The sequence below is a fragment of the Syngnathus scovelli genome, chromosome 11, assembly GCF_024217435.2.
Source record: "Syngnathus scovelli strain Florida chromosome 11, RoL_Ssco_1.2, whole genome shotgun sequence".
NCBI classification, from domain to species: domain Eukaryota; kingdom Metazoa; phylum Chordata; class Actinopteri; order Syngnathiformes; family Syngnathidae; genus Syngnathus; species Syngnathus scovelli.
Window position 1 is genome coordinate 15,386,256 of NC_090857.1, and position 70,992 is coordinate 15,457,247.

General features: G+C 48.4%; 2 protein-coding genes across 21 annotated transcripts; both read left to right on the forward strand.

Moving 5' to 3' along the window:
* Window positions 1–19,978: 19,978 nt before the first annotated feature.
* LOC125977315 (uncharacterized) lies at window positions 19,979–23,409 on the forward strand. Its single transcript, XM_049733681.1, has 2 exons — window positions 19,979–22,863; window positions 23,079–23,409. The coding sequence occupies exon 1, from the start codon at window positions 19,979–19,981 to the stop codon at window positions 21,086–21,088; it is 1,110 nt and encodes a 369-aa protein (XP_049589638.1). The 3' UTR covers window positions 21,089–22,863; window positions 23,079–23,409.
* Window positions 23,410–27,066: 3,657 nt separating this feature from the next.
* On the forward strand, window positions 27,067–55,719 carry LOC125977304 (dedicator of cytokinesis protein 3). 20 transcript variants are annotated; one of them, XM_049733664.2, is made up of 53 exons: window positions 27,084–27,813; window positions 27,880–27,976; window positions 30,527–30,610; window positions 30,777–30,817; window positions 30,953–31,008; window positions 32,798–32,894; window positions 33,199–33,347; window positions 33,434–33,518; window positions 33,598–33,636; window positions 34,148–34,290; window positions 34,359–34,440; window positions 34,508–34,568; window positions 34,657–34,804; window positions 34,886–34,974; window positions 35,309–35,428; window positions 35,499–35,623; window positions 36,088–36,250; window positions 36,338–36,444; window positions 36,505–36,670; window positions 36,762–36,859; window positions 37,063–37,146; window positions 37,299–37,399; window positions 37,476–37,557; window positions 37,749–37,919; window positions 38,362–38,557; window positions 38,644–38,771; window positions 38,984–39,088; window positions 39,963–40,061; window positions 40,409–40,503; window positions 40,578–40,653; window positions 40,732–40,832; window positions 41,422–41,480; window positions 41,559–41,707; window positions 41,888–41,973; window positions 42,105–42,131; window positions 42,324–42,419; window positions 42,539–42,599; window positions 42,668–42,761; window positions 42,848–42,996; window positions 43,131–43,217; window positions 43,332–43,436; window positions 43,551–43,692; window positions 43,777–43,943; window positions 44,894–44,980; window positions 45,169–45,369; window positions 45,462–45,545; window positions 45,604–45,720; window positions 45,892–45,968; window positions 46,643–46,706; window positions 47,570–47,645; window positions 47,706–47,825; window positions 49,491–49,662; window positions 50,302–55,719. In XM_049733664.2, exons 2-52 carry the CDS (start codon window positions 27,940–27,942, stop codon window positions 49,658–49,660), a joined length of 5,346 nt encoding a protein of 1,781 aa, XP_049589621.1. In that variant the 5' UTR covers window positions 27,084–27,813; window positions 27,880–27,939; the 3' UTR covers window positions 49,661–49,662; window positions 50,302–55,719. The 20 variants fall into 20 exon arrangements, 18 of the variants coding, with proteins under 18 accessions (XP_068508533.1, XP_049589602.1, XP_049589604.1 ...); XM_068652430.1 differs by lacking the exon at window positions 50,302–55,719 and having other exon boundaries at window positions 43,131–43,436; window positions 49,491–50,282; XM_049733645.2 differs by lacking the exon at window positions 30,527–30,610 and having other exon boundaries at window positions 27,074–27,813; window positions 30,663–30,817; window positions 30,953–31,038; window positions 36,338–36,670; window positions 43,131–43,436.
* Window positions 55,720–70,992: the final 15,273 nt, after the last annotated feature.

Genomic DNA, 70,992 nt, shown 5'->3' on the forward strand with positions numbered 1-70,992 from the left:
GTACACTCAAAAATTTGTTGGTTTTAATTAAAATACATGCATTTAATTGTATCTAGCCTATCGTTTTATTTTTTAATGGTATGGCTTTCACGGGAAAATTATTTGTAAAAATGGGCATGTATTACTCTGTCCGCCAAAAAGATTCCCGACCCCTGCTTTAGCGAAATGACTCACAGCCTCGGCTTGGCAAATCGGGCTTCAATTCCCCGACGCGGAGCTTATTTCTTTGTATGAAAAAAATGCTTTTGCTGGCACAGTTTTGAAAAGCAAATCAAAAAGCTCATAAGTGCCTGCTTTCTTCCACACTCACTTTTGTTGAACTTTTGTCGGGATTCTCAAAATGACGTCACAGCAGTTTCCATAGCGTAGTGGTCATCATGTTCTTCTAAGACGCGAAACACCCCCTGTTTGAGACTGGGTGGAAACAACTTTTTCTAAATTTATTTGTCAGTTGTCTGCTTTGCAAAGTGTGCCAGGGACACCTCGGCAAACGTGAGCCAGAAGCTCTCTGAGTCAGCAACAGCCAGGTGTGCGACACTCCGCTACAATGCTCCCCTGACCACGTGTAGGGCGAAACCAGCCTCTAATCTGTGTTTCCTTTTTTCTTTTTTTTTCCTTCAACTGTCACGCGAACTCTTTGCTTCTTGGCTTGGCCAGCTGACTGCAGACCCACTCCAGAACTGCTTCCAGTTCATCCATCCAAGAAGGTACAGGATACAAACTACTGGAGATTAAATTGGGGAACAGGAGTTAAGTTGGTTCATGGTCACCCCTTATGAACGTTAATACCGTTTCATGCCCATGTCGCTTATTTCGAGTTGCTTTTATTGTTCATCTTGTCATTCGATGATATTCTCATTCTTTCCTATCCTTTTGCCATAGTTAGTCTTTTTTGACGTATTCATTATAATTTCGATGTAGATTTGGAGAATAATGTCCACATTATATAGCTGCACAACATAGTTTATGTTCGTGTGTGTGTGTGTGTGTGTGTGTGTGCGTGCATGTGTGTGTGTGTATTCCATGGTGTAATGGTTTGCACTCTGGACTCTGAATCCAGTGATCTGAGTTTTAAGTCTCAGTGGGACCTCAAATACAGTATTTGGTCATATAGTATTTGATAAAGTAAGTGTTCTCCGAGTTACTATGTCAATTGGTGGAGCTTACTTTAGATCTTGGAAGTTTTTAAAGCTAATGCTGGATTACCGTGTAATGTTTGCATGGTGTGATTGTGAGCACTCTGAATCTAGTGTTGCGTGTTGTGCAGGATGTCCGATGTTGAGCCAGGAACAACAAAGATGTGGAGTATAGAGTTGGTTCTTTATTGGCAAGTGTTAGGGTTTTCCAGGTTATCTTTATCGTAGGATTATGTTGGAATGTAGACTATAATGATTAACCAATCTTGTCTTACTCTCACAACGCAGTAAAATGAAGTGGTTGCTTCCTCTGCTTGATTGACCAGCTGCAGAGGAAGCAATCAAAGTTGTTCTGTTTCCCACAACATCGTAAAACACCCCCTGCTCTGATTTGACCAGAGGCCGGGGGTTCACCAAACCTGTCCACTCTCACCTCCACTCTGCTTCTCCTAATAAATATGCCCTTACAGGAGGGAGAGTTTCAGACCTCCATTCGATCATCGCTGCACACACAGCGACGAATGGACTCTCCACCTGCAGGTGTCTAAAAGGACTTACTTGTCTCCCGTGTGGTTCTTGCAAAATAAGTTGGAGTGAGCGAATCTCTAACAGCAAGATCTTGGGTTGTTTAATGGCGGCCAATACACGAGGCATGGCAGCAGATGAAACAACAGCTTCCTGTTAAGGATCGGACAGTACAGCCAAGTGCGTGACGACGGACTTTATTGGAAGGGGATGATGGGAACAGCCGGCGCTGGAGCGGCGATCGGGCTGGAGAGGACAAACGGTTCTGCGGGGGTTTCGAATAGTCAAGCGAGTCAAGTTTCTCCGGGACTGATGAGCGAAGCAGCATCAAGGGACAGACTGGCACTCGGTTCTGCGCTTGCGGCGCTGATATAGCGCTGTCCATGAACCCGTGGCAGGTGACGGTGATTCCACTGACAGGGGGGGCGTGGTCGAGTCGCAGGTGGCACCAGCACGTGACAGATCCCCCCCCCACAAGGGACGGCTCCCGACGTCCCCAGGAACCGAAAACAACAAAACAACAACAACAACAACAACAACAAAAAAAAAAGGAAGGCAATACCCCGGGCGGCCAGGTGGAGGGGTCAGCACACCGCTGAAACGTCCGACACCTCGCCAGACGCAGGCTTGACGGGCGCGGGGGCAGAAGACCCCGGTACCGGTGGGCAAGACCTCCCCGGACCCTCACCCCTGGTCCCCTCGTCCCTCCTCGGGCGCCCGCGCCGAGGACCCGGTTGGTCCGGATGACAGCGATGGAACTCCGTGATGAGCGAACGGTCGAGTATCCAGCGGCTCGGAACCCAGGAGCGGTGCGCGTCGTCATAACCCTCCCAGTCCACGAGATATTGTAGGCCCCGACCACGCCGCCGCGATCGGAGCAGGGAGCGGACAGCGTAAGCCGGGCCCCCATCGACGAGCTGGGGCGGCGGCGGCGGAACGGGCGCCGGCGTCAACGCGCTCTCATGGATGGGCCGCACACGGGACACGTGGAACGTGGGATGAACCTTCATGGAGTCTGGAAGGAGCAGACGGACTGCGGCCGGGCCAATCACCTTCTGGATAGGGAACGGTCCAACAAAGCGGGGCGCCAGTTTACGGGATCCCGCTCGCAGCGGCAAATCCCGCGTCGAGAGCCACACACGCTGCCCCACTCTGTACTCCGGAGCCGGCGTCCGGTGCTTGTTCGCCTGGCGGGCGTAGCCTGAAACAGAGCGGAGAAGAGTGACCCGGCCCCTCGCCCAGGCACGATGACAACGGCGGACACAAGCCTGGGCCGACGGGCACGCCGCACCGCGCTCCTGGTGGGCGAACAAGGGTGGCTGGTACCCGAAGACGCAGTGGAAAGGCGAAAGTCCCGTGGCCGAGCTGGGAAGGGAATTGTGAGCATACTCTACCCAGGGAAGCTGTTGAACCCACCCGCGCTGGTCCCAGGCGGCCATGCATCGGAGAGCCCTGCCCAGTTCCTGGTTCAGGCGCTCCGCTTGACCGTTGGACTGAGGGTGAAACCCCGAGGAGAGGCTGGCCGTGGCGCCGAGGAGTCGGCAGAACTCCATCCAGAAGGTGGAAGCGAATTGAGGTCCTCGGTCTGACACGATGTCTTGTGGAAGACCGTGGTGACGAAACACCTCCCGCACCATGATGGACGCCGTCTGCTTCGCAGATGGGAGCTTAGGCAGAGGGATGAAATGCGTCATCTTGCTAAAACGGTCTACCACCGTGAGGACCACCGTGTTTCCCTCTGAGGGGGGGAGGCCTGTGACAAAGTCAATTGACAGTTGAGACCAGGGACGCTGGGGAACCGGCAAGGGTTGAAGCAGCCCGGCCGGAGGACGAGTAGACGTCTTGTAGCGGTTACAGATTGAGCAGGCTCTGACGTAATCGCTGGTGTCCACTTGCCAGGTGGGCCACCAGAAACGCTGCGCCACCACATACCTCGTGCGTGCAGCGCCGGGATGACAGGCCAGGCGTGAGTCGTGCGCCCATTGCAGCACGGCCGATCGCAGGCCTTCAGGGACGAACAGGCGACCCTCCGGGCAGTTGCTGGGGCCGGGTTGATCGCGTGATGCGGCTTCCACTTGGCGTTTGATCTCCCATGTGAGAGCCGCCACCCGAACCGAGCTCGGGAGGATAGTGGGAGGCGGACCCTGTCCCTCCTCCCCACCAGGAAACAAACGCGACAGGGCGTCCGCCTTCGCGTTACGGGAACCCGGTCTGTAGGAAAGAGAGAACTCAAACCGGTCAAAGAACAGAGCCCACCGTGCTTGTCTCGCGTTCAGTCTCTTGGCCGATCTCAGATACTCCAAGTTGCGGTGGTCGGTACAGACAATGAACGGAGTGGTGGCGCCCTCCAGCCAATGTCGCCACTCCTCCAAAGCCAACTTGACGGCGAGGAGCTCCCGATTACCGATGTCATAGTTCCTTTCTGAGGCTGACAAACGGCGAGAAAAGAAGGCGCACGGGTGGAGACGATCGTCTTGGCGGCTACGTTGAGACAACACCGCCCCGACACCCACGTCCGAGGCGTCCACTTCGACCACGAACTGTCTGTCGGGATCGGGAACTCTGAGGATGGGAGCGGATGTGAACCTCCTCTTAAGCTCTTGAAATGCCTGTTCCGCCCGTTCTGTCCATTTGTATGGGGAGGCGGGGCTGGTAAGGACGGTGAGTGGTGCGGCCACCGTGCTGTATCCACGGATAAAACGTCGATAAAAGTTCGCGAAACCTAAGAATTGTTACAGCCGCTTGCGTGTCTCGGGAACAGGCCATGACGTGACCGCCTCCACCTTCCCAGGGTCCATTTCGATGGATCCCTCACGCACCACGTAGCCGAGGAATTTGACAGAGGAGGCGTGGTACTCGCACTTCTCTGCCTTCACGTAGAGCGAATTCTCTAGGAGGCGTCGCAGCACCGCCCGAACATGCTTGATGTGCTCAGGAAGCGAGCGGGAGAAGATGAGGATGTCGTCCAAATAAACGAACACAAATTTGTCCAGCATGTCTCGTAACACGTCGTTTATCAGGGACTGGAAAACTGCTGGGGCGTTGGTGAGCCCAAACGGAACCACCTAGTACTCGTAGTGTCCGCTCGGGGTGTTGAAAGCCGTCTTCCACTCGTCTCCCTCCCGGATGCGGATCAGGTGGTAGGCGTTGCGAAGATCCAGCTTTGTGAAGATGGTGGCACCCTGAAGGCTCTCAAAGGCGGAAGAAAGAAGAGGCAGAGGGTATCGGTTCTTTACGGTGATCTCGTTTATTCCCCGGTAGTTGATACACGGGCGGAGCGTGCCCTCCTTCTTCTTCACGAAGAAAAACCCCGCTCCCGCAGGTGAAGAGGACGGCCGTATGATACCGGCTGCCAGGGACTCCCGGATGTATTCCTCCATAGCCCGGCGCTCAGGAGCGGACAGGGAGTAGACGCGTCCCTTGGGAGGGAAGGTGCCGGGCAACAGGTCGATGGCGCAATCGTAGGACCGGTGTGGAGGAAGAGAAGCGGCCCTGGCTTTACTAAAAACCTCCTTGAGTTCGTGATAAACTGCTGGGACATTGGAGATGTCGGGACTGTACCTGGGCGGGGCTCTGCCGAGTGGGCTGGTAGCCGCCTTCAGACACACTCGATGGCAGCGTTCGCTCCACTGCCGTACAACCCCCACCTCCAAGTCCAGCACCGGGTTGTGCTGCCGCAACCAAGGGTGCCCCAGGATGAGCTGCTGTCCTGGGAGGGAAAGAAGAAAAAACTGGATGGTCTCGTGGTGATTGCCGGAGAGCATTACCTTAACCGGTTCCGTCACGAAAGCCACCTCGCCAATCAGACGGCCATCAATGGCACGCGCGGGAATGGACGGGCTCAGCGGGAGGAAGCCGACACCCCACTGACGCGCCAGGCTAATGTCCATGATGTTCCCCTCCGCGCCGGAATCCACCAAGGCCGCCACGTTCTGGTCGCCCGCCGCAAGCTGGACACGTGCCTGTAGCGTGAGCGTGCTGGGACTGGGAGAGCCGGTGCTGGTCGAGCTCACGCGGATCCCCCGACGCCGCGTGAGCTCCGGCCTTTTAACGGGCACCCCGCCACCCGATGGCCCCCCTCCCCACAGTAAAAACACAAGCCCAGCGAGAGGCGTCAACGGTGCTCCTCCGAGGGAACCCGAGCCCCTCCCAGATCCATGGGCTCGGCGGGTGGTGTGGTTGACGGGTCCCCAGCAGACGGAGGAATGTGGCCACGCGGATTCCGCGGGGACCTCCTCTCCCGATCGCGCCGCCGCGTCCGGATCCGCCGGTCTACTCGGGCCGCCAAGTCCATCGCGCCCTTCAGGGTTCGCGGGCGATCGTAAGACACCAGTTCGTCTTTCATATACTCGGCGAGGCCGTTTAGGAATGTGCTAACGAGCGCTGGCGCGTTCCATCCGCTGCTGCCGGCCAACGTCTGGAACTTAAGGGCGTACTCCGCGACCGATCGGCTACCTTCACGCAGCGTCGCCAGTTCCTCGGCGGCGTTTTCGGCGGCGGATCCCAGGTCGAACAGGCAGAGCAATTCCTCTGCGAAGGCGTCGAAGGAATCGCATGCCGGGGCCATCCTTTCATACTCTGCCAAACCCCATAGCCGCGCCTCGCCCGTGAGGTGGGTTAGAACGAACCCGACCTTGGCTGATTCTGATGCAAACGTGACGGGCTGGAGGCTGAATATTATGCGACAGTTGGTCACAAACGCCCTCACGTGCTTGGGATCGCCGTTGAACTTTTCGATGTTGCCGAGGCGGGGCTCCGGGACGTCCACGAGCCTCCTGGCCTCGGCAGACGGGCGGTGCTGGGGTGCAGTGACAGCCGGGGACGCAGCCACCGACAGTCTCTGGAGGGCTTGGGCCATCTCCTGCTGCTGTAGCTGTTGTTGCTGACCAACCTCGATCAGGTTCCGGATGTCGGCGGACAGGCTGCTGATGGCGGTCTCGGCTCGCTCCAGTCGGCTCAATGCCGTCTCGTCGTTCGCTGATTGCATAGCGTTGGCCAGTCTGTACCGTTAAGGATCGGACAGTACAGCCAAGTGCGTGACGACGGACTTTATTGGAAGGGGATGATGGGAACAGCCGGCGCTGGAGCGGCGATCGGGCTGGAGAGGACAAACGGTTCTGCGGGGGTTTCGAATAGTCAAGCGAGTCAAGTTTCTCCGGGACTGATGAGCGAAGCAGCATCAAGGGACAGACTGGCACTCGGTTCTGCGCTTGCGGCGCTGATATAGCGCTGTCCATGAACCCGTGGCAGGTGACGGTGATTCCACTGACAGGGGGGGCGTGGTCCCGTCGCAGGTGGCACCAGCACGTGACAGCTTCCTTCTCCAGGTCAGCATCTTTTATACTGCCCAAAAAGGCGGGAACTTGTCACATGACCATTTGGTACCTGAGTGTGGGGGGCGTCACCCCCGTGTGTGTGGGTGTGTGTGTGCTGATGTGTGTGTTGTATTAGTGTTCTGATTGAGCAGTTATGTTTATATAAACGAAGGAAAAGAATTGCATAATATGAACATTAAAACATCCATGAGATTGACGGTTAGACTCTAACCTAATAGAATATGTACAGATTGCTGTTGTTCTCTCTTCACTAGCAATACTGTCACGTCTCGTCCCCAGCCATTCGACTACGTGGATGTTGTCATGGTTTTTGTCTGTGTGCTCGCTCCTCCCCTCCTGTGTGCCCATGATTAGTTTATTCTCACCTGCCTCTTGTTACCTGTTGTGTATAGAAGTCCTGTCTGCCCCTCATGCCCCGTCGGATCATTGTTGTTGTCTTGATGTCTTTTTGGTTCCTGTTGTTGTCGTACTGTCTTGTTGTCGTTATGTCCTGCTGTCTTCTTGTTTCATGTCCCAGTCAGTCAAGTTATTGTTTTGTTAAGTCATGTCAGTTTGCCTTTTGAGTACCCTTCAATAAACCCTGGTCCAACCTGCATTTGGTCGCCCTGCTCCATCCGTTCCATGACAAATACAAGTTCAAGTCTTGGTGGAACTTCCAATTTGTAGTCATTTACCTGAAACAAAAATTTGGAAATTCCATTCAGTACTTTGTGTACAGCCCTGTGAGTGTGTAAGCCCTGCCTCCACGACTTTTGTCAATTTAGTAGCCTTAGTGAGTGCATTATGCTCAGAAAAATTATGCTCCTGCTTGGGTCATTCACAGGGTTCCATGGTGTCATGGTCAGGAATCTGAATCCAGTGGTTCAAGTCTCGGTGGGACCTCAAATATTTTGTCATTTAGCTGGGAAAAATTTGCGAAATGGTAGCAGCTTGTGTGCTGCCCCATGAAATTGTAAGCTTCCCTACACCTGAGGGTTCCATGAGCGCTATGGACTCTGAATCCAGTGATCTCAGTTCAAGTCTCGATTGGACCTCAAATCTTTGGTCATATACAGTTGTATGCAAAGGTTTGGGCACCCCTAATCAATTTCAAGATTTTCCTTTATAAATCATTGGCTGTTCGGATCAGCAATTTCAGTTAAATATATTATATAGTAGCAGACAGCCACAGTGATATTTGAGAAGTGCATTGAAGTTTATAGGAGTTACAGATTTGTCAAGAAGAATGGTCAAATATACCTTCAACCAGAATCCAGACTCTCATTGGAAGCTATGGGAAGTGTCTAGAGCAGTGGTTCTTAACCTTGTTGGAGGTACCAAATCACAACAGTTTCATATGCGCAATCACCGAACCCCTCTTTAGTGAAAAAAAATATATACCGTATTTTCCGGACTATAAGTCGCTCCGGAGTATAAGTCGCACTAGCCATAAAATGCCCCAAAAAGTGAAAAAAAACATATATAAGTCGCTCCGGAGTATAAGTCGCATTTTGGGGGGCAATTTATTCGACAAAATCCCACACCAAAAACAGTCATGAACGAGCAACAACAGGCTACAGCAGAGCTAAGGCCATCTCAGCGGACAGCTCCCACCCTGGCTCCGCCCTGTTTGACCTGTTGCCCTCTGGAAGGCGCTACAGGCAAATGAAGACCAGGACAAACAGACTCAAAAACAGTTTCTTTTCCAAAGCCATCGCCGCCCTCAACTCCAACCAGCACTGATGACACTTTCCTCCATGCACTATCCGCACTACTGTTTCCTATTATTCATTTACTTTCCTATTATTCATTTCCTTATTGTATCCCTCCTTAGTTTGTGGTGCTCCTAAGGACGGGGACACCGGGGCATCCTTCTTCTTCTGTTGATTATTTAACTTGTACTTTTATCTACCTCTCATGCACTGAATGGAGGCCTCCAATTTCATTGTACTATGTAGAATGACAATAAAGGTTTTCTGATTTCTGATTTCTAAACGATAGCAACAACAGGCTAAACGATAGGTATGCTGACGTGACAAACACAAACAAAGAGCTGAGAACGGGCCTGATGTAACAAGAGTGATTAAGGGCAACTATTACATGAATAACATGTTTATAAAACCTCCGGTGTCACTCCAATTCATTAAATCCATCAATCGTTCGATACGATAGCAACAGGCTAAACGATAGGTATGCTAACGTGACAAACACAAACGAGGAGCTGAGAACGGGCCTGACATAACATATGGAGTGATTTAGGACAACTATTACATAAATAACATGTTTATAAAACCATCGGTGTCACTCCAATTCATTAAATCCGTCAATCGTTCGATACGATAGCAACAGGCTAAACGATAGGTATGCTAACGTGACAAACACAAACGAAGAGCTGAGAATGGGCCTGACGTAACATATAGAGTTATTAAAGAAAACGATTACATGAATAACACGTTTATAAAATCATCGGTGTCACTCCAATTCATTAAATCCATCAATCGTTCTTTGTCAACAATGGGTGCGCGCGGCTGAGGGCGCTTGCACTTCAAAATATTCCACAGGCTCATATAACGATAGATAAACTATATTTCAAATAACTATAATATAAGCAATATTATCAAACCATCCGTGCACTTTAAATCCATTAAATCCATCGATCAAATTCCTCGTCCTTTGTCAACATCGCCGCGCGTGCGCCCTGACGTCAGCCTCGTCTTTATTCCACAGATCTAGTATATAACTATGGTAGCGTTAACAAAGTACAAGGATAGACGTGGGTTTGGTAAACGGCTCTTTATTAAACAAAAAAAATCTTCCAAGCGTGTGGCGGCGTGGACTTCCAGACACGAGAGCTCCATGGCATAGGACCGGGCGTGCGTAATGGCCATGTCCGAGCCCCATGCACCGTTCGCGGACAGCCACTCGGCCGAGCGCCGGCCCCCGACTCAGTAGAGTAGGAGCGGGCGTGCGTAAAAGCCATAATAGTTTTTCAAACCTTCTATGTCATTCTAAATCCTTAATTCCTTCAAACTCTTTGTCCTCCGTGTCACTTAAAAATGATCACCGCTAATGATGCCGGTAGTCCTTACGTGGGTACTTTTGTCCTTTATGTAAACAACCGCCGCGCCGTGCCACTGACGTCACTTGAAATAGTAATCCCTTGGTACATCACGGTTCTCCAAACTTTTTTTCTGCTGCTCGATTACTGTTTTCAGCTGCATATTTTACAACTTGAAGTTTGTAACCTGCAAAATATGAGTTTCTTTTTGGTGCCATTTTTCTTAAGCCCACCCAGTTGATGAGTCACGGCCAACGGTGAAATTTAGAGCGCCCTCATCCAGTTTCGTCTGAAAATAGAATTTTTTTCAGATGTAGTTTTTTGTTTTATTTGGTTGTTTTATAAAGGTCAAAGTCTGCTTTATTGTTGATTTTTTTTCATATACCAAGACACACAAAGAGATTGAAATTACGTTCCCACTATCCCTCGGTGAGATAGTACACATATGCATACAAGCAACACAAAAAACCCAAGAAGGCATAAACAATGAATAAATAAGAGTGTTGAATAAATGATAAATAAACAAATAATAATAAATAATAATAATAAATATAAGAGGAGCAAAAATGGAGCAAGTGTACATACAGCAGACAGTGGACTTGGATATGGTGCTTTAAAGTGTTAATTGCTTTATTAGGTGTTTTCTCTATTTTTTATGTTTTGAATATGTTCAAGATAAAGATATAAAAGCGTGTGATCAACTGTACTAAAAATAACATGGGAAGTGGTCAACTATACTTGTAAGTAAGTGATGTCTTAATGATCAAGAAAAAATGTGTGAAAAAAAACAAATATAGGTCACTCCTGAGTATAAGTCGTCCCCCCCCCACCACCCAAACTATGAAAAAAAAAAACGCGACTTATAGTCCGGAAATTACGGTATATTTTTTTCATATTCAAGACATAGATGTTTTTTACTGGCACACAAATGAGCTGTGCATGAACACAACCTTGTTCAAAGAATAAAACCAACACAATGCATGAATTCACGACAAATGAAATAAAAGCAAATCAGTGTGACTTCCGCTGTTGCCTTTGCGAGACCAGTTCAGATATGCGAATTTATAAATCAGGTGTGTTTTGACCTCCGCAGTGGAAGCTCTGCCGAACCCCTGAGACCGACTAACCGAACCCCTAGGGTTCGACCAAACCCAGGTGAAGAACTACTGGTCTAGAGGCAGTTATTTCTGCAAAAGAAGGATCTACTAAATATTCATGTCATTATTTTTTTGGTGTGCCCAAATATATGCATCTGCCTACTTTTGTTTAAATAATGATTGCACACTGTCTGCAAATCCTATAAACTTCATTTCACTTCTCAAATATCACTGTGTTTATCACTGCTGTCACCCACCGTGAATGGATTCGGACCATCTGATTGGTTCCCTGAAACCCCCACCCACCTCACCCTGGTTAAGACCTGCAGGGGCTTGTTAGGATTTGGTTAGGAATTGGTTCGAACTTGATTAGTACGTGTTAGGAATCGTTTTGACTGTCCCTTCAGGGCAAGGAACGAGCCATGAGCCCCACGGCAAGTTGTCATTGTCTGTAAGCTTGTGTGTATGTAAATTTGTCATGGTCTAACAGAAGACTGTTTCGGGTGAATAAAAAACAACTGCAACAACTTTATTCTGCTATTAACCAGATTCAAACCGGGGTTGCAGCGGCCTCAATGCTATATTATGGCCAATATGCAGTTGCTTGTTTAGAGTCTTTTCCCAAGGATCTTTAGCCAGGACACCCAGGCAGACCATGAAAGAATGTTGATATTAAAATGTTGGTGGGACTTTCCAATAACTACGCAGATCCGATGATCCCAAAGACTTGAGATGAGACAAAATTGGAAAGACTTTTTTGTTGACAGCATCTGTGAGTTACTTCAGCCCAAAAGTTCACATGAAGTACACATAGCTAATGTTGACCACAAAATGGCATGTGAGCTAGGTAGTGAAAGAATGGGGTTGAAATACAAAAAGTCCTGCCTAGTAAAGGGAAATGTGCTTTCGGCAGTTTGCAAACATATTTTTAAGGTTGTGTTAAACTTATAATTATATTAATATAATATCTAGTATTGGAGTGCTCGTGTGGATTGGTGGGTGGCGAAGAATGTGGAGGCAAACTGCATGAACTTGTTTTCTTCGAAGTGTTGTGGAATAGGCCCAGACAGGGAGTACCGGACGAGAACACCTCAAGGTCGGTGAGAAACAAGAACAACAGCACATCTATGTGGTCGGGCTTCGCGGGGAAAGCCAGACCTCAGCGACACCTAGACGGGGAGGAGATGGCCATCGACCAATCATCTTACAATATTTTGCATGCTTTAATATTCATATTGTGTTTCTTTAAAACTGGGCAACCCGGAAGAATGTGTCGTCTTTTGGTGGTCACAAAAACGCACGAGTTTTAGTGTGAGGGACCCGGGACCCAGGCCTGTATTAGTGCGCTTTGTCAGGAATAAACAATTGGTAAATTTGGTCTGATTGATCTACTGGTCTTCTCTTTGACAGAACGAACTCGCAAAATTGTTAGGTGCGCCAGTGTGTGGATTAGGACATAGCAATTTATGTGTTAAGTGTTGATCGCAATTTGGAGTTAGATCAATAACTAAAATCTGTAACCTAACAATTCCTTGGTGACCGCGGACGTGATGTCAAGAGAAGGGTAATTGACAACTCGTGGTCTTTAGCCAAGACACCGGACAGTGTCAAGGACACTGTCTCCCGGTCGGCAAACCGTTTGGAATGAGCGTACAACGTTGAGCTGGTACGACGTCTCCTCAACCCTGAGCTCATCACCGATAAGGTAAGCAGAATACCTGTTACTATAAGTCGAAATTCTGCAAATTGAAAGAGGAAATTTAAGAGGAGACTGTCGTTCGGATCAAATAAGGTGTGCATGAAGTTAAGATACATACGGTGAATAAGTTTGGAACTTACGTGTGTAACGTGTACGGTAAAGTCAGGGACTTACGCGTACTAAGGATAGGTCAGGGACCTAGTGCTTCGTCGTGGTGGACAAAAGTGCGGTGACGATTGTACTTAGATAACTGGGGTTTTTTAGAGATCCCCGAGGGGAAGTGAGGCCTCCTCAAAAAATATCCGGTGGTAACAGTTCCTCCTGTGAGAGATCAGACCGCTAAAAGTCAAAGTCAAAGTCAAAGTCAGCTTTATTGTCAATTTCTCCACATGCCAAGACACACAAAGAAACCGAAATTTCGTTCCCCCCTATCCCACGGTGACAAGACATGGCTCACAACAGACAAACAAGTAAACAAGTATAACAAAAGCGTGCTGAATAAATAATGAATAAATAACACAACAACAACAATAATAAACAACAATAAATAAATAAATAAATAAATAAATAAATAAATAAATAGGAGGAGCAGAAAAAAAAAAAAAGGAGCAAGTGCGCGTACAGCAGACATTCCCGAAAGTAGCGCAACAGTGCCGCACGCTACGCAGAAGGGGATAGCGAGTTCAGGGCCCTAACAGCCTGGAGAAAGAAGCTGTTTGCGAGTCTGGTGGTGCGGGAACGCAGGCTCCTGTACCTCTTCCCAGAGGGCAGAAGGTCAAACAAAGAGTGAGCCGGGTGACTCACATCTCTGGCAATCGAGGTTGCCTTGCGGGCGACATGGGAGGTGTAAATGTCCTTCAGGGATGGTAGCGAAGCACCAATAATCTTACCAGCCGTATTCACTATGCGCTGCAGGGCCTTCAAGTTCTGTTCAGTGCAGTTACCACCCCAGACAGCGATGCAACTGGTGAGGACGCTCTCAATGGTGCCACGGTAAAATGTAGACAGGACTGCCTGAGGAGCACATGCACGCCTGAGCTTCCGCAGGAAGTACAAGCGGCGCTGAGCTTTCTTTGCCAGTGACGAGGTGTTTTCGGACCAGGAGAGGTCCTCACTGATGTGCACCCCCAGGAACTTGGTGCAGCTCACCCTCTCCACCACAGCACCGTCGATGATCAGCGGCAGGTGTGTTGTGTGACCCTTCCGGAAGTCAACAATCATTTCCTTGGTCTTATCGACGTTCAGCAGGAGGTTGTTGTCCCTGCACCACGTGGTCAGAAGGTCAACTTCCGACCTGTACCGAGTCTCGTCGCCCTTCGTGATGAGACCCACCAGAGTCGTGTCGTCAGCAAACTTCACTATGCGGTTGTCGCTGTAGGTCGCAGTGCAGTCATGCGTCAGCAGGGTGAAGAGCAATGGACTGAGCACGCAGCCCTGGGGGGCTCCCGTGCTCAGCGTGATGCTGGCGGAGATTTTGTCGCCAACACGCACCACCTGAGGCCTCTGACAGAGGAAGTCCAGTATCCAGTTGCAGAGGGAGGTACTGAGGCCCAGCTCGTCGAGTTTGCAGATGAGTCGCTGCGGCACAATGGTGTTGAAGGCAGAGCTGAAGTCCACAAACAGCAACCTCACATATGAGTCCTTTCTCTCCAGGTGGGTGAGGGCCGAGTGGAGGGCAGAGCAGATGGCGTCCTCAGAGGACCGCTTGGCACGGTACGCAAACTGGAAAGGGTCAATGGTGGGGGGGAGAACGGACTTGATGTCCTCCATGACCAGCCGCTCAAAGCACTTCATGATGATGGGCGTCAGTGCCACAGGGCGGTAGTCATTGAAGCAGGACGGTGCAGGTTTCTTTGGCACAGGAACGATGGTGGCAGCCTTGAAACACGAGGGGACGATGGCCTGCTGCAGGGAAACGTTAAAGATGTCCGTGAAGACACCCGACAGCTCCCCAGCACAGTCCTTCAGCGCTCGACCCGGGATGTTGTCAGGGCCCGCCGCCTTACGGGTGTCAATAGCGGCAAGCGCCCTCCTCACACCGTCGGCAGAGAGGCGCAGGGGCTGCTCGTGCGGGGGGGGAGTGGACTTCAGTGGGCAAGTGCTGTTCTGGGCGTCGAAGCGAGCAAAGAAGCGGTTCAGATCGTTCAGCAGACGGACGTCGCCCTCACAGCTCCTCGGCGCGGGCTTGTAGTCCGTGATGGTCTGAATGCCCCGCCAAAGGCTACGTGCGTCCTTGCTGTCCCTGAAGTGGGTGGAGACCTTGCACGAGAACGCCTTCTTCGCTTCTTTGATGCCTCGGGACAGATCGGCCCTCGCTGTCCTCAAGCCAGCCTCATCCCCCGCTCTGAAAGCCTTGTCCCTGGCCCTCAACAGTCTGAGGACAGCCCCCGTCAGCCACGGCTTCCAGTTCGCGCGAGTGACGACGGATTTTGAGCAAGTCACATCATCGATGCACTTTGTGATGTAAGAGGTAACAGAGTCAGTATACTCCTCTATGTCCGTCCAATCGTTGTAGGTGGCTGCCTGCTTAAATAAGTCCCAGTCAGTGGTGTCGAAGCAGTCACGAAGTGCATCGGAGGCACCCTCAGGCCACACTCGAACCTGCCTCCGAACCGGCCTGGATGCCTTTACCAATTGTCTGTATGCGGGCAAAAGCAAAACGGTGAGATGGTCAGAAAGCCCCAGATGGGGGAGGGGGGTGGCTTTGAAAGCTCCCTTTTGCGCCGAGTAGACTAGGTCCAGGAAGCTGTCTCCACGTGTCGGAAAGGGAACATGCTGGTGAAGCCTCGGGAAAACAGACTTCAGGTTGAAAATATCCAAAATGAACCAAATTGGGGGGAGAGTGTGTGTGCGCGCAGAGGATCCTCATGAGTGGGTGTGTATATGAGTGTGTGTGAGTGAGATGTGTGTTCTATGGAAGAAATCAGTAATGGAGAATGTTTAGGAGGCTTTTGAGCGATAATAGGGAAATTGAGAAGTGGGCAATGGTGTGTTTAAGTTGGTTAGAGAAACTAAGATGAGCAAGGTGTGGCAGTAGAGAAAATAAGGCGTGTGGCAGAAAGTTACTAGAACGGTGGCTTGATAGGATGAGAATAAGAGACAACAAATGTTGTGTAGAAGACATTGAAAGATGTCGAATGTGAACATGATGAAGGGCGCAACAGCAAAGTTGGCCTGCCCTTTGAGAGGTTGAGACTGATGAGCGTGCCTGCACTCGCGCGTAGTCGCGGGTCTGGGCTGTGCGCATGGGCCTGTGCTATGCTCGTGCGGGCGGTGGGCCGGCATCATGATTGTTGCAGGAAATGGCCAGCCTGTAACCGGTCAGCATTGATGCCGCGCCCCCCCCTCGCACGGGGGGTTCTATGGCCTGGGCGGGGCATGGACAGTGTGAGTTTCACAGTGAATGTTTGAAGCAGTGAGATTGAAGGAATGTATATGCTGATGTGGAAGTGCAAATTGTGAGTTGTATTGACCGATAGAAAGTGGCAAAGAAGCTACATTAGAGATGGATTCGAATCCCTTTGTCTGTGTGTTCTGTGTTCGTGCGTAATCTCTGTAAAATTTGTGTCAGTCTGTCGTCGTTCGTCTGAGCTCTGTGTGCGCGCTTTGTGTATTGGCGTGCGTGTGTGCGTGGGGATGCGTGTGTGTGTCTGTACGTGCGGTTGTGTGCGCGCTCGGTGTGTGCGTTTATGTGCACACCCTGTGTGGGTGCAGGCGTGTGAGGAGGAAGACGGCATGGATCAGAGAATGTTCAAGAAAGGGGGGCTAACTCGTAAATAATGAGGAGCTATTGGGAGTAATCTGTTTGTCCTTCCTTTAAGGTTAGGTTAGGTTAGCAACACGAGCGATTTAGAGGTTCAAAAGAAAGACAGTTAAAAGAAAATAACATTTTTGATTTGGACTATTGCAGGCTAACAGGAGCATGAGAAAGAAGAGCTGAGAATTTGATCGGGGAGATTGGAAATTCACAGCACCATATTCTAAGGCACATTTTTGATCAAGCATGACATAGGTAATAACGTTTGAGAGGTCAAGACGTAGAACAGGGCAAGATGTAGAACGCAGACCTCGATGAGTTCATTTTGAATAATGATACTGAAGACACAATGTACTGTCGCATTAAATTGGAACTATAGAATAAACGTGGCTCGGAAATAGGATGAGTTGCAGGACTTACAATATAAAGATGAGATCGTTGATACTAGGAGAATTTGACATTTGGTAAACAAACGTTACTAGTGAATTGATGGCAGCAGCTACATTTGGAAATAGTCTTACAAGTTTGATGTCCCAGTCTGTCACTCTCAGTGCCAGGATCCCTGAAACTTGATCCCGAGACTCCGCCTGCAGCCGTGGACGACTACAAAACGGTGCCTGGCTTTGAGGCACCTTTGACCTTTGGCAAGGACAAAGAAAGACTGTTGTTGTGCTTGGAGGGGGCAAGTACACCCCGGAGGAAAGACGACATCCTCGGGGACGAGAAAAGACAGTGAGAAGCGGAGGAACTCACAATGATGAAAATGGACTCATTTGAACAATGGACTCATTCGAGAGTGATGGATGGGTTGGCTCTGAAGCAACCACAAAAGAACACCAACTTGAGAGTGTGAGGTGCTGTAAAAGAAGTGTCCGACGGCCAAATCGCACTCCTCGCTATGGCGTTACCAAACTGGGTGGAGCTTGGGTCAAGGTGGACAGGAGCTTCATTGTGCACTGAGTTTGACAGAACTGAGGAGATTTGATAAAAAATTGAATAATGCGTAGAGCTACAGAGAAAAGCATCATAGTCAGAGATTGAACAGATTTGGATAAAACAAATAGGCTAAAACGGTAAGAAACAAGAGCGAGATCTGATATTTTGGCTCGTCAGGCTTAAGAAGTAGAAGTCGAGTTAGATACATTTTAGAATAGGACATTTGGACTAAAGTGGATTCAGTCAAGAGGAACAGGGGCATTTTGGCATTTTAACAGGGATTGACAGCAAGGGAGATTGAGGATAGAAGATCTGGACAGCAATGACGTAAATTACATTAAAAACTGCCCATTCTAGGGAGAGGGCTTGGCGCTCCCTGTGTGGAGCTGCAGCTTTGCAGAGGGGGGCAGACCGCGCGAGGGAGTGGATGAAAGGAGTGGAAATAGGTGACGATTTAAGGAAGCAGGGAGAGGTGCTGGATGGTGTGACAGGCTGGATTTTTAGGAAGAGAAAAAAGGGGGGCGTGAGACTCGCCAAGAGGGGCAATAAAGAGAAGCAGACTGAGAAACATATTTGAGCTAGACAACAGGAAAAAGGGGAAGAGCCAAATGATGACGTAAAAATCCAGAGGGAATAGTCGGACCCATCTTTATTGAATTTAATTAGGATAATTAATAGAGATCGAGTTTGTAGGAGCAATCTGAGGTTATGGAGGCTCCCCTGACACGCGGGTCCCCCCCCCCCGCCCCAGATAGACATATATGACAATTTGCGATGAATCTGATGGGCGAGTTTATGGAAAATTGAATTGGAGATTTTACAATAGGTCATGTTGACAAGTATGTCCAAATGTGAAGAGTTACTATTAGGAGTCAATGTTTGCCTGCACACTAACATACTAACTTTGCTTAGTGTGGGAGGAGAGCTGAGCGATAGAGACGGATGTGTGTGTCTGCGAGTGTGTGGATGGGTGCGTGCGCATGTGATCATCTATGACTGTGTGTGCGCAGTATGATTGGCCAGAGAGGTCTGAAGTTGGGGTGATGTGTTTGCAATTGAGGATACAATTCCTCTCACCTGAAGGGGTGGTACAGACTGGAGGGTCTGGAACTGGTAAGTGATGAGTTCTGACCGGAACCATGGCTCAATGATCAATCAGGGGCACCCTCGACAACAAAACGGTGTGATGGAGAAGGCCCATTTCAGTGATATGGTTAGACAAGACAAAATTAGTATCGAACAGCAAGACTTTGGACGATTTGATGTGTGACGACTTTGAGCTCACCCGACGGGGTGACGGACTAGGTGGACAGTGACCAATTGTTTGACGCTTGAACGTGTTTGCGACAATAGCACGCTCTGCTTTGTTTTTCTGTGTGACTTGATTTTTTTGCAGCATCAGCCACCAGCCAAGGAGCGGATTGCGCGTTGCTTGCGTAACTTGTTTTCCTTCTTGCAGGTTGTCGATTGCGTTCGTGGAAAGTTTTTGTTGGATTTACAAGAATATGTTAACCCTTGCCCTTTTGGTTTTTATGATGAACTTGTTGATGACGTGGTTTTCAGGACATGATCCGCGGGCGCCAGGATTCATTTTATGACTGTTTTTATTTTGATACTTGATGTCTGTTTTTGTGTGTACAAATGTCCGCTGTCAGCCGGGCTATAAGCTCACTGACAGGAGTGCGATGATTTTTGTTTGTGTTGCCGAGTGTGAGTGGTGGACAGTCAAGTTTCAAGGACTTGGGGTCATGGTCCCGGGGCCCAGATGGTAACTAGAGGTTCCGCGGGCCTGGCTACAATGAGTGTGGTGATGAGGGGGGACGCTTTGCAGGTTCCTTTTGATACGTACTAATGACACATTGGGTGAATGTGTCAAAGGGGGGAGTGGTAAAATAGAAATGGGTGAGTAGGTTTCAATTTGTAATTGTGATATACAAAGTTTTTTACAAATTCACTTGTTTTCAAGGTTTAACAGGACATGCTAGAATTCACCCAGCAGTGATGGAAGGAGCAGAGAAAGACCAGTGACATCTGGTTGTGGTGTGGCGATGACAAATTATAGGATCGCTTTCCGAATAATGCATCAGGTATCTGTGCCCTCGTGTCGTTGATAATGCCTGTGGTGGTTGTCCCCAATGAAATACAGAATCTCAATTGGAACCTGGAGTCCTCACTGGCGGGGCTCCTGAAGCGAGCCAAAAGAGACGTTTTGCCCCCGTGGTTGAGCGACAACGATCCAACATATATTGACACTATAGGAGTGCCCCGGGGTGTGCCAGATAAGTATAAACTCGTTAATCAAGTGTCCTCGGGATTCAAAAGTATCTTCCTATGGATCACCCCCAATAAAAATGTAGACCGTATTAATTACGTTCATTACAATGTCCAACGACTGGGTAATTATACAGCTGAATAATTTGCCGCAGTTCATGAACAATTTGCTGCGACGTCGTTAATGGCGTTCCAAAATAGAATTGCGTTGGACATGCTATTGGCTAAGGAACATGGTGTGTGTGGAATGTTTGGTGATGCATGTTGTACTTTCATCCCAAACAACACGGCACCAGGAGGCCGACTGATCAAGACGTTGGAAGGACTAAGGATACTGAACAAAAAGATGAAAGATCATTCAGGCGTATACATCCCGCCTTCCAACATCGAAGGAGACAGGATCGCGGCGCTTGGTGAACTGTACCAGGCTGTCAGTGAACAGCAAACAGCGCACCCTGACGGTTTCACCATCTTCGCTGGAGACTTCAATCATGCCAACCTGAAGTCTGTTTTCCCGAGGCTTCACCAGCATGTTCCTTTTCCGACACGTGGAGACAGCTTCCTGGACCTAGTCTACTCGGCGCAAAAGGGAGCTTTCAAAGCCACCCCCCTCCCCCATCTGGGGCTTTCTGACCATCTCACCGTTTTGCTTTTGCCCGCATACAGACAATTGGTAAAGGCATCCAGGCCGGTTCGGAGGCGGGTTCGAGTGTGGCCTGAGGGTGCCTCCGATGCACTTTGTAACTGCTTCGACACCACTGACTGGGACTTGTTTAAGCAGGCAGCCACCTACAACGATTGGATGGACATAGAGGAGTATACTGACTCTGTTACCTCTTACATCACAAAGTGCATCGATGATGTGACTTGCTCGAAATCCGTCATCACTCGCGCGAACTGGAAGCCGTGGCTGACGGGGGCTGTCCTCAGACTGTTGAGGGCCAGGGACAAGGCTTTCAGAGCGGGGGATGAGGCTGGCTTGAGGACAGCGAGGGCCGACCTGTCCCGAGGCATCAAAGAAGCGAAGAAGGCGTTCTCGTGCAAGGTCTCCACCAACTTCAAGGACAGCAAGGACGCACGTAGCCTTTGGCGGGGCATTCAGACCATCACGGACTACAAGCCCGCGCCGAGGAGCTGTGAGGGCGACGTCCGTCTGCTGAACGATCTGAACCGCTTCTTTGCTCGCTTCGACGCCCAGAACAGCACTTGCCCGCTGAAGACCACCCCCCCCCCCACACGAGCAGCCCCTGCGCCTCTCTGCCGACGGTGTGAGGAGGGCGCTTGCCACTATTGACACCCGTAAGGCGGCGGGCCCTGACAACATCCCGGGTCGAGCGCTGAAGGACTGCGCTGGGGAGCTGTCGGGTGTCTTCACGGACATCTTTAACGTTTCCCTGCAGCAGGCCATCGTCCCCTCGTGTTTCAAGGCTGCCACCATCCTTCCTGTGCCGAAGAAACCTGCACCGTCCTGCTTCAATGACTACCGCCCTGTGGCACCGACGCCCATCATCATGAAGTGCTTTGAGCGGCTGGTCATGGAGCACATCAAGTCCGTTCTCCCCCCCACCATTGACCCTTTCCAGTTTGCGTACCGTGCCAAGCGGTCCTCTGAGGATGCCATCTGCTCTGCCCTCCACTCGGCCCTCACCCACCTGGAGAGAAAGGACTCATATGTGAGGATGCTGTTTGTGGACTCCAGCTCTGCCTTCAACACCATTGTGCCGCAGCGACTCATCTGCAAACTCGACGAGCTGGGCCTCAGTACCTCCCTCTGCAACTGGATACTGGACTTCCTCTGTCAGAGGCCTCAGGTGGTGCGTGTTGGCGACAAAATCTCCGCCAGCATCACGCTGAGCACGGGGGCCCCCCAGGGCTGCGTGCTCAGTCCATTGCTCTTCAGCCTGCTGACGCATGACTGCACTGTGACCTACAGCGACAACCGCATAGTGAAGTTTGCTGACGACACGACTCTGGTGGGTCTCATCACGAAGGGCGACGAGACACACCTGCCGCTGATCATCGACGGTGCTGTGGTGGAGAGGGTGAGCTGCACCAAGTTCCTGGGGGTGCACATCAGTGAGGACCTCTCCTGGTCCGCAAACACCTCGTCACTGGCAAAGAAAGCTCAGCGCCGCCTGTACTTCCTGCGGAAGCTCAGGCGTGCATGTGCTCCTCAGGCAGTCCTGTCTACATTCTACCATGGCACCATTGAGAGCGTCCTCACCAGTTGCATCGCTGTCTGGGGTGGTAACTGCACTGAACAGAACTTGAAGGCCCTGCAGCGCATAATGAATACGGCTGGTAAGATTATTGGTGCTTCGCTCCCCTCCCTGAAGGACATTTACACCTCCCATCTCGCCCGCAAGGCAACCTCGATTGCCAGAGATGTGAGTCACCCGGCTCACTCTTTGTTTGACCTTCTGCCCTCTGGGAAGAGGTACAGGAGCCTGCGCTCCCGCACCACCAGACTCACCAACAGCTTCTTTCTCCAGGCTGTTAGGGCCCTGAACTCGCTACCCCCTTCTGCGTAGCGTGCGGCACTGTTGCGCTATTTTCGGGAATGTCTGCTGTACGCGCACTTGCTCCTTTTTTTTCTGCTCCTCTTATTTATTTATTTATTGTTGTGTTATTTATTCATTATTTATTCAGCACGCTTTTGTTATACTTGTTTACTTGTTTGTCTGTTGTGAGCCATGTCTTGTCACCGTGGGATAGGGGGGAACGAAATTTTGGTTTCTTTGTGTGTCTTTGGCATGTGGAGAAATTGACAATAAAGCTGACTTTGACTTTGACTTTGACACCGATATTTGGTCTGATTGGATGAAAACGTTCGGGTCTGATTGGATGAAAACGTTCGGAAGCTGGAAAGGCCTCATCATGTCTGTGCTTGTTGCTGTAGCTATTTTTACTACAATTATGATTTTATGCGGTTGTTGTTGTATTCCATGTATTAGGTCACTCACTGTCCGGTTGATCGAGAAAACCGTTGGCCCGTTGCCACCGATGGGCCAATATACCCTGGTGACTCAACATGAGCAGCGGGGGGAAGGAAGGACCGACAGCGCGCTGGTAGCTGTTTGCTAGAGTAACGGGTGATGACCTCATAAATGAGGTCATGAGAGGGAATAAAGGGAAATGTGCTTTCGGCAGTTTGCAAACACATTTTTAAGGTTGTGTTAAACTTATAATTATATTAATATAATATCTAGTATCGGAGTGCTCGTGTGGATTGGTGGGTGGCGAAGAATGTGGAGGCAAACTGCATGAACTTGTTTTCTTTGAAGTGTTGTGGAATAGGCCCAGACAGGGAGTACCGGACGAGAACACCTCAAGGTCGGTGAGAAACGAGAACAACAGCACGTCTATGTGGTCGGGCTTCGCGGGGAAAGCCAGACCTCAGCGACACCTAGACGGGGAGGAGATGGCCATCGACCAATCATCTCACAATATTTTGCATGCTTTAATATTCATATTGTGTTTCTTTAAAACTGGGCAACCCGGAAGAATGTGTCGTCTTTTGGTGGTCACAAAAACGCACGAGTTTTAGTGTGAGGGACCCGGGACCCAGGCCTGTATTAGTGCGCTTTGTCAGGAATAAACAATTGGTAAATTTGGTCTGATTGATCTACTGGTCTTCTCTTTGACAGAACGAACTCGCAAAATTGTTAGGTGCGCCAGTGTGTGGATTAGGACATAGCAATTTATGTGTTAAGTGTTGATCGCAATTTGGAGTCAGATCAATAACTAAAATCCGTAACCTAACACTAGCTACAAAAACAGATATGCTCAAACCTCATTGAATAAAGTCCATAAGCCGACAAGTATATTCACATATTAAATCAATAAAAGAAACATTTTAAGCATATAATTATACCTACACACCAAATCAATAAAGAAGACATAACTAGACATTTTTGATAGGGGGTAATGACAAAGGTTTTTGCAACTTTATGATCTGATATGTATTTCTGAGCACTTTCAAATAACAAATGTTTTTGATATATTGCCTGAATAGCTTAATGACCCTCAAGGAACTGTTTAATGCATGTCTGATGAATTTCTAAATCACGGACACTGCCAAAGTCGTATAAAAATGTTCAGTAAAAAACTCACCTCAGACTTGTGTGTGTGTGTGTTTAAAAACTTTGAACTCACGTCAAGACTTGTTAAACACAAAACATCTCTTTAGATCATAGATGAGTGAAACTGATAATATAAAATAAAGATATATAGATAATAAAGTGAGCTTGAAATAGGAGCAAGCTTTAATAAAATAAAGAATAAAGCTTTTAAAAATAAATAAATAAATAAATAAATAAATAAATAAATAAATAAATAAATAAATAAATAAAAAATTAAGCTTAAAATGAAATTTACAAAATATAATTAATTAAATGCTCGGGTAAAGAAATGAGTTTCAAGTTTTGTTTTGAAAATATCTAGCGAGCTGGCTTCCCTGATATCTATGGGCAGTGATATAGTTTGGGGGCGTAATTAACAAAGGCTGCATCACCGATCTTCTTTCTGCTGTTGCTGGGAGCCTCCAATAAACCAACAGCAGATGATCACAGGGATCTTGGAGGTATGTAGCTAACAAGAGAGTTAGCAATGTAGCCTGGTCCCTGCCCGTTGAGGACTTTGTATATGAGGAGAAGGACTTTAAAATCAATTCTAAATGTTACAGGAAGCCAGTGCAGAGCAGCTAGAACTGGTCTAATGTGCTCTCTCTTCTTGGTCCTGGTTAATAGCCGAGCTGCAGAGTTTTGGATGAGCTGAAGTCTATCAGTGTATTTTTTTGGAAGACCAGTAAAGAGTGCATTACAGTAGTCAAGCCGGCTTGAAATAAAGGCATGAATCAGTTTCTCAGCATCATTTTGATTTATGAATGCTCTTACTTTTGCTATATTTCTAAGGAAGAAAAATGATGTTTTCGTCACCTTGTTAATGTGGGACCTGAAGCTTAGATCTGAATCTAAGATAACACCAAGACTTGTTAAAGTTAAAGTCCCAATGATCATTGTCCCACACACATCTGGGTGTGAAGAAATTTGTCCTCTGCATTTAACCCATCCCCATGTGATTTTGATCCATCCCCTGGGGGAGAGGGGAGCAGCGAGCAGCAGCGGTGCCGCGCTCGGGAATCATTTGGTGATCTAACCCCCCAATTCCAACCCTTAATGCTGAGTGCCAAGCAGGGAGGCAATGGGTCCCATTTTTATAGTCTTTGGTATGACCCGGCCGGGGTTTGAACCCACAACCTTCCAGTCTCAGGGCGGACACTCTACTACTAGGCCACTGAGCCTCGGATTTAATCCAGGGAGTTAATTTCCCCAAATTATTTAACAGCATTTCTCTTTTTGTTTTGGGGCTGATTAGCAGGATTTCAGTTTCAGCCTCGTTTAACTTTAAGAAATTGTTGCTCATCCATTTATTTATAGCCAGAAGACAGTTGATGATGGAGCTTATAGGTGTTGGGTTGACAACATTTATCTGAAATCAATCTCAGAGGCGGTAGGTCTTTTTGGCTTAGCGTTTTCTTCTGCACAGAAGGGCGCACCCCAGACACACACAGCAAGTGTGGCTGAGATCCGCGCTCTTCTCGAGTTGAGCCGCGCATTTTATTGAGAAAGAAACAAAGGGGCAAGTGTACATGATCGAGTAGGTTTCCAGACAGGAAGGACATAATTATATCTCATGACTTCAACTTAAATAAGACCTTTGTTTGCTTCAGCCATCCCATGACAATCTCATGATCTGTACATGTCTAGCTAACTATGGGGCTTATTGTATAGTGCAGCTAATGACTCCAGTCATTAGCCGGCCATATGCCCCCAAGTCATTTTCACGAGGCTAGATGGTCACATACTGCGGAGAATCTTGCACACAAAAGTAGTTACATAGAATCCAATGATAAAAAGTATATCATTTCCAACAACTATCATTTTCAATCCTATGTGAATCTCTCACTGCAAGTTAACGATGGACAAAATAGAGAGATTCAGGCTATTAGACTGATGGTCTTGCAAAACAGGATGGTTCTGGACTTGATGACGGCAGCACAAGGTGGTGTGTGCCACATCATAGGGACTTCCTGTTGCACATACATTCCAGGAGATAACGACACGCACATCAAGGATGCCATGAACTCACTGAGGAATTTACAGCAGGCCATGTCGGAGGATACAATCTCACATCAATGGGATTTCTTTTCATGGCTATTCTCTGGCGCTTGGTGGCAGTTGCTATTGAAACTTGTAGTTCCTGTGCTTGTTGTGCTGGTATTGTTGTGCTTGTTTACGACCTGTGTTATCCCATGTTTGAAGTCTGCTGTGACGAGGGTTGTGTATTCTACCGTAGCACAAGTGCAAATACAACTTCTCAAACATGACGCATGTAATGACTATAATGTGTTGCGAAACGTAGATTGCGTAGATGCTGTTTAGCCGAGCATGTTTTACAGAAAGTTGATGATTTGACCATCGAAAATGCCCCGCAAGTGATGGAGATACAATGATGTACTGTTTCTGTGTTTTTTATTGATCTTTTTTATTATTATTTTTACTATTCTTCTTTCTTCATTATATTTTCTTGCTTGTATTTGTTGTTTTGGGTGACATAATCCCCTCCGTGAGTCGTCACCTTATCGTGGTGGAGGGGTTTGCGTGCCTTTATGATCCTAGGAGCCATGTTGTCGGGGGCTTCATGCCCCTGGTAGGGTCACCCATGGCAAACGGGTCCTAGGTGAGGGGCCAGACAAAGCACGGCTCACAGAAGCCCCTTATGACGATTGAAATAAATGGACTTCGTTTTCCCTCGCCCGGACGCGGGTCACCGGGGCCTCCCTCTGGAGCCAGGCCTGGAGGCATTTTCAGACAGTTTGTTGCACCTGACCAAAAATGCACCCCCTATCTATTTTAGGTTAGGAAGATCCTAGAGACGTGAAACTCACACTGGTTACTTGTACTAGTCCCCCGGGTGTAATTGTGAAAATTGGACTACCAGAAGTGGAGTCGACTGGTTCAGGGTGTCCCCCCCGCCTACTCGCCGAAATCAGCTGCGATAGGCTCCCCTCCTGAGGATAAGCAGATGGATGGACATCCACAATCTTCACGTGTTTTTCCAATTCACAACTATACTAAATCCACCCCAAGTCAATCAAATAAGGCGAGCCTTCTGCTGCAGACAGGCAAGGGTTGGTCTGACTAGAGAGCGCGCGACACGACACGCGAAGGAAATAGGACAGCAACTACGTCGGGAAGCTCTCGCCATTCAGCTTTCTCTTCTTTTTCATTTGTATGGGACTGGAAGCAGCTCACTTCCGATTGTACGCGCGTGACGTTCCCGAAACCGTGCTTTCTTTTTGGTGACGTCTCGCAGGCGGCGCCTCGCGTATCCCGTTGTTTAATGTTGCGTTCGCGTTAAGTGGGAAGTCGGACGTTTTCGATTTCCAACGAGGACAAGAAAGGTGCACAAGAACATCCCTTTGAACTGGACGGTCCGAGTTGTCAAGTCGATATTACGCCCGTTGTCATGCAGTACTGCGAGTAGATAAATCGTCAAGGAACTCTTTTTATCATATCCTCCCACACGCGCGTTAGCTAAAACTAACTGTAAGTCGCCTGGATGCATTACTATGATATTTTCCCACGGGGAGGCACAACTGCGGTCAAGCCAGCCGTCTTTCGTTTTCTCGTGGTCAAACCAGCCGCTCTTTAAAAAAAAAAAAAAAAAAAGCGTGCCCTTATTATAGGCTTTACGAGAAAAGCAAGCCGAGGACTCACAAAACAGCGCGAGATGTCTTTTAATAACAAATGTTCGGTGAAGATTTTGACTCGGTGCTTTGGGTTTGATCTGGGTTGATTTCATTTCAATTTTATACCGACGCGCGCTCTCGGATTGTGCGCTTGTGTTTGTGCGCATGCGCAGAGCACCGTCACCGCTAATCCTCTCAGTGCGCGCAGCTGCGCGCGTTGCGCTAACTATCCGAATGCAAGCCGAAAAGGACGACAGTTCAAAGAGGTACTGATGGTGATCCATCAAACTTGAAAGCTGATAGACTTAATGACTTTTCATCCTTTTCTTTAGTGACATCATGTGGTGACAACGCCTGCACGAAGACGGTGACTGGGTGAACCTTGTGATGTCATGTGGACGCTGACAGAAGATGAGAAGACTGGCGTAGGTAAGTGCCCCCCCCCCCCCCCCATTATTGATGTTCGACATGGAGAACAAACATTCTTGTTTCATGTCATGTAATGTTTTTGCCGCCATCTTTTGACGAGTCAGCTGAAGGACTGATCGGATGATTATGCAAGTGTACTTAAATGGCTCGAGGGCCCATTGCAATGTTGTGTTTGTGCACATAAAAACGCCAGGAACGAGGCTCAATGAGTGAGCACAACGATTGCGCTGTAGTGCACGAAGAAAAAAAGGTTTTAACATTTTCTCTATGCATTCCTCGAGAGAATGCAAACGAGAGAGCTTGGAGTCACTGCAATAAAATGAGAATGATAACTCTTGTACTAATGATCATGTCAATAATCGCAAACACTCAGCACAACAATGATCCTGTGTCATGCACATGCACCCAATGACCATGCAACCTCAGTTGTCGGCAAGATCGTCATGAGCTCAAACAGTTTCGTGGTGAAGCTCCACCAACGAACTGACTTGTGCCTAATTGTTCCTTGGATTTCGATTTACAACTTGCCTGCAACAACATGCGGTGTGTCCTTTCCTTTGTGCGTGTGTCCAGATGGTCATACACTCAGAAAGTAGAGCACTGGGCTAAGCCACTTGAACACACATGGTGTGGGTGTATCTGTACGTCACTTGGAACGTTCCCATGAAACAAAAATGAAAAAGAATGCTGACACTAATATCTTTATTTTGTTCTTGAGATGATGACAAGGCTTGAAAGAGTGAAAATGAAGGAATTCACTTTTTTGTAAGCTAGTACGCAAACGCATGTGTTGACACGTGCACATACAGGCATATCCAGGTCAGTAAATTTTATGTGATTACATTTACAACAGTCGCCTGAAGCTCTCTTTTTTTACTCATTGGCTTAGCAGCTTCTGAGTAGGAAATGATTTTTTCTTTGCAACAAAAAATTCTAATGAACCCACAGTCATATTTTTTTTCCTCAGAAGTATCATTGCAGATCAACAAATGGTTTCCCACTAGATGGCCAGCTCGCTTACTTTCTGTCATGTCTGCCATTTTGCTTTCACTGAAATTGGTTCTTAATTTCATGCAAGTCTCACTACCAAGCTCCTTTATTTTGAAACCAATACAGCACAAGATGAATCATGAAGATATGTGCATACATTCAGTGCATTCATTGCTTCATCGTTGAAGATTTGCAACGTGTTACGGAACCTGTACCAACGGATGCCACATGCTTTATATCCTATCATTTGTCCAATTTCGTTGTACCTGTTGCACAATGTCAATAAAGGCATTCTGTTCTATATATTTGAGCAACAGTCCATACTAGGGCCATTTTCCTAGCACTGGTGTTTACTTGCCTTTTAATCCTTCTTTTGTCCAAACACCAGCTGCTGCTGGACACGCCCTCTTAAAACTCATTCCAAAGCATCCTGCTGCCATACAACGCGCAAAAATTCCAAAGCATCCTGCTGCCATACAACGCGCAGATGTTTTGCTCATGGCCTCATCCTCATGGTCGCCACCATCATCATCATTACCATTACCATCACCATTGTTAGAGTGGTGCTCACTCTAACTTATTTGCAAGAACCACACAGGAGACAGTATGCCCTTTGAGCACTTGCAAGTGGAGAATTCGTTCGCCACTGTGCATACAGTGATGTTCAAACGAAGTCTGACTTAGGCCTCTTGCAAGAGCATATTTATTGAGAGAAACAGGGTGGGTGTGAGAGTGGACAGGATGGGGCTGAACCCCTGGCCTCTGGTCAAATCATGGCAGGGGGTGTTTTACGGTGTTGTGTAAACAGAACAACTTAGATTGCTTCCTCTGCAGCTGGTCAATCAGTTCAAAGGATCTTAGCGCTTTGTTCTACTACTTTGTTAAGACAGAACAAGTTTGGTTAATTATTACAGGTTACATTCCAACATAATCATAGTATCAAACTAATCTATCAACCCTAACAACCTTCATCATCACGCCTCTACCACTGTCCCGGTGGAAATAACTCTCTTCCTTTTGTACAACTCGAGTGGTGATTGTGGTGGCGAGCGAGCATGACCGAGTCTCGGCTGACTCAGGTCAAGGGGCGGTGCATTAGCGTCACCCAGCAAAAAACCCACGCAAATGGCTCGTCGGACTCCAAACTCTTCTTGGGCACATGGGTGCCGTCTCAGCTCAGGCTTCTACCCCGAGCTTTGTAGGCCACCAATTAGTGCTGCTCCCAGTCACGCCCGCTGAGCCTTTCCAGCGGGGGATGCGGACGGATGGCAGGGATGCGACACGTGAGGTCTGTTTTAGAAATGAATTGGCATTCAGACGCTAGCGTCTTTTGCCTTGCCCTCTTTTTGTGAAAATGATAGCGCATCGCACACGCGAGTGGGCGAAACCAAGAGCTGAGTAAGCCCAAACAATTTGAGCAGGATTGCTGATTTAAAGGGTGGGACGAAGCCAACCTTTGTAACGTGGGATGAACGAAAAACGACAAGCCCAACAAACCCCCTGAAATGTGGACGAGAACTCGCCTTGCCTCACCAACTGGGCCTTGTATTCCCTACGCAGCCATCTTCAGGTTCCAGAGTTGCCTGCCTCATGCGTTGAAATTGGATCTCGGCGAGAGCGTTGGCATCCTGGAGAAATGCCAAGGTAACTTTGAGTTGTGAAGCCAGACGTTCCAATTTTTGTTCCTCTCCTGTAGTAAGTGAGTCCATCGATTGTCCTTTCCTGCTATGGAATGATCTCCAACTGGAAAGAAGACAGTGCTCCATGTGGCGTTCCACTTGTAAACCGTCCCTTTTTTGCGCCTTTTTAGGGTGGTTCAGAGGATTTTCCTGCAAGAGGACTGATGTCAAAGTAAGAAAGTGATGCCTGCCTGCCTGCCTTCCCTTGCCCCCCCCCCCCGCGCCCTTTTTTCGTCCTTGTTTATCTTTCCCATTCAACGGAAGTCCTTGTCTTTATTAATCTGACTTTTTGTTTCTCTTGCTACAGGGAATTTTTCCATGCAGCTACATTCACGTGATGAAATACGGCCTCAGCAGCGACGGGTACCACCACCCCGATGAAATCCAAATCAAGTAGTGCTCCTCGACTGACTGTCTTCACCGAGCAACGTGAAGTCCTGTTCACAGGACTGCGAGCAAAACTACCGTATTTTTCGGACTATAAGTCGCTCCGGAGTATAAGTCGCACCAGATAAAATGCACAATAAAGTGAAAAAAAACAGAAGTCGCACCGGAGTATAAGTCGCACTTTTGGGGCAAATTCATTTGTCAAAATCCAACACCAAGAACGGACATGAACCAGCAGCAACAGGATAAAGGATTTCGGTATGCTAATGTGACATATACACAAACGAGGAGCTGAGAGTGGGCCTGACGTAACATTCAAAGTTATTCAAATGAATAACACGTTTATCAAACCATCGGTGTCACTCCAATTCAGGAAGCTAAGCAAAGCTACAAGCTACAACACAGCTATAAGCTACACTACAAAGCTACGCTACAAGCTACGCTGCAAGCTACACTACAAGCTACGCCGAAAGCTGCAAGCGACAAGCCACAAAGCTACAAAACAGAAAACAACATCATGCCTGGAGATAGACACAAAGGTCAATCTTGGAAACGAGGAACCTCCTGATGACCAGCATTGACAATTCTATCTGTGAACATCGAAAGGGTTCCCCTCTGCAAAACAAACAATCTTAGCCGCCCTGCACAGCACTGGACTTAGCAGAGTTTATTGAGAAGGGACAGAAATGTGTTCAGCTGTGGCTGAACCACATCTAGCCAAGCCTTGTAACTAACTGCCTTGTAGCCACGATAAGAAGAACTCCAATTCATTAAATCCATTGATTGTCCTTTATGTAAACAATGCCGCGTATGCGCCACATATGCGCCGCGCCGCTGACATCGGACTCGTAAGTTGCATTTCTAATTATTCCACAGACCCATATAACGATATATAAAGTATATTTCAAATAACTATTATATTACAACAATATTATCAAACCATCTGTGTCACTCCAAATCATTAAATCCATCGATCAAATCCCTCGGCCTTTATGACAACAACGCCGCGCGCGCGCCGCAAATATCTAGTATATAACTATATTGTAGCATTAACAAAGTACCAGGAAAGACGTGGGCTTGGTAAACGGCTCTTTATTTAACAAAACAAGAGTTCAACGACCCAAGAACTACTGAACTGTAACGATAAAAACATATACAAGTTGCTACATGAAATAAAATATATCAAATAACTATAACATAAATAGGTTTTTCAAACCTTGTGTCACTGCAAATCATTAAATCCTTCAAACGTGGGGCCCTTCGTCATCTTCGTCATCCCGTGATTGAATCCTTTGTCCTTTATGTAAACAACCGCCGCGCTGCTTACGTCACTTTCAGTTCAAATGACAGTAATCCCTTGCTGCATCGCGGTTCGTTTATCGCGGTTTCACTACATCGCGGATTTTTGAATTTTGAAAATTTGGAAAAATATTCACATATAAGTTGCTCCTGAGTATAAGTCGCCCCCCCCCCCCACCCAAACTATGAAAAAAAAACGCGACTTGTAGTCCAAAAATTACGGTACTGCGAGCAGAACTGCTCTGTGACTTGAGCGCATGCAAATGCAAACGTGGCACAGCAGGAGAGAGTATTTGAACTTCTGTTGGTCATCTTGAGAAAGCGCAAAGAACCAAGCGAGCGATATTGCAACAAATGACATTGCAGGTGCATGGCGCCATCGTTCCGACATTCCATCACCGCTGCGTTACCGTCTTTTGTGTGCACGGGGAAAACCACTCGTCAGGCTTCATTTCGTCACCCGCAGGCTCAACGGTACGGCGACGCCTGTTGAAGACGCGCTTGTTGCTGAGGTGACGTCCACGCTTCGGGAATGGGCGCCGCTGTGGAAGCAACTCTACGTGGTGAGGGGCTTCCTTTTCAAATGCACCAAAACGTCCTCATCCGAGTGCTGAACAGTAAGCTTTCCCACGAGCATGTCTCATGCGAACCTGAGCATGTCACATGCGAACTCTTTTGACCCGTTGAGAAGCACCGACGGCGTGGTACGCTTCCTGACGAAGGTCTGCCCTCGAAAAATTTAAGGCGCCTACGCAATCGACTTGAGCAGCTATCGGGACATTTTGCCCCTTAGCATTGTGATGATGTGATGAAGTAGACTTGATAAATGCCACATCCAAATGAAATTGGAATGAACGTCCCCATCAGAAACGCAAGGTGGAAGTGTTCTTCCAAATGGCTCACGTAATGTCGGAATTGATGGAGCTGAGGAAGCAGCTGGTGACAGCGCGGCTGGCGGACCGAGACAAACGAGACATCAAACGCCACGTGGCCACCAGACTGGACTGGGGAAATGAGTGAGAGCTCCGCCCCCGCATTGCTCATCCGTCTGGCTGGCGTCCTATCTCTCTCTCTCGCTCTCGCTCTCTCGTTCTCTCCGCAGACATTTGGGGTTGGACTTGGTGCCAAGAAAAGACTTTGAGACGGTGGATGAAGATAAGGTCAGCGTCTCGGATCTTTACAAGATAGTGAGTTTAAGTCTGTGGCTTTCTCTTCAAACGCAAGTGTTGTTTTGCGACTGATGCATTTCTGCTCTCGTCTTCTCAGCATCTCGGCAGCAGAAACGACGTTCGGCACGGCTCGCAGGTTTGCCAGCTTTGTTTGACGCGTCTGAGAATGGGGCAGAGCTCAGCCAAGTGCAACACCTTCATTTGTCACGTCTCATAAGCCCATTGCCCACAGGGCAAAACAACACGGCCTTTCCAGCAAAAGGAAACGACTCTTGCCCTGATGTCAACATGAACAAATGACAATTTGTCTCGTCTGTCTTGTGCCATTTTCTCCAGCTGTTTCCACGACAGTCCCCTCTTCTTGACATCCAGCTCTGTGCTCCTTCTCCAGTTGTTTTTGGGTCTCCCTCTGCTTCTTTTGCCTTGTGGGTTCCATGTTAACGCCTGTTTAGTCATAGCCGTGTTTTTTCTCAGGGTCTGTCCAATCCAGCTCCACTTCCTCCTCATAAGCTGTATCTCTATTGTTTCTTGTTTGATAGCATGCAATGAAGAAATTTACTTTCTGCCATCCACACTGACTCGATGTAGGATTAAGGACATAATGAGCGCCGTGGTCTTTGTAATGGCCCATCCTCAATTCTCCACAGAGGCACGACAGCGTCCAGCCGTGTAGAGCTCCAGTCGTGCACCACTTGCTGCTCAACATGAAGACTTCCACCTGTAACAGCATCGGAGAAGACAGCGACATCTTCTTCTGGCTCTACGACTCGAGGGAGGCCAAAAGCATCAGGTTGGTTTTTGGCCCTGCGACAAACACAGTAGGCCAGCTTGAATCTTGGCCTCCCGCTTGTCTTTCAGTGAAAAGTTCATGGTCAGACTCAACAAAAACGGAGAACCCAAAAAGTCCCGTGAGGTGGACGGGCTGTGCGCTCTTTTCACTGTAAGTTAGTCGCTTCCCCCTGCTAGTGTCCACTCTCCGCCATTGTATTGTAACAAATTGCGTGCAGGACTTGAGCAACGAAGATCTGAAGAGAGATCTCTACATTGTCTCACAGGTGATCCGCTCAGGTAAAACCACGAGACGGCAAGCGGAGCCTTTGTGACTGACTGTTAGTGGGTGTCAACAATGTTCAACAAAGACTTTCTCTCGTTGCAGGGAGAATGCTGCTGAACGAGCACAGAAAAGGGCTCCGGCATGGTCAATACCGCCGCCCGTATGGCTGCGCTGTTCTAGCCATGAGCAACATCCTGCAAACCATCGCTGAGCTCAAAGAGGAAAAAGACTTTGTACTCAAAGTGTACATGTGAGTTTCTCTTGCATGACTTTTTCTCTCTCTCACAACATTGGCAGACTTGAGACATTTTACTGAAAATTGAATCTTCAGGTGCAACAACGAGAGCGAATGGTACCAAATCCACGAGAACATCATTCGCAAGTGCAGTAGCAAATACTCTGCGCCGGCAAACAACTCTGGTAGGGCAGTTTTCTTGGGATGTAGTGATCACTATCAGTTCTGGGGCCATCCCATGTGGGCGGTGCCCCTTACCTGGGAGGAGGCCCTGGACCAGATGCCAGACACGTCTCCCATCCGGCCCAGGAATGCACCCCCCGTCCAAGTGGCCAAGGGGAGAAAAGTCCCAGCTGGTCGGAAGGACGACTCTTTTTCTACCCCCCCACAAAAATCTCTCCCCATTGAACAACCTGGTGTATCTTCATCATGGTCATTTGATTGGCATGTCCATCTTGACTCCCAACGTCCGTCCTCAACCAGCTCCTGTTGCCAACGTTGGTGCTTGTGCTCCCGCAGGCCTAGTCATCTCATTGCAGCTGTTGCATGGCGACGTGGAGGCGCTGCGGCGTGAAAACAAATGGCTGTCGCGGGCGAGCGTGACGCACAAGCTCGGCTTCCCCGACGTCATGGTGCCAGGTGAGCGTGTGCGTCTTTTTTGCCTTTGCCCCAAAAACAATGCGGCGGCAATTGTGGCGTGCCTTTCCAGGCGACGTGCGCAATGACTTCTACTTGACACTGGAGCGGGGCGACTTTGAGCGAGGAGGAAAAAGCGTCCAGAAGAACATCGAAGTCACTGTCTCCGTACTCTTGGACGATGGGGAACTCGTACAGGTGGCATAGCTAATGCTGGTTGCGGCGGCGTCTTCAAGGACACAAGCTGCCGAGCGTCTTGACAAATCTAGCGGTTGATTGAGAGTTTGGGCTCTCTCAAATGCACCCACAAATACCCCAAATTGTCCGGCAGGAAAAAAAGGGCCCTTTAATGCCAAAGGGTACCCAAATTCAAATCAACAGGCGGCTTTTCCACTGAAGGGGTGGAGCGAGAAGGGCTGCGGGTAGATGCCCAACTGACATTGTCAAGCGTACCCCCCCCCAAACAGTGAGGCGAGGACTGAGAGGCGACCCGGTCGAAGCGCAAGTAATAGCCAATGGGCCACATGGCTCTTCTCTCCGGAGGCAGCCTTCTGATCAGCGCCCCGTTTGGTGGCGTTGCCGGGCCACCCGCTGTCGTCGTCTTAGCATAAAAAGCAGGTGAAAAGCCAGAGCGATTGACTATCCTCCTGTTGGTGGCGTAGGACTGCATCGGCAAGGCTTGCGGTCAGCCCAACAGGACGCAGCATCGCTCTGTGGTGCTCTACCACAACAACAGCCCGCGATGGAATGAGGCAGTCAAGCTTGGCGTCCCTCTCGACAGATTCCAAGGCACTCACCTCCGCTTCGACTTCCGACATTGCTCTAGTGAGGCTTGCTTACTCGCTTTAGCACCGACTCCCCGCCCCTGCCTGCATCTCCCTTGTCACCTTGTCTTTTCTCTGCTCCGTGAAGCCAAGGACAAAGGAGAGAAGAAACTCTTTGCTTTTTCCTTCACGCCGTTGATGAGGGAAGATGGGTCCACGCTGTCCGATCAGAGCCACCAACTCTATGTTTACAAGGTGGCCACTCGAATTTTGTCTTTTGTTTGTTCCCAGTTATCTCTTCTTTCTCGCCCTCAGTGCGACGAGAGCGGCGACTTGCGTCAACCCGGCCTCTATCTGGTCCTACCCTGCTGCCAAGACGGCTCCAGCCCGGGCCTTCCCGCCGCTTCGGCCTTTCAGCGTAGCGCCAGAGAAACTTTCTGGATCTCCACCCAGCTCTCGTCCACCAAGCTCACCCAGAACGGTATCTGAAAATTGTTGGATGCCAGCCAGCCAATAACTGGTTGAGGTCCCAAATGGGCCCAGTTACATGTGTGTTTCCCCCGGTCTACTAGCCAACCTGCTGGCTCTGCTCAAGTGGAAAGCTCATCCTGACCGAGTGGGCAACATCCTGGGTCGTCTGCGGCACGTCACTGGAGAGGAAATTGTCAAGGTTGAGCTCTTCTGCTCCATTCCTGAGATTTGCTGACATCACGGGATGCGAGTGTTTGTGATCACAAACAGTGATGGCTGATGTACTGTTTATAATAAATAATCCCGCTCATACGGTAGTGAGGCGTGACGAGTTTGGAACGAGATGGACTTGACGCCACTGTCCGGCAGCGGCGTGAATGCATACTCTTGGCTTTTTCCCAGTTTCTTCAAGACATCCTGGACACGCTATTTGCCATCCTGGATGACGACGCCCACAAATATGGCCCCTTGGTCTTTCAGTCTCTGGTAAGATGCAAACCAAAAGTATTTGCTCGCATGTTGGCTCATTTGTAAGAAGAGGAGTCGTCTGCAATCCCTTGCACAGCCAAGGTGTGAATTGTTCAGGGAAGATCTCCTAAGTTTGCTAATGGAATGCTAACCACCAAATTCCACTTCAGGTTTTCGTCATCAATTTACTGGGGGACAGCAAATATTTCCATTTCCGAGCGGTCATGGACACATACATTCACAAACACTTTGCTGGCGCTTTGGCCTACAAGTGAGTGGAGGCGTGCGCATGTTGTGCTTGTGTTTGCATATGCGTTGTGTTTTGACCTGTTTGACTTGTACGCCAGGGAGCTGATCCGGTGCCTTAGGTGGGTGATGGAGAGCTTGCCTGAGGCGGTGTGGCAAGATCACACACAAGACGTAATGCGGGTAAGACTTGGTTCGACGTGACTTTGAGGAGGACAATGGGAGGGGGGGCAGTAGGGCTGGGGTGGGATGCAGGAGGGATGAGGTGGGAGGCAGGAGGGCTGGGGTGGGAGGCAGGAGAGCTGGGGTGGCCCAGTGGAACAAGAACCGATATCAAGGTGCTGACGAGCAATATGTCCCAATTTAACCGCCAGGCACTGGAGTATCTGTTCAAGTTCATCATTCAGTCTCGGAGTCTTTATTCTGGCGCCACCTGCGGGATGGAGGAGGAACAATTTCGGAGCAGCTTTCAGGAACTCTTTGAGTCCATTCACTTTGTTCTCGGTCTGGACTGGCCCACCTGTGAGAGCCTCATCATGATTCAGGTGTGTGGACCAAAGTGAACCATTTAGAGACCTGTGCCATGCCATCAATATTTTACAACTTGTTGCCAGGGGGGGTATAGGGTTAGGGCGGGGTTACCCCTTTGTATATCCCGAGGCCCCCCGGGCCAAGCCCACAGATGGACAGGAGAGGGGAAGTCCCGCCACTCCCTGCTTGTCTCGACACCGCTGTCAGTGGGCTTCTTTTCAATAATGATACATTACCTGCAAAGATTTCCTTCAAGCGGTTGAAACATGATGACAGCGCATGCACATCAGCCGAATCACTCGCCTGCGCGATCATCAAATCCACAACCTGAAACAATGGAATTTGTCATGCGTTTGCTATCAATGGACGGAGATAGCTGAGATGATTTGTCTTGAGTTCCGCAAGACCTTGAAAGCTTGTGTCTGACAATGAATGTTGCTGTGACCTTTTGTGCAGGTGGCCGCATTGCGCTCCTTTACAGCTATCTTTGATGAGCTGCTGCACATATTTTCAGTGCAAGAAGTGGCAGAATTTGTGCGCAGTACTTTGGCAAGTTTTCCATCCGTGCTTGCCACTGTGGGACATTCCATGGATGTCGTCAGGTTACAGTCCATCACTCGTACTGTGGACAGCAGCCTGTTTGCTTTACCAGGTGAAGGGCTTACTGGAAGCCGAACTCACAAGTGGGAGAGCACGGATTGATGATGTTCGGGGACATGGCTGTGTGTGGTTGCTCAGAGTCTCGAAGGATCCTACTCCCTTTGGTTCTTCATCACATTCATCTCCACCTCAGGCATCAGAAAGAGCTGCCAACGTGTTCTGGAATCCTCACTTCTCTTTTCTCAATCATCAAAGCCAGCTCGTTGGTAACAGTCGCACACAGATCTTTTCATGTAATTCTTTTTCAACGCTATTGAGGTCTGACTTTGTCAGACGATCAGACGCTTATCGCGGGTTGTATCAACGCGAGATGTAATTCGGTTTCACCCTATTCAAAAAAAAGTCCAAAGGTGAGCTCACATCTGTGTGAAAGAAAAGGTTTGCCCTGACCCCTCTGCTTTCTCTCCTCCTTTGCCAGGATGCATCCGTACAGGAGGAGGTGGAGCTGATGGTGGAGTCTTTGTTGGACGTTCTGCTGCAGACCTTGCTGTCAATCATGAGCAGCGGCCAATCGCAGGAGGCGGTAAGAGGTCATCACTATCCGCAGTGCACCGCCGAGACCTCTGTTCGTACCTAACAATTTCAAAGCTCTCTCAGGCGGGGCAAGATGCGACTCTGCAGGAGTGTGTCAAACGCATCCACTCCAACTTTGCCTTGTGGGAGTAGGAGCGTGTTGTGGAATAACTCAATCAGTCTTAGGAGTGATTGGAGCCAGGGCGACCAAATGCAGCTTGAACCAGGGTTTATTGAAGGGAAAGGGAGTTGGACGAGAGTCAGATGGGAAAACGAAGACACGTAGGGGACAGAGACTCACAGCCAGCAAACAAACAGACAGACAGAAGTCCACTTGGACACAGATAAAATTCTGACTGTAAGCCTCCAGAAGACCAGGGGGAAAACTAGACGACAGGACGGAAAGACAACAGTAGACACCGACAGGGAGAAACACACTGGCAGGGTTTAAATGCACAAGGTAACAAGAGGAAGCAGGTGACAGACAACGGTAACGAAGGGATGTGGCTGAGGGAAGTTCCCGGCCGAGCGTCTCTGGCACGGCACATGACAATCAGCCCGTCAGCTAAGCACATTTGGGCCTTCTTTGGGTACGTGCTAAAACCTCTTCTAAACCTTGTGACTTTCCTCCGTTTCAAATGAGGATGTGGCACATTTTGCCCCGCCCGCTACATTTGTGTGTTTGTCAGCCACGTCTTGAAGCCGTCGGGTGAATCTTCACAGAAACTGCTTTTGCACCTGTCCGTGCTGTTCATTTGAAAGTTCCTCTTTGAGGCACCAGGAAGACTGATGGACTCGGTCATGTTTCCCACATGGGCTCCCGTCGTCCCGCCTGCCTCTGAGCCCTCAGCTGACCTTAGCACAGCTCTGATTCCTTTTGCCAGGGGGAGTTTGTGTCCTGCCTTTTGTCCCTCCTCCGTCACATGACTGACGTCCACTTCCAACACCTGATGGAGAACTTTCAGAGCAAAGAGGTACTCAAGGTAAGTCCTAGGGTTCAAGCGTTGGCCTGTGAAGACGCACAATAAGAAGTGTCAGTCATAGAAATATGCCAGAGAAAAGAACAGCGGTTGGAGTTTGAGTAACACACAACCCTTTCCAAGACCGTCAGATGATTAGCTCCTTTGACTTGAAAAGGGATTGATTGGGTTTCACATTGAATCCAAAAGGGCAGGTCAGGCAACCCTAACCACCCCACCCATTGCATATTGTCGTTCGCACCCACCGGGCCTAAATGGGGCAACTTCACACCTCTGCTTTGGAAGTAGACATGCCGTCTGAGTTCCAGGCTAGATGATGTGCCCGGGTGACTGCGCTTTTGTCTCGTCAGGAGTTCATGATGAAAATTTGGTGCGTGCTCCGAAACTTGATGAAGCTGAGTATTTTTCCGCGGGATTGGACTGTGATGAGGCTCCTCAGCAGCCAGTAAGGCACCGGGGCGTGATGGACAACCGCAAGGGGAGGACGGGCCTGCCATTAACTTTGTGCTCCTCATGCAGCATCATCCTGCGCACGGTGCAGCGTCTGGCACCCTATCAGCTAGAAAACTTTGTCGGAGACGACTTTGACTTCAAGGTGTTTGTGGTGCCGCCGCTCGTCCACCGCCACGTGAGTGCTTCATCGCCTGGCGATCATTTCTATGACTGTGCGCAGGTGTGGAGCGCCTACTTCAGTCTAGCAGTTTTGTACATCAACCAGCCCAGCTTGCAGCTGGAGAGCATGAGTGCAGCTAAGAGGAAGAAGATCTTTGACAAGTAAGGACCTGTTTCTGTCATCCTCATTGCAAAATGGAGTCTGCATCATTTTCAAGAGACACGCTCGCTGACTTGGGCTGTCATGGGGCTGCTGCTCTGAGGAGAGCAGAGCTTGGCTACATCAAAGAGCCATTTGGAGCATCTCACGCCACACCAATTTAGCGGGTGCACACATCCAAACCTTTCGAGATCAAAAGGGCCAGTGACACTGTGGTTTGAACCTGTATGCAGAAAATCTGTGCAGCTGCATTTCTGAAATCAGCTACCGGAAGCATCCCACTTCTCTCACTATCTGCTTGTATCCAAAACAATCTGAACTTTTGGTCGAGGCTTCATTCCTGTGTCCTTTCTAATGAGTGCTCCTAAATTATTTAAAGTCACGGACTTTATCTCCTTGCCTACTCTGTGCTGCGCACGCCAAATATCCCCTTGGGGCTGATACGACCAGGTCACGCGAAGGAGAACCCCACTGGTACACACTGAAGTGGATGCGCAATTCCGCTTCTTTCGAGTACGGCAACGACAGCCGAAAAAAAAAGAGCCTGTTCCCTCTGGTCACTTTCTCCCCTGATGTGCACTGTAACTGCAGGTACGGGGACATGAGGGTGACAATGGCATATGAACTCTTCAGCATGTGGCAGAACCTGAGTAAGAACCCAGTGCCCGAGCGTTGCTCAAGGCTTCCTTACATTGGCAGTAGTGTCAAAGGTCTGCCGTGCGCCGCAGGTGAAAACAAGAGACACTTGATTCCTGGGATGATCGGTCCCTTCCTGGGCGTCACTCTGGTGCCTCAGGCAGAGATCCGCAATATCATGGTCCCCATCTTCCACGACATGATGGACTGGGAGCAGCGCAAAGAGGGCAGCTTGAAACAGGTTAGACCTCCTTCGCCACCGAGCGACATGCTTTCACCTGCAACCACAAGGCACCTCGTCTTCATAGGCTGGTATTGTTTGCGCGTTTAAACCCGAGCCCAAGCTTTGCCCCGGGTGTCTGGAGAGTGCTCTCAAACACAGTGCCGGTGGACTTGATTTGTGCTTATTGTGGTGGTGTAGGTGGAGGCCGAGCTGATTGACAAGCTGGATGCTTTGGTTTCCGAAGGCAAAGGCGACGATGACTACAGAGAACTCCTCAGTTTGCTGTAAACCCAAACGTTTAGTGTCCTGAGAAGCCTGGGTTACATGTCTGTATTTCAACTCATTCCTTGATTGAACCTTTTGTTTTGTGCACGACCGCTGCTGTGGCCTGTTTGCTCTGTGTGATGGGGATTAGAACTCTTCTGTTGGAGCCATACCCCAGGTATGCAGGCACTCGCTCCGTCTTGCCGCCTCGTCTCCCTGAAAGTGACTTGTATGGATCTACGCAAGAATTCAAATGCAGCGATATTCTGTCCAAAGATGCCATTTCGAGTCTTGTGTGTGTTGCTTATGACTGACCCAAAGAGGAGATGCAAGGATTTAATTCATCCATTGATTTGTTGTTTTCTTTAAGTCTGTTGGAGAAGATTGAGCAGCAAACTTGGAGAGAGACGGGCACCTCATTGGTTACGTCAGTCACTCGCCTGATGGAACGTCTTTTGGACTACAGGTGGGTTGATCTAAGTGAAACGCTGTGCCCATTTGTAAAAGAGGATTTTGTTGGACATGATTGACCATGCCCAAAAGCTGCAATGGAGAAGTGATGAGCTTTGTCCATCTCGTCCTTAGGGATGGCATGAGAGGAGATGAGACAGAGAGCAAGAGCACAGGGTGCACCGTCAATCTCTTGGTGAGACAAATGACGACGGATGAACGACCGATGATGCATTCCGCCGTTAAGACAATGTTGATGCTCAGACCTTCTACAAATCGGAGCTCAACAAGGAGGAAATGTATATCCGCTACATCCACAAACTGTGCGACTTGCATGTGGGGGCGGGCAACTACACTGGTACAGCGCAGGCACACGCGCGCGCACACGCGGGAGGAAGGCAGGTAGGCACTTGGGCGACATTTGTGTGTGACGCCGACTCACAGAGGCAGCTTTCACGCTTTTGTTGTACTGGGAGTTGCTGCACTGGGACGAGCGGCCAACAAAAGAGCTTCTGCGTTATCCCTCTCAGTCTGAGTGGCAGCGCAAGGAAGCGCTTTCCCGCAAGCTCATCCACTATTTTGCCAAGGGGAAGGTAAAGAAAGCTCATCCACTATTTTGCCAAATTTGTGTCAAAGTGCACCTTTGAACAACGCAAGTGGCTCAAGTTAGGTTTCAGGTCAGTCAAATGAGTTGCTAAACTTATCAGTACTGCCTGCGTGCGTACAGTGTTGGGAGTTTGGCATCCCCCTGTGCAGGGAACTGGCTTTCCAGTATGAATCCTTGTACGACTATCAGAGTCTCAGCTGGATTCGGGTCAGTATGACAAAGCCCTTCCACACGCCGGTCGCTTCCGTAATGTCGCCACACAATTCCGAGAGAACGGCTCGCGCTCTCATCTCGTCTGCTGTGATTTCTTTGGCTGCACAGAAATTGGAGGCGGCCTACTTTGATGACATCATGGAGCAACAACGTTTAGAACCCAAATTCTTCAGGGTGGGATTCTACGGCAGGATGTTCCCCTTCTTCCTCAGGGTCAGTGGAAGCTTTTTGCAATGCTTGCGCAATGAAGCCTCTGGAGGCGTAGAGCAATAGATGTCGCACAGTGCACAAATGCCAAGCCCTCTAAGTTGCACGTGTCTCTGCCAGAACAAAGAGTTTGTGTGCCGCGGTCACGACTATGAACGTCTGGAGGCCTTTCAGCAGAGGATGCTGGCAGAGTTCCCGCAAGCCATCGCCGTGCGGCACCCCAACCAGCCCGATGAAGCCATTCTGCAGTCCAACTCTCAGTGTATCCTGCTTTGGTGTGCGCACCCGCTGCAGCCGCCGCCGCGGTGGGCAGCTTGTCTTCTATTCTTTGACCGGCGGCGTCCAGACCTTCAGATTTACGCCGTCACACCAGTTCCTGAAGCTGCCGGCATCCTCCGGTCACACCGAGTCCCTGACCGAATCAAGAGTTTTTACCGGGTTAACAATGTTCACCGTTTCCGGCATGACCGACCATTCCATAAAGGACCCAAAGATCCAGATAATGAGTTCAAGGTCATTGGCTTACTTGCATTGTCCCACCAAATAGGTGAAAAAGCACACCTGCTTTGATTGTCCCAAAGTGCACCTTGCCAATTTGCCACGGCATCCTTCAAACCACTGAAAACTAATTTCCCTTCACTCTGCCAGGGGTGTATGTACATCATGCGAGAATAGTGTGTACAGTAGAACCTCTGACTTCGACCATAATTCGTTCCAGAAAACTAGTCGGACACTGATTTAATTAAAATTTTCCCATAAGAAATAATGGAAAACGGATTAATCCGTTCTGACGTAGCAACAATGGACCCTTTTGTGTCATAATTAGTGATTTTTGTGTGGCATGTCGGTTCGCCAGGCAAATAGTGGCGCTAAATTGACACGAACGAGACACAACAACATCAAGACGTACATTACTGGAGAAAGGAAGCTTTTATACACAAACCCTCATTATTGGGGACAAAAGAAATGCATATGATGCCGTGTTTCAGTTAAAGGCAGTCGATTTGGCTCTTAATGAAGAAAATAGAGCTGCTACTGGAGAGGTTTCATCTGGCCACTAGAGGGCACTGGGCTATTGTTGATGACATCTTGTTGCATCATCCTTTTCAGAATTTTTGTTCCAGGTCATGTCTTCATTTCATGTCTTTATGCTCTCAAGACGCACTTTAGCTTGTCGAGCAGAACCGAACGTTGATTCGGGGATGTCGATGAGCCTCGACCCAGCTCGAAAAGCTGTTCGGAGTTCGGTGTTTTGTTCGGTTTTGGGGGTTCAAAAGCTTCGAACTTTTTCGAATTCCGATTTGTTTGAACCTGGAGTTCAAGGTTCTACTGTATGTGTTTTCACCGCTGGATAGTTAGTGCACAAGTCAAGGGCGGATCAGCCGATCAATACGTGGAAAGTGCAATGTTGAAAAAAACCGCAAGAACTAATTTTGACGATGTCGGCCGCTTTGCTGTTGCAGAGTCTTTGGATCGAGCGGACAACTCTGGTCCTGGCTCACCCCTTGCCTGGAATTTCACCCTGGTTTGAGGTGGAGGAGCAAGAGCTGGTGAGTGAATGAGAGAGTGAATGGACGACAAAGCGACAGTGGTTCGCACGCGTCCAAACCGACGGCCGAGGCACAAATCCCGAGGCTGATCTCAAAGTGGCTTAATGGATCCTCACAAGAAGATCCCTTCGCAGCCAGGTCTGCCCTAAAGAGGGAACTGATACAAGTGTCAAGGCCAACCCTTTCAGGTGGAGGTGAGTCCGCTGGAAAATGCTGTCAGTGTGGTGGAGAACAAGAACCAGGAGCTGCGTTCGCTCATCAGCCGCTATCACCTCATGCGGCCGCACGGTGTCGACAATGTTGCCGGTGACGATGTCAACCTGCTCAGCATGACGCTCAATGGCGTGGTGGACGCTGCTGTCAACGGCGGCATCGCTCGTTACCAGGAGGTGGGCACGGTGATGGGCTTTTGTCGCGCACGCCCTGCTTTCACTTGCCAAGACGCCACTTCCTGAGCCTCTCTGCCATTTCACCGTTTCAGGCTTTCTTCGGCGAGGATTATATCGGCAGCCACCCTCAGGATGGTGACAAAATCTCACAGCTGAAAGATTTGATGCAGGAGCAGGTGAGAAGCGCGAGTGCCACCCTCATCCAGCCGGATGATGTCAAAAGCTTCCTTCCAGCTTGAGGTGCTGGGAGCTGGCCTGGCCGTGCACGGCAGACTGGTGCATCCTGAAATGCGGCCGCTGCACAAGAAGCTGATGGATCGGTTCCAGGTGATCAGAAGCAGCCTCTGCCGGGTAAGAACTCAGGACAGCAAAAATCCTTTTTGTTGCGACCCCGTTGACTTTTGCTGCAAATGTCGCCATGCGCGCTCTGGGCTGGGATGCTGAAGTATTGTCGCCTGACAAACGTTTTGAGCGGGTGATTTGCCACCGTTGATTGAAGTTGCCATTGTGCCCGTGTTGCAGGCGCCGTGCGCTGCAAGCCAAGCCAACACTGCTGGAGGAATTGCGGGTCCCGAGGGCTTCACGGTGCACCGACACAGGTCAGCGTCCTTTGTCTTGAAGTGAAATCGGTGCGGCAGTGAATAGATTTGTCTCGAATAAATTTGAAAAGTCCATCCTTTGTGCATTTGAAACTAGCCTTTTTGCACTTGCCATGGACCGGAAATGGCATTCCAGACACTTGGGAGTCGGGTAACAACCCGTCACGGCTCTCGTAACATTGACAAGCTAAGTCGTGACTGCTTATTACGCTGGACATCATTGTCAGTGGACAGCAAGTGGTAAAATGTATTTTCAAACATGAGAAAAATGAAATGAAAAATGAAAATTGAAAAAAAATCAAGTTGGCAACTTTTTACTGCTGAAACTTGCCGAAAGCGTCTCGCATGCCTATATCAAAGTTAATTGTCTCAATTGCAGACGATGGCACGCGACCCAGTCCTTATCTCGTCTTGTGTCTTTTGCTTGAAGGAGCAAAGACCGGTGTGGTGTGTCAACTTGTCTTTTCCTTTTTTCCTTCAGTCCCACTCGTGTGGAGTCTTGGCGTCTGCGTTCCCTGTCTACCTTTCTCGCCTCCTCAGATCGTGCCAAGTGCATTCATCTGGCATTTTGTTTGCTTCCTTCCATTTCTCTCCGTTCCCTCCCACTGCGGTTGACGTCGTCTGGGCCTTTATCATCCCCCCACTTGGCTTCTTCTCTCTCACCACATCTCCAGTGAGGCGGCAAATGGTGGAAATGTGCCCATTCCGGCCGATGGCCAAGACCTCGACGGCATTCAGGTGAGGCAAGCAAATCGGGAGAAGCATGAGTCTGAGCAAATTGTGTCTCATTGCTCTGCTGCCAGCCTTAGGAAATCAAGCAGACACTATTATTTTTCTACCTAACATAGTCAACACGTTTACAGTGCCCAAACACAGATTTGAAAGGCAACCGCTCGCCAGCTACTAAAATTGCCTCCACCATTGGGTTGGCACCTCCGGCAAGGAAACCTTTTGCCCGTGGATGTTGGGCTCCGCTGGGTGGCTCGACCGTACTACTGTATAGCTTGCGTTCACCGCAGTCTTTGGATTCTGCCTTTCTCGTTTTTTGAAATAGGATGGAGGCTGGGCCTAAGTTCGATCAACAACACAAAAACATTTTTATCAAGTCATACAAAATGGAATGATGTATTTTCTTCAAATCCAAGTCAAATCAAAGATTGAACAGAACTGCAAGCCAAGCAGAGCAGGTCCATCGCTACCAGCAGAATGTTGACATGTCAAATGTTGGACTCCAGGCAAGCCGCTCCTGCTCCAACTTTAGCTGCACCTACCCTGCTCCCTTTCACGCTGTCAGCTCGGTTCTTCCAACGCGCGTAGGTAATGACCGCGCATGCCTGAAAAACACCTAGCAACCTCACTCGCCTTCTCGCCTTCGTCCGTGTCAGAAAAGAGCACAGACGAAACGATGCTGCTTTTTCCGTTGCAGCGAGAGCACCCAATCAGCATCATGTACCGAAACTTGAGTGAGGACGGACAGGTTAGCACGTAGGCACGCACGCAGAATAGAAACGACCAAGGGGACATGCTGTGTTCGCTCGCATGCTGGAGTCTGGAAAGGCCCTCAGCCTCTCACTTAAAATTTCGCTCCTTTCTTCTTCCAGAGAGTGTTCCTTCAACAGCTGATGAGTCCGGCTTGGAAACCCTGCAGTGACCCCTACCTGTCCTCCTCTGACAAAGGTCGGTAAGTCTTCTGATTCATGTTTAACAAACCCTCCTAAACTGGCCTTGCTTTGGCAGTTGTGACCGTGGTGGCTAGCAGTTGGAGTTTGGACTGCGTGACCAGAAAAGTCATCCCTGTTCTGTCTGCCCACGTTGGCGCCGCACCTCCCGTTCCCCCACGGAATACGCAAGCGCACGGTACGGCTGCGTGCAAATGCCCCTTTCCTTTGAGTTGGTCGAGCAGTTGGCAAAATACACTGCTCAAAAAAATTAAAGGAACACTTTGAAAATACGTCAGATTTCAATGGTGACAACAAAAATGTTTATCTACACTGATATGGACCGTTTAATGTCTCAGGAACAAAAAGATGCCACATCTTTTGATGGAAATAAAAGTTTGCAGCCTACAGAGGGCTCAGTATATAGTGTATATAGACACCCCAAAAATCAAAGTGAAAAAATGATGTGGCAGACTCGTTCATTTTGCCTAAATTCAATTTCTGCAACTCAAAATTATTTTCAATATCTTGTGTGGCCCCCACGTGCTTGTATGCATGCTTGACAACGTTGTGGCATGCTCCTAATGAGACGAAGGATGGTGTCTTGTGGGATGTCCTCCCAGATCTGTCTAAGGGCATCAGTGAGCTCCTGTAAAGTCTGAGGAGCAACCTGGCCTAATGGACATTATGTCCCAGAGGTGTTCTATCGGGTTTAGATCAGGTGATCGTGAGGGCCATTCAATTGTGTAAATTCCTTCATCCTCCAGATACTGTCTGCATACTCCTGCCACATGAGGCCGGGCATTGTCATGGATCAGGTGGAACCCAGGACCTACTGCACCAGCGTAGGGTCTGACCAAGGATTTCATCCCAATACCTAATAGCTGTCAGACTGCCGTTCTCTAGCCTGTAGAGGTCTGTTCGTCCCTCCATGGAAATGCCTCCCCAGACCATCACTGACCCACCACCGAATGATGTTGCAGCCAGTATAGCGCTCTCCTTGGCTTCTCCAAACCCTTTCACGTCTATCACAGGTGCTCAGGGTAAACCCGCTCTCATCTGTGAAAAGCACAGGGCGCCAGTGGCGGACTTGCCAATTCTGGTGTTCTATGGCAAATGCCAATTGAGCACCACGGTGCTGAGCAGTGTGCACAGGGTATACTACAGGATGTCGTGCCCTGAGGCCACCCTTGTGAAGTCTGTTTCTGACTGCTTGGAAAGAGACATTCACACCAGTAGCCTGCTGGAGGTCATTCTGTAGGGCTCGGGCAGTGCTCAACCTGTTTCTCCTTGCACAAAGCAGTAGATATCGGTCCTGCTGATGGGATGAGGACCGTCTACGGCACTGTCCAGCTCTCCTAGAGTAACTGCCTGCCTCCTGGAATCTCCTCCATGCTCTGGAGATTGTACCGGGAGACACATCAAATCTTCTTGCAACAGCACGCATGGATGTGCCATCCTGGAGGAGTTGGACAATCTGCTCAACTTCAGTAGGGTTAAGAAATCACCTCATGCTCCCAGTCGTGATAATGACTCTAGCTAAAGCCAACACTTATGGAAAACCAGTTAAAAAGGATGAAGGGAGAGGAACTTGAAATGGCCTCCACCTGCAAAACCAGTCCTGTTTTGGGGACCATCTTGTTGTTGCCCCTCTAGTGCACCTGTTGTTAATTCCATCAACACCAATGCAGCTGAAACTGATTCACAACCCCCTCTGCCGCGTACCTGACCAAAACCTTATCAGAAAAGTCTAATTGAATTCATGCCATACCCTGATAAAAAACTGTTTCTTTAATTTTTTTGAGCAGTGTAGTTGGATCAAGTCACAGATGAACACCCCCAACCTATAGTCTTCTCATTGCAGCCTCTTGCCTCTCCGTCACACCCCCCCTGTCGCCCCCACCTGTCGACGATGCTTTCCACCACCAATTAGGTGACCTCCTCCTACTCTCGCTGTGTGCTCCCGAGCAAAGTTACTCTGCTTCCCATTTCTCCCACCAACCCCTCCTCCTCATCCCCTCTGGGATGCATTGAACGTGAGTGAAACGGCACATAAAGAAGCTGCTGGTTCTTCGTCTTTGGGCTGCTCCCGTTAGGGGTCGTCAAGCAGATCAATGTTTTCCAACTCACCTCTGTCTCTTCCTCTGACACAGCCACCACCTGCATGCCCTCCCTTACAATGCCCATAAACTTCCTCTTTGGCCTCCTTCTTCTCCTCCACCCTCCTCCCTATATAGCCGCCGGTCTCTGCTCAGCACATGTCCAAACCACCTCAATCCCGCCTCTCTGACTTTGGCTCTCAACCCTCCCACCCGAGTTGTCCCTCTGATAGATTCATTCCTAATCCCGTCTGTCCTGGTTGCTCCCAAAGAGAATGGCAACATTTTCATCTCTGCCACCTGCTGCTGCGCCTCCTTCTGTTTTTGTTAGTGCCATCGTCTTGAAGCCATACAGCTAGTTGTATGTAAACCAGCTTATGGATGCAAAAATAGGAAATGTCAAAGGTTGTTGATTCTGATCCCTACAGCCTACAGCCTACAGCATTTGAGATGAGAACTTGAGAACCTTCCCATTTACTGCTACATACTGGACATTTTATAGCATCCCCACCTTTCCAGCAATAGACTTTTCGTGATTAAAGTGGCCATGAACGCTGTTTTCCATCTCGCCTGCAGTGTTTCCTTGACTTGCCCATCAGTCCAGCGTCCATCCTGGATGGCACCACCCTGTCAGGCAGTAGTAGCAGCAGGAGCAGCAGCAGCGCAGCACCACCACCAGCACCAAAAGAATGTGCCGCGGAATGAAGCAACATCATCTCAGGGCGGCTGTCTTGCGACGTTGATGATGTTTATGGCTTAGATTTACATGGTTGTATGATTGTAGAGCTCTCCCCGTGTTTGGCTGCCTCCTCAAGTACACCCCTCCCTAAAGTTTTAAAATTAGGGTGTCGATCTCCACCTTAAAAAACAAGAGGGGGAGGGTTAAACAAAGGAGAATTCGGGCACTGGCTAGGTGAGGTTAGGGTTTTTTTTTTTTTTAAAGGGCGGGTTCTTCCTTGAAAAATATATATTTTCTCAATTTTAAATGTGTTGACCACATCTAGAAATCCTCTCCATATATCAAACAATAACAAAACATTAATCAAAACAGTAAGAAAGATAGAGGAGGAAGGACTGTTTTGGGGGATTTTCGTTTTAGGGCGTAGGTTTTAATCAGGAGAAAATGAGGATGGGAGGGAGGAGGAAGAATTACAATTGGGATTAGGTTGACGATTTGGGTGGGGTAGGGTTGGGGTTAAGGTAAGGGTTGGGATTAGGGTAAAGTTTGGGGTGAAACATTAGGGTTAGGTTGTGAGTATTTAAACCCAATTTGGAAAGAGCGGGGGGCGGCGCAAGGATCTCCCATTCTTGGTACCCTCACTGTCCAAAACACCTGACGGTGTCATGGCCGCTTTCGTCCATGGCACACTACCACGCTTCCATTTTTAATTTATTTTCTATTTACAATTTATGTATTTATTATTTATTTTTATCATGTTTTTAGTTTCTTTTCGCATCTTCTTCAGGTAAAGTGTTAGAGATTTGCTCACTCCAACTTATTTTGCAAGAACCACACGGGAGACAGGCAAGTTCTTTTAGACACCTGCAGGTGGAGAGTTCACTCACTACAGGAATGAAGTCTAAAAGTCTCCTCCCTGCAAGGGCATATTTATTAGGAGGAACAGAGTGGGGGTGAGTGGACAGGTTTGGTGAACCCCCGGCCTCTGATAAGATCAGAGCAGGGGGTGTTTTACACTGTTGTGGGAAACAGAACAACTTTGATTGCTTCCCCTGCAGCTGGTCAATCAAGCAGAGGAAGCAACCACTTCATCTTACTCTGCATTGTGAGGGCAAGACAAGATTGATTTAATCATTATAGTCTACATTCCAACATAATCCTACGATAAAGATAACCTGGAAAACCCTAACATCTCCCTCCTGTTTTATCATATGATTATGTCACCCCAAACAACAAAGACAAGTAAGAAAAAAACATATATATATGTATAATGAAGAAAGAAGAACAGCAAAAATAAAAACAACAAACAATGATAGCAACACTTGCCAGTGAAGATGAGGCATTACCTCAATACCCCAGATCAAACTTATTGTGTAAGCGAAAAACCTGCTGGCCAGATGTTATTAGCAGGAAAATTCTTACACGGCCCCTGTGCCACAGGCGACCAGAATGCTATCAATAAAAAATAAAAAGAAAAACACAGAAACAGTATATCATTGTATCCAACACTTGCGAAGCATATTTGATGGTCAAATCAACAAGTTTCCGTAAAACATGCTCAACAGAACAGCATCTACGCAATCCACGTCTCATTATCATTATCACATCTGCCACGCCTAAGAAGTTGTATATGTGCTCGTGTTTTCGTCAGCTGATGATGTTCTAGTCTGTAGGTGTGTTCTGTCACACACACTGGCGCACACACTCGTGTCCAGTTGGCAGGCAGCATCGGACAACTCTGGTGACCACAAAACCACGATCCGTTCTGAACAGGCACGTGCACTCATAGGATGCAGGTGAGGCAGTGCTTCTGAATCTCTGGATGAAGTAGGTCCCGTCCGATGGTGCAGCCATGTCGGTAGTAGAGCCCTTACACCTTGAAAACGGCTCTCTCATCCTGGCACACAGCGGTGATGTCCAAAGCTCCCATCCAGTTTCCTCCTGGAGAGCAGTTGTCGTTAATGCAGACGTGGGTCCTGCTACCTTGGATGTAACGTGTAATTCACTCCAGCTGGTCTCTCCGTGTAGGCCACTTGTGGTATTATTTGTCCTCTAACAGTCACATTGAGATTTGTCCAGAATAGCTGATCACAGGCACCGTCAGCAAGTCCAGGGCGGTAAGGGTCGTCATCTTTGACTGTGACGGCACGGTGCTGATATCCAACTCCTCCCATGGATGCCATACATTTTGCTTCAGTGACATTCATTGCTCTGGCCTCCAAGCGAACTTGCGTGGAGGAAGGGGGGAGTTTCGAACACCCATAACACCCCTCCTGTGTGTGAGCTCTCACAGTGAACTTGACATACCGGTACCAAGTGTTGGTTTCGTATGGGTTTCTGGGGTCCCATGACCAGTCCTCAAAGTTCTCATCATGCGACCATCGTTTTCCACGGGCAACATTGTCATTTGGTCTGTTCAGATGAGTCAATAGACCATAGCACGCTCCAACCACAACGCAGCAGAGGATCCATCTGGCATATGGAGCCCCGTTGCTACTAGGATGGCAGAGACACCGGGACATCCCCTCGCCTAGCAGAGTGGGGATCGATGAATTCTTCACCAACATTGAGACGCCTCACCCTAAACGATGGGGCCCCTTTGTAGTCAGCCTTCCCCACCACTCTGAATTAGGGGTCCAGCACTCTCTGCAACTTGCAGTGGCTGAGGTGAATCCAGCTGGGCCGTTGAGAAATTTTTACCGCCGTGGGAGTAGCAAGCAAAACTTGGAACGGTCCCTCCCACCGCGGGCTGGCCCAGTTCTTTCTTTTGATGACCTTGATGTAGACCCAGTCTCCTGGATTGATGGGGTTGTCGACCTGTGAGGAGGAAAGATCAGGCGGCAGTAAATTTGTCTTTGACACAGTTTGAGCGTCCTGATCATATAATCTGCCAAGGACTGCTCTTCATCTGTTGTTTGCAACTCTCGTAGTTCTTATCGTTCTTATGTTCCTGTTAGCCTGCAATTGTCCAAATCAAAAATGTTTTCTTTTAACTGTCTTTCTTTTGAACCTCTAAATCTCTCGTGTTGCTAACCTATCTACACCAGAACAAAAAATTTACCACAGTATAACACCAAATGTATTCGAAAATTCATTGTCATAAAGTGTTGTATTATTACTATCTTCCACTATCTGTCCTACTCACTCCCTCCTTTTGAGGCTTGGCAACGCCCATGCCTCACACCTTGACAAACCTTTTGGGAGAATGCGTTCTTTACTACATACGATTCCATCATCATTTAATTTGACTTTCTTTCCAAAACGCTTCTCAATTTCTCAGTTCACACATCTTCTACATGTGTTTTTTTCTAGTTAATTATCTACCCAAAAGCTACGTGTTTCTTTCTAACATTCAACCTGCTCAAGATCACTCTTTCATCAAAGTCGCTCTACTCCTTTTCCATAGTAGTCGCCAACGACTTCAACCATTCAACCTGTAATTTCTTTTCATTCAGTCTATCATTCATCAATGTTCATTTGCATCTCACACACAGTCTCCAAAAAGGAGTCTTTCTATCACATTGGTCCCAATTCATCCAAGCTCACCACACAACATTCATATATCATTTTCAACTCAGGTTTCCTGGTAGAACAATCCACCAATTCAAAAAAAACTTAACTAAAACAAACAATTGGCAAATTAATCTGAATTTTTTCTTTGTTTTTAAATTTGAAGCACTCAATCTCTCAGATTTAGCTTGCATTTAGAATTTTGTATAATCTTATAACACAACCAATCAATTATTCCTATTAAATGTAGCATTGCAAAATCTTAAATTCACAATTTAGCTTCTTCCAATTCCTGAAAGCATGTTCTGTCATTTTTTTTTCTTCGAATTTCTCATGTGGGCTCGACACTTAACATGCACTAGTGTGGATTAGTTTCTGCTTGCAAACAGATTTCTCTCTTTTTCCTCTCATTTTTATCTTTCAAAATAATTTCTGTTCTGCGGTGCAAATTGGATAGACCACAGTCTAGCAATTTTTTTTTATACTAAAACTTTAGCCAATGTTCATCATTTTAACATATACGCACACACATGCACAGCTCTCGCACGCAAAAGGTAGTTCCCAGCACCAATGATTCGTCACAGGCTGGCCATTTCCTGTGGTCGATCATGAGCTGGTCCCTCCCATGCACACGAGGACAGCACATTCTAATTTTATTTATTTATCTTCTAGAAGCAAGTTGCATTTTTTTACCACTTGATTTGCATATTTTAACTTTACTGTAACACAAATTTGAGCTCTAGTCATTTGTAATTTGGGCATACAAACAGCATTGTCATACTTCTTGGATGGACAAGACTTCTAATAATTCTAATAATCTGACAATGACATGTTTTGCTGTCATATGGGCATCTATTCTTTCTTTCTCTGTATGAGCATAAGCGGTCAAAGAGGAGGAAGCTTGTCATGCTAAAAATTTGGCTTTTCCTCTGCTCCTTCCTCCACCCTTTGATTGGTATTGTTTTGCAAAACGACACTCTCGTGCAAAGTGTCCTCGTCTCCCACAGTTCCAACAGTTGTCTGAATCTGATGGGGGTTTTGATTTGAATGGCGGCTTGCGACGTTGTTGGTATCTAACTCTTCCTCTGCCCCTTTGGGAACTTTGGTAGAAGATCGTTGTATCTTTATTTAGATCATTATCATCATCTAGATGAAATACATCAGAACTTTTGCCTTTCTCAATCCCTTTATCAGCGTCTCTGGGCCACTGCATGTTTTTTGTAAACCAAGCAGTGTCCGCTTCCACCAAGTGTTTCCTCACCCAACTGCCCAAGTCAGGGGGGAAACCAGTGAGGAGCGCAATTTTAAGATGTTGCTGATAAGAACTCTCATCTGCATCATTGAATGGGATGCCACTATGTACCCAGAATTATTTTTCAAATCTCAATTGAATGGCGGCCTCATCACTTTTCAACTTTCTATCTTTTGTCTTTTGGATTTGTTCTCTTCTTTCTTGTGAAGCTTTCAACCACATTTTAGCACAATCCAATTCACTCTCTTTTCTTTTTCAGTCCATTTTTCTTTCTATCCACACTCTCTTCTAAAACATCAACTACTATCTTCCACACTTCAACTCTCAACTTCCCTTCTACTCCATACTTTTTCTTCCACTTCGGCATATATTGCATACAATTAAGAAATCTACTCGCCATGTACTTCTCATCTCCGTCAAGAGGTAGAGATTTACCGTTTTTATTTCCCATCTTAATTCTAGTAGTTTTAGGTTTTACAATCTCTTTGTCTCAAAAATATTATTATTATTATTATTACTATTATTACTTATTTATTTCTTTGAGGATCCTCAATGCAGGTTTAAATTGACCTTTCAACAAATTACTAGCCTGTATTATTGCCGTGGATCAATGCTAGAACTGCTATTTAGTCAATTTATCCTACCAGTCACACTCCCAACCACACCAACTCAAGGGCTTTGTATTTTTCTCATGGCTCGGACAAACCAAAGCCGTATCTCATAGCTCGGACAAACCAAAGCCGAATCTCATAGCTCGGACAAACCAAAGCCGAATCTCATAGCTCGGACAAACCAAAGCCGTATCTCATAGCTCGGACAAACCAAAGCCGTATCTCATAGCTCGGACAAACCAAAGCCGTATCTCATAGCTCGGACAAACCAAAGCCGTATCTCATGGCTCGGACAAACCAAAGCCGAATCTCACGTGCACCTGTGTTTTTTTTAATTTTTATTTTTATACGTGTTTCACAACAACACAATCACACAACTTCAGGCCTTTAACTTACTTGTCCCCTGGTTCGTTGCACTGCCGGGTCCCGTCAATCCACCTCTGTCAGACGAAGGCAGACCTAAGATGCTGGCCCAGCGAAGAATTTCCTTCCCAGGTCTTTCTTTACCAGGTCCGGCTAGTGGACGCTGGCCCGTCGACGGTGTACAGCGCGTCGTCCTCCGTCAGCCAGATGATGGGTATGAGAGGTCCCGGGTTTCGGCACCAAAATGTTAGAGATTTGCTCACTCCAATTTATTTTGCAAGAACCACACGGGAGACAGGCAAGTTCTTTTAGACACCTGCAGGTGGAGAGTTCACTGGCTACAGGAATGAAGTCTAAAAGTCTCCTCCCTGCAAGGGCATATTTATTAGGAGGAACAGAGTGGGAGTGAGTGGACAGGTTTGGTGAACCCCCGGCCTCTGATAAGATCAGAGCAGGGGGTGTTTTACACTGTTGTGGGAAACAGAACAACTTTGATTGCTTCCCCTGCAGCTGGTCAATCAAGCAGAGGAAGCAACCACTTCATCTTACTCTGCATTGTGAGGGCAAGACAAGATTGATTTAATCATTATAGTCTACATTCCAACATAATCCTACGATAAAGATAACCTGGAAAACCCTAACATAAAGCACACTGAAAACTAGAGTTGGCTGGCTGCAATGAGAGAGCTGCTGTCAGTTTGAGAGCTGAAAGCAGAATTATCAATTTCTGCAGTCTCCTCCTTTTGCACCCTCCCCTTTCTACGCTTTTTATGTTTTTCAGTACTTTCAGTTTTATCTCCTAAATGATGAATAATGGTGTATAGGGGGCTCTGGAGAGAGATAGTACCTTTGATGGCTGACTGCTGATTCCCTTGGGATTGTCAGGCTCACCGGTTCTCCTCCATCTCCTAATCTCTCACACGTGGCTCCAAGCGCCATACCCCGGTCACTCGCTTCAGCAAGCGTGCCAAACCGTGTGAGGGGGTGATGTTAACACAACATCACTGGGCGAATCCCCCTAGCGGGGGCGAACGGCCAAGGCGGAAGAGGATCCAGGAGGAATCCAACGGCTATGTGTTCGGGACCAGGGCGAGCCTCCGAGTGGGAGGACATCGGCTGTGGTCTGGCGTGGAGAGGGATGGGCTCCGCCACGCGACAATGCCCAAGACACACCGCAAGAGAGAACGACAGTTACAAAAAATTCCATACCGGCTCGGTCGTCGCCCGGGTTAAAAAGGACCGCCTCTTCCGTCGAGGGCTGTCAGGGCGGGAGTGGAAAATATGCTACTGATGGATCAAATAAGATCATCCGTGCCAGGACCAACATCGTCATTGGCACATGTTTACTCGACCCGCTTCCAGCCAAACTACTTAAAGAATTATTTCCAATTTTAGGACCGTCCGTCTTAAATATAATCAATCTGTCTGTTTCCTCTGGGATAGTGCCAATAGCCTTTAAAACCGCTATTATTAAACCACTACTTAAGCGAGCAAATCTTGACCCGGACTGTCTCAGTAATTATAGGCCAGTTTCAAACCTCCCATTCATAGCAAAACTTCTCGAAAAAGTAGTAGCACAGCAGCTTATTGATTACATGGTCGCTAATAATCGATATGACTCTTTTCAGTCTGGTTTTAGAGCTAATCATTCTACAGAGACAGCACTTGCTAAAGTGACTAATGATCTCCTCATAGCTATGGATTCAAATACGTCGTCTGTACTGTTACTACTTGATCTTAGTGCTGCCTTTGACACTGTAGACTTCGATATTTTATTAGGGCGTCTTAAAAGTTGTGTTGGTATCTCAGGGTCAGCACTAAGCTGGCTCAATTCCTATCTATCAGGCAGGACGCACCGAGTGGTCCATGGTAATACGTCCTCTGAGCTTTATAATGTTACGTGTGGTGTCCCACAGGGATCGGTACTCGGACCGATTTTATTTAATATTTATATGATTCCGCTTGGGGACATAATACGTAAATATAATATTAGTTTTCAATGCTACGCGGATGACACCCAATTATATATGCCGTTATCGATGACAAATCCACAGGACTGCTGTAATCTCGAGGCGTGCCTTGCGGAGATTAAGCAATGGATGTCTCTCAACTTCCTTCGTCTTAACCCGAAAAAAACTGAGATGTTGATAATTGGTCCTACTCGTTATCAACATTTATTTAAGGAAACCACTATAACTATAGATAACCGTACTATCACTCAGAGTGTGGTGTCAAAATGGTTTGGTAATGCCGGAGCTGGGCTCTCGGGGATAAGCTCCCGGTGACCTATAAAATGGCTCCATAAGGCTTGTGTAACTTGATCACCTCTGCCAGACAAGCTCCTCAGCTCTGCCTCCTCGTGGCGACACTGGTTTTGCTAAATGAGCTAGGTGCGAAAGCGAACGATTGGCGCTCAAATCAATAACCAGCCTACGGAATGTCTACACTGCACTACGACACTGGGCGGAGGAGCTGCATGAGCAGCCAACGGCCAGAGGGCGGAGGAGGTCCCAGACCCAACGGCCAAGTGTAGAGGAGTAAACCTCACAAATCAGGAGTGGGGCCCCGAAGGCGGACCAGTGTAGAACGCTCACTGACTCCGGCAGCTCCTGCAGCCCAGTTGGTGCCAAATGTATTGCTTGCATTCCTCTGGACCACACCAACAAAGCCGAGAGGGGGATCTTGACGACTGGGCAACCCAAGGTCTCCATACACTGTGCCCAGGCCTGTGCTTTGGATAGGTCACTCATTGTCGCTGTCTTAGTGACAGAAACAATTCGGGAGACAGCAGTTACGAGTTCTAAGCCTGAGCCAATTGGCGTCAGCTCAGGCGCTACGGGTTGTCTCCAACGGTGGGAGGGATCATCGCATCCCACTGGTCAGCTACCGCCCGCCTAAGCTGGGCAGCCCCTAGCCAATTAGGTGCTGACCCGCCACAGTCCGTCTGCTTCAATGGGTGCTTGGAGCTAGGATAAAATCCGAACGGCGGACTGTAATCCATGCACCAAGCAATGATAAAAATAAAACAAAGCCGCCAGCGCTTAGACTGGCAACATGGAATGTTAGAACTTTATGTCCAGGGATCACCAATGACCCGAAACAGATAAACGATGCTAGAAAGACAGCTGTCATCAACCGCGAGCTGACACGTCTGAACATCGACATTGCTGCACTGCAAGAAACCAGGCTATTATCCAACGGCAGCATCAGAGAGAAAGACTACACATTCTTCTGGCAAGGAAAGGCCCCAGGGGAACATCGTATGCATGGTGTAGGTTTCGCAGTGAGGAACTCCCTCCTGCCTGCTTGCACGCCACCAACAGTGGGCACCGCCCGCATCCTCATCATGCGCATTGAAACCACGTCTGGCCTTGTAAACATCGTGAGCGCCTACGCCCCAACACTCACCTCATCAGAAGAGGAAAAAGACCAATTCTACAACGAGCTTGAGACCTTCATCAGGGAAATACCTGCATCTGAGCACCTGGTCCTGCTGGGAGACTTCAATGCTCGTGTTGGCGCGGACAATTCCTCTTGGCCCTGCTGTATTGGCCAGTTTGGAGTTGGCAAGGTGAACGAAAATGGGCAAAGATTGTTGGAACTATGCTCCTTTCATGATCTCTGCATCACAAATATGTTCTTCTTTACAAAGCCCAGCCACAGAGTATCATGGCGGCACCCTAGATCTCGTCACTGGCATCAATTGGATCTCATTATCACTCGACGATCCTTCCTCAACTGCGTCAACATCACTCGCAGCTATCACAGCCCAGACTGCGATACAGACCATGCTTTGGTCGCCAGTAAAGTATGCCTCCAACCCAAACGAGCTCATAGATCAAAGCCAAAGGGCCAGCCTCGCATAAACACAACCAAGACCCAGGACCCTCAGTTAATTAAAAGCTTTGCTGTTAACATCGAAGAAGCCCTTAACAAATGCTCAACTGGCAGTGCAGAAGAAAAATGGAATCACATGCGAAGTGCAATATACACAACTGCTCTCGACTCCTTTGGAATAAGAACGAAGATGAACCCAGATTGGTTTGAAGCGGGAATCATGAATCTTGAACCGGCCATCTCACGTAAACGATCAGCCCTCCTCAACTACAAAGCCAATCCCAGTGACAAAACACTTGCAGCTCTGAGGAAAGCCAGAGCTGACACCCAGAAGATTGCCAGGCAGTGCGCAAATAAATACTGGCAGAGTATATGCCAGAATATCCAAACTTCTGATTGTGGCAATATCCGGGCAATGTATGATGGGATGAAAATAGCATTCGGCCCCACTGTCACCAAAACTGCCCCTCTGAAGTCAAGTACTGGTTCAATCATTACAGATCGAACCAAACAAATGGAGAGATGGGCTGAGCATTACCAAGAGCTTTTAACGATGGAAACTGAAGTCACGGTAAATGCTGTGGAAGGCATAACACCACTACCTGTCATGGAAGAGCTTGATGAACCACCCACTATTCAGGAGCTGTATAAGGCTGTCGATTCCCTATCCAGCGGTAAAGTCCCAGGAAATGACGGCATCCCCCCAGAGGTCATCAAAGCAGCCAAACAAACCAGCCTCCTCGTGCATCTCCACAAGCTACTCTTACAGTGCTGGGATGAAGGAAACGTGCCTCAAGACATGAGAGATGCCAAGATCATCACACTATACAAGAACAAAGGCGATAGAAGTGTTTGCAACAACTATCGCGGAATATCCCTACTCTCTGTCGTGGGAAAGACATTTGCCCGAGTTATATTAAACAGACTCTATCCACTGGGTGAACGGATTTATCCAGAATTCCAGTGTGGCTTTAGAACAGGGAGATCCACCATCGACATGATTTTCTCATTAAGGCAACTGCAAGAGAAGTGTCGTGAGCAACAGCGACCACTGTATATCGCCTTCATAGACCTAACGAAAGCCTTTGATTTGGTCAGTAGAACGGGTATGTTCACACTCCTGCACAGAATTGGCTGTCCTCCTAAATTGCTGAGACTGATTGTCTCCTTTCACAAGGATATGAAAGGTACTGTACAGTGCAATGGATTAAAATCTGAACCCTTCCCAATTACAAGTGGGGTAAAGCAAGGCTGTGTCCTTGCCCCAACTCTCTTTGGCATCTTTTTTTCACTATTGCTACGATATGCCTTCGAGACATCCGAAGAAGGAGTGTACCTGCACACCCGAAGTGATGGCAGCCTATTTAACCTTACCCGCCTTCGAGCAAAAACACGCGTGCGCAAAGTTCTCATTCGTGAAATGCTGTTCGCGGATGATGCGGCACTGACATCACATACCGAAGCCGGCCTCCAAGACCTTATAAATGCCTTCGCCCATGCTTGTAGAGAGTTCGGTCTGACAATCAGCATAAAGAAGACGAACATCTTAGCCCAAGGTGTCAGCTCTACCCCTCACATCTCAATTGTCGACTGTTGCCTCGATGTGGTCGAAGATTTCACCTACCTTGGCTCCAACATCTCTAACAGTCTCAGCCTCGTCAAAGAGGTCAATGTCAGAATCGGCAAGGCCTCATCGGTGCTAGCCCGCCTAGCAAAGAGGGTGTGGGAAAATAGCTCGCTCACCATCAAAACCAAGATCTCAGTGTATCAGGCCTGCGTGCTGAATACACTTCTGTATGGGAGCGAGAGCTGGACGCTGTATAGTCATCAGGAACGCAAGTTGAACAGTTTTCACCAGCGCTGTCTAAGGAGAATCCTCAACATCTCATGGCAGGATCACGTTTCCAACAAAGAGGTCTTGACCAGAGCAGGAATTTCTAGCATGTTTGCCATCCTTACAAACAGACGTCTGCGGTGGATTGGCCATGTATCCCGTATGCAAGATGGTCGACTTCCCAAAGACATATTGTATGGTGAGCTCGCCTCTGGTTCTAGACCACTCGGAAGACCACTTCTCCGCTTCAAAGATGTTTGTAAACGGAGCTTGAAGGAGGGCAACATCGCACCAGCACAATTTGAGACACTGGCCGCAGATAGCTCAGGGTGGAAAGCCGTTACCAAATCAGTCATCAAGAAAATGGAAGAGAACAGAGAGAAGAAAATGGAAGAGAAAAGGGCTCAAAGACACAGAAGAGATGCTCAGCTACCCCGAAACTCTACTGCCTTTAGCTGTGACATCTGCAACAGGGCATGCGGCTCCAGAATTGGACTCTTTAGTCACAGAAGGAACTGCAGGTCCAGCAACCAATGACCACCAAGGCACATAATCCATAGTCTCTCGAGACTGACGGAAGCCAACAACAACTCAGAGTGATATGGTAACTAATCTCGGGGTAATATTTGACCAAACAAAGTCAAAGTCAAAGTCAAAGTCAGCTTTATTGTCAATTTCTCCACATGCCAAAGACACACAAAGAAACCGAAATTTCGTTCCCCCCTATCCCACGGTGACAAGACATGGCTCACAACAGACAAACAAGTAAACAAGTATAACAAAAGCGTGCTGAATAAATAATGAATAAATAACACAACAATAAATAAATAAATAAATAAATAAATAGGAGGAGCAGAAAAAAAAGGAGCAAGTGCGCGTACAGCAGACATTCCCGAAAATAGCGCAACAGTGCCGCACGCTACGCAGAAGGGGGTAGCGAGTTCAGGGCCCTAACAGCCTGGAGAAAGAAGCTGTTGGCGAGTCTGGTGGTGCGGGAGCGCAGGCTCCTGTACCTCTTCCCAGAGGGCAGAAGGTCAAACAAAGAGTGAGCCGGGTGACTCACATCTCTGGCAATCGAGGTTGCCTTGCGGGCGACATGGGAGGTGTAAATGTCCTTCAGGGAGGGTAGCGAAGCACCAATAATCTTACCAGCCGTATTCACTATGCGCTGCAGGGCCTTCAAGTTCTGTTCAGTGCAGTTACCACCCCAGACAGCGATGCAACTGGTGAGGACGCTCTCAATGGTGCCACGGTAAAATGTAGACAGGACCGCCTGAGGAGCACATGCACGCCTGAGCTTCCGCAGGAAGTACAAGCGGCGCTGAGCTTTCTTTGCCAGTGACGAGGTGTTTTCGGACCAGGAGAGGTCCTCACTGATGTGCACCCCCAGGAACTTGGTGCAGCTCACCCTCTCCACCACAGCACCGTCGATGATCAGCGGCAGGTGTGTTGTGTGACCCTTCCGGAAGTCAACAATCATTTCCTTGGTCTTATTGACGTTCAGCTGGAGGTTGTTGTCCCTGCACCACGTGGTCAGAAGGTCAACTTCCGACCTGTACCGAGTCTCGTCGCCCTTCGTGATGAGACCCACCAGAGTCGTGTCGTCAGCAAACTTCACTATGCGGTTGTCGCTGTAGGTCGCAGTGCAGTCATGCGTCAGCAGGGTGAAGAGCAATGGACTGAGCACGCAGCCCTGGGGGGCTCCCGTGCTCAGCGTGATGCTGGCGGAGATTTTGTCGCCAACACGCACCACCTGAGGCCTCTGACAGAGGAAGTCCAGTATCCAGTTGCAGAGGGAGGTACTGAGGCCCAGCTCGTCGAGTTTGCAGATGAGTCGCTGCGGCACGATGGTGTTGAAGGCAGAGCTGAAGTCCACAAACAGCAACCTCACATATGAGTCCTTTCTCTCCAGGTGGGTGAGGGCCGAGTGGAGGGCAGAGCAGATGGCATCCTCAGAGGACCGCTTGGCACGGTACGCAAACTGGAAAGGGTCAATGGTGGGGGGGAGAACGGACTTGATGTGCTCCATGACCAGCCGCTCAAAGCACTTCATGATGATGGGCGTCAGTGCCACAGGGCGGTAGTCATTGAAGCAGGACGGTGCAGGTTTCTTTGGCACAGGAACGATGGTGGCAGCCTTGAAACACGAGGGGACGATGGCCTGCTGCAGGGAAACGTTAAAGATGTCCGTGAAGACACCCGACAGCTCCCCAGCACAGTCCTTCAGCGCTCGACCCGGGATGTTGTCAGGGCCCGCCGCCTTACGGGTGTCAATAGCGGCAAGCGCCCTCCTCACACCGTCGGCAGAGAGGCGCAGGGGCTGCTCGTGTGGGGGGGAGTGGACTTCAGTGGGCAAGTGCTGTTCTGGGCATCGAAGCGAGCAAAGAAGCGGTTCAGATCGTTCAGCAGACGGACGTCGCCCTCACAGCTCCTCGGCGCGGGCTTGTAGTCCGTGATGGTCTGAATGCCCCGCCAAAGGCTACGTGCGTCCTTGCTGTCCTTGAAGTGGGTGGAGACCTTGCACGAGAACGCCTTCTTCGCTTCTTTGATGCCTCGGGACAGGTCGGCCCTCGCTGTCCTCAAGCCAGCCTCATCCCCCGCTCTGAAAGCCTTGTCCCTGGCCCTCAACAGTCTGAGGACAGCCCCCGTCAGCCACGGCTTCCAGTTCGCGCGAGTGACGACGGATTTTGAGCAAGTCACATCATCGATGCACTTTGTGATGTAAGAGGTAACCGAGTCAGTATACTCCTCTATGTCCGTCCAATCGTTGTAGGTGGCTGCCTGCTTAAATAAGTCCCAGTCAGTGGTGTCGAAGCAGTCACGAAGTGCATCGGAGGCACCCTCAGGCCACACTCGAACCTGCCTCCGAACCGGCCTGGATGCCTTTACCAATTGTCTGTACGCGGGCAAAAGCAAAACGGTGAGATGGTCAGAAAGCCCCAGATGGGGGAGGGGGGTGGCTTTGAAAGCTCCCTTTTGCGCCGAGTAGACTAGGTCCAGGAAGCTGTCTCCACGTGTCGGAAAGGGAACATGCTGGTGAAGCCTCGGGAAAACAGACTTCAGGTTGGCATGATTGAAGTCTCCAGCGAAGATGGTGAAACCGTCAGGGTGCGCTGTTTGCTGTTCACTGACAGCCTGGTACAGTTCACCAAGCGCCGCGATCCTGTCTCCTTCGATGTTGGAAGGCGGGATGTATACCGCGACTAGCAGAATCGCGGTAAATTCCCTCGGCAGATAAAAAGGACGGCACTTAATGATCACAAACTCCACAAGCGGCGACCAGTGCTTACATACCACCACAGAGTCCCGGCACCATTCTTCTCGGATGTAGACGCATATTCCACCTCCACGCGACTTTCCCCCTCGTACAATGGCACGGTCCGCCCGATAGCACGCTAGCCGCTCCAGATGCACTGCAGAGTCCGGAATGTTGTCACTCAACCAGGTCTCGGTGAACACGAGCACACAGCAGTTCCGCACCGTCCGGTTCGTAGACCTCAGCAGACGAACGTAATCCATTTTGTTGTCCAGCGATCGAACATTCGCCAGAAGAATGGAGGGCACCGCCGGTCGCGCTGGGTTGGCCGCCAGCCTGGCCCGGACGCCTCCGCGCTTGCCCCTCTTTTGCCTCCTCGCACACCGTTTCCGACGGCTCCCAACCGGGGGAGGAATAGCGGGTGAGGTCGGCGACGTTTCAGGACGTAGCAGTCCGAGCGCCTTTAATGTCGACGCTTCAAAGTCCAGAACGCCGCAAAACCCACTTCTGCCGATGTCAAGCAGAACCTGCCTGCTGTACTTGACGGGACAGAGAGTGGCCGCTGCGTGTGCACGCGCCGCCATCTTGATCAAAACACCATCCTTTCAAAAACACATTAAGAATATAACCAGGGTTGCGTTTTTTCACCTTCGTAATATTGCTAAGATTCGTCCTATCCTCTTGACCGGGGATGCGGAAACTATTATACATGTGTTCGTCACGTCACGCCTGGACTACTGTAATGTATTATTCTCTGGTCTTCCTAAATCCAGTATTAAAAGTCTACAGTTAGTGCAAAATGCCGCTGCGAGGCTACTCTCACAGTCAAGAAAATTTGATCACATTACCCCAATATTAGCCGAATTACATTGGCTCCCGGTCCATTTAAGATGTGACTTCAAGGTTCTTCTACTAACCTATAAAGCACTGCATGGCTTAGCGCCTTCATATCTCGTCGACCTAGTCGTTCCTTATGCTCGTAACCTTCGTTCGCAAAACGCTAGTCTTTTAGTTATACCGAGGGCCAAGAAAATGTCTGCAGGGTCTAGAGCATTCTCTATTCGGGCTCCAGAGCTTTGGAATGCCCTACCAATGGATATTAGAACTACTACCTCAGTAGAAACATTTAAGACACGTTTAAAGACACATTTCTATGAGATGGCCTTTAACTAACTTGTGATGGCCGATTTGGCCGGAGTTTGTTCTGTTCTCTCTGCCCACCTCCTCTCCGGCTGGGGAGGGGGTTAGGTGGCTCAAAAGCGGATAGCGGCTGGCTGGATTCTCGGGGACCAGTTCGGGATGGGGGAGCTGCGGCTCGGCCCCCTTGAGGACACTGCCAGGACAATCGAGGGCACCTCCGACATCCTTTTTTTTTTCATTGATTTTCATATTATGTATTACTTGTGCACTCTCTGCATCCATTATAACCTGGTGATCCTGAAAGGGGGATCCTTCCATCTGTGGTCCCTTCTCAAGGTTTCTCATTTTCCCCTGGCAGGGTTGTTTTGAGTTTTTCCTTGCCCTTTTGGGAGCTTATGATCAGGGGATGCTTTGAGAATAATTGTCAATTTTGGCTATGTGAAGCCCTTTGAGACTGTCTGTGATTTAGGGCTATACAAATAAACTTGACTTGACTTGACATGGAATGTGCGGACCCTCAGGGGTATTGGGAAGTTGGAACAACTGGACCATGAAATGAAACGATACAGATGGAACATCTTAGGTCTATGCGAAGTGCGCTACAAGAATTTTGGAGAAAGAACCACACCAGAGAATCATAAACTCTATTTTAGTGGCAGAGAAGACCGCCATGCACATGGAGTAGGGTTCCTTGTTAACAAAGAGGTCACAGGGGCAGTAATTGCATGCCAACCCATCAACAGCCGGATCATAACCATACGATTGAAATCACTGCCTTTCAACCTCACCATAATACAAGCGTATGCACCAACAACAGACCACCCAGATGAAGAAGTCGAAGACTTTTACCATCAACTACAAAAAGTAATTGACGAAACACCAAAAAAAGACATATTAGTCGTGCAGGGTGACTGGAATGGAAAGATAGGAAAGGATGCCTTCAACGACTGGAAAAGTACATGTGGACCCTACTGTAATGACATCTCAAATGACAGAGGGCTGCGGCTTCTTGAATTTGCCAGCTTGAATGAACTTAAAATCATGAACACTCTGGGGCCACACAAGAAATCAAGAAGAATGACCTGGCTCAGCCCAGGAGGACTTTACCAAAGCCAAATTGACTATATCATGATCCAACAACGCTTCAAATCTAGTGTAAACATCGCAAGGACAAGAACATTCCCAGGAGCAGATATTGGAAGTGACCACAGCCTCGTAATGATGACCTTTTCCCTACGTCTGAAAAAGATCCAGAAAGCTGGGGGCACCAGACTAAAATTCAACCTAGAAAAGCTGAAAGATCCTACCATTTTGGAATCCTTCAAGGCCAACATCGGAGGAAAATTTGCACCACTACTCGCATTGAATGAAGATGTAGATGTAGAAACTTTAACACACTCCTTTACCTCAGCCATCACTGAAACAGCTAGTGACATTATCGGAAAACACCGCCCGAAGAAGAAACCATGGATAACTGACGAAATATTGGAGCTATGTGATAAACGCAGAGAGCTGAGATGGAAAAAGAACACAACAGAGGGCCTGACACAATACAGAAAGACCAACCTACGAGTTAAAAAAGAAATAAACCAAGCGAGAGAAGCGTGGATTGGAGATCAGTGCAAAGATATTGAAGACAGCCTACTCAAAAACAATAGTAAAAAGGCCTTCCAGACAATCAAAGACCTCACCTCCACAAAGCGATCAAGGACCACAATAATACAAGACTCCAAAGGGAATTGCTTAACCGAAGAAGCACAAGTGAGAAAGAGATGGACAGAATACTGCTCCGAACTATACACACATAAAATAAAAGGCAACCCAAAAGTCCTTACTGCCCCTGCAGCAACAAACAATCACAAGGACCCTATACTGCGAGAAGAAATAGTTTCAGCAGTACAGTCACTAAAACCAGGAAAATCACCAGGCGTGGATAACATCACAGCGGAACTGATCAAGGCGGGGGGTGACCCGATCATAGATGCACTTTTACTTATCTGCAACAAAATCTGGACAACAGGCGAGTGGCCAACATCATGGACACAATCACTTATTATCACCCTTCTCAAAAAAGGCAACGTCCAGCTCTGCCAAAACTACCGCGATATCAGCCTCATCAGCCATCCCAGTAAGGTAATGCTAAAAGTTATATTAAGAAGACTAATGCCCCAAGCCGAAAAGATAATAGCAGAAGAACAGGCTGGATTCAGACCAGGTCGCAGTACCACAGAACAAATATTCAATCTTCGGATACTGTGCGAAAAGTACCAGCAACACCAACAGGATCTCTACCATGTATATATCGACTTTAAGAAGGCATTCGACCGCGTGTGGCATGAAGCGCTTTGGGCAACCATGAAACTCTATAACATCAATGAGAATATAATTGCAGTCATTGAGAACTTATACAAGACAGCCACAAGTGCGGTATACCTACAAAACAACATAGGAGAGTGGTTTAGGACAACAATAGGAGTGCGTCAAGTTTGCTTGCTATCCCCCATGCTCTTCAACATCTTCCTTGAAAGAATAATGTCAGAGGCCCTTGAACAACATGAAGGCTCAGTAAGCATTGGAGGCAGAAAGATCACCAATCTCCGCTTTGCGGATGATATTGATGGTCTTGCCGGCGACGAACAAGAACTAGTCGACCTGATCCACCGATTAGAAGAGACAGCCACAGACTATGGCATGGAGATAAGTGCAGAAAAAACAAAACTAATGACCAACAACCCCAACGGATTCACCTGAGACATCAAGATTAACAACCAGACCCTAGAGGTAGTCAACAACTTTAAATACCTAGGTGCTGTGGTCTCAGATGAAGGATCTAAACCCGAAATACTTGCCAGGATTGCCCAAACTACAAATGGAATGACCAAGCTGAAGACCATCTGGAACAACAAAAATATCTCTACCAGCTCGAAGATCAGACTAATGCGCTCCCTAGTAATCTCAATCTTTCTATATGCTTGTGAATCCTGGACCCTAACAGCAGACACTGAAAAGCGAATCAAGGCACTGGAAATGCGATGCTACAGAAGACTCTTTGGAATATCTTACAAAGACCACATCACAAACGAAGAGGTAAAATCACGTGTAAAGAGTGCAATCGGACCATACGTCGACCTACTAACGACAGTCAAAAGGCGGAAACTGGAATGGTACGGCCATGTCACAAGATCAACAGGACTTGCCAAGGAGATCCTGCAAGGCACAGTGAACGGAGGCAGAAAGAGAGGGAGACAGAAAAAGAGATGGGAGGACAACATAAAGGATTGGACAGGCCTAAAAACATACGAGTTATTGAGAACAGCGGAGAACAGAGAGGAATGGAGAAAACTGACTGTCAAATCCTCAGCGGTGCCCCAACGGACAAAGGTCTAAGGGATTGGAAGTGGAAGTGGATGAATAAAACCAAATGTCCGTATTATTTCAGGTTTACATCAATGATTTGAATTGAATTGCATGTTATATTTTATAATTTAAATCACCCGTGACATGTTGAATTAAATTGACCCCTGAAGAATTAGCAACCTGATTTGAAATGGTGTATATATATAATTATCCTATATGAAATTGTATGTGTATTCATGATATACTGTATTTTCCGGACTATAAGTCGCAGGTTTTTTTTCGTAGTTTGGCCGAGGGTGCGATTTATAATCAGGAGCGACATATATGAAATTATTAACACGTTATTACTTGATAATTAACGCATTACTTACTATTGTAGTTGATCACTTCACGTCATTTTCACTTTAAACCGCATGCCACTGATGATGAGTCTGAATCCATTCACTGACTTCCGGAGTAAGGAGTTGTTTATAACACAGAGGACAGAGATTGACATACAGGACGAAGAGTTCGATGGATTTAGTGATTTGGAGTTTGTTGGAATAATTGGATGGTCAGCCTGACCAAGGGCCTTATAATTTACGAGTTGGACTCCCTTGCTTCAACAAAGCTCTCTGTCTAGCTCCAGAGAATTCCTCATGGCGTCGTTGATGTGTCATTAACTCCTGGAATGTATGTGCAACAGGAAGTCTCAACAATGTGGCACACGCCACCTTGCTCTGCAGTCATCAAGTCCAGAACGATCCTGGTTTGCAAGACCATCAGGCCAATAGCCTGAATCTCTCTGTTTTGTCCATCATTGACTTGCAGCGAGAGAGATTCAGAAAAGATTGGAAACGATAGTTCAGTGTCTTGATGAAGAGTGATTGTTTTCCAACTCCGATCCAAGGAAAAAGCGCATGAACGACTTTGTCTCCGACGGTCCACACTTTGTGGCTGTCAGGGACATTCGCACCCCAGACGGGGGTAATCTGGTTCAAAGGCTGCAACAGCCCTGCGTCGACGTCCAGAAGAGTTGTGTGCTGTCGTCAGCTGATGATGTTGTATCCTGTCGGTGTTGTCGGTCACCCACACTGGTGCACATACCCGTGTCCATTTGGCGGGCAGCATCGGACAACTCTTCTAACCACAAAGCCACGAGCCATTCTGGTTGAAGCAGGTCCCGTCCGATGGTGCAGCCATGTTGGTAGGAGAGCCCTGACGCCTTGAAATGGCTCTCCCATCCTAGCACTCAGCGGGGATGTCCAAAGCTCCCATCCAGTTTCCCCCTGGAGATGAGTCGTTAATGCATTCGTGGGTTTCATTTTCTTGGATGAAACACGTGTAGTCTATTCCAGGTAGCCTTTTTGTTTAGGCCTCTTGTGGCAACTGTTGTCCTTCAACAGTCACATTGGGATTAATCCAAAAGAATTTGATCACAGGTTCTTT

Bases quoted from the DNA above. Each gene is read 5' to 3' on its own strand.
- LOC125977304 (XM_049733645.2), top strand. From the start codon at position 27,940: ATGTGGACGCTGACAGAAGATGAGAAGACTGGCGTAG. The intron at 33,519-33,597 runs GTGAGTTTAAGT...TCGTCTTCTCAG, and splicing joins TCTCGGATCTTTACAAGATA to CATCTCGGCAGCAGAAACGA. The intron at 46,707-47,569 runs GTGAGGCAAGCA...TTCTTCTTCCAG, and splicing joins AAGACCTCGACGGCATTCAG to AGAGTGTTCCTTCAACAGCT.
- LOC125977315 (XM_049733681.1), top strand. From the start codon at position 19,979: ATGGCGTTCCAAAATAGAATTGCGTTGGACATGCTATTGGCTAAGGAA.